This window comes from Aythya marila (assembly GCF_965140915.1).
Source record: "Aythya marila genome assembly, chromosome: 3".
Lineage (NCBI taxonomy): Eukaryota > Metazoa > Chordata > Aves > Anseriformes > Anatidae > Aythya > Aythya marila.
Genome location: NC_139044.1, coordinates 17957110 through 18018057, shown reverse-complemented (window position 1 = coordinate 18018057; position 60948 = coordinate 17957110). Strand labels below are relative to the sequence as shown.

Sequence of the window (60948 nt, the reverse complement as noted above, 5' to 3'; positions counted from 1 at the left end):
TTCAGCTAAGCTTCCCTTGTACCAGGGGTTGTATGTTAATGCTCAGCTAGGAGTGGTGACACAGACTTCCACAGCTGACAGAAGACACTGATCGCTAGCAAGATTTTTACTGCTGTGCTTTGTAAACGTTGTCATCAGGTCTCCTTGTGCTGAAAGCAGGAGTTGCTGCCTGGAGCCTCCCCCGTGCTCAAGTGCTGACCAAGGCAAGGAATTTTCACAGGAGGGGGAGAGTTTGTGTGTAAGGGGGTTGTACAATGCCATCGCATTTTGCAATACTCTTTAGAGCCTGAATTTCTAGGAGACAAAGAAATTAGAACCCCCCAAAACTAACACCTTTCACAGTTTTTACCTTGTGACAAACCTAGAAAATGGATGAAAAAAGCTAACGGATTTCAACACCAGCACTGCTGGCAGTTCCTGCCAGTCATCTTAAAAATTACCAGGCCAGAAGGTAGGATTCCACTCCCAACAGTAGGTATTACACTAGTTAATCCTGGTGCTGCATTTGAAAATATTGAGCAGAAGCTGTTACCCTTTCAATACAGTGAATGGCAATAATCAAAACTGTGCCATAAGGATTCCTGCTATAAAATATCATTCATATCTTGTCCTTATTTGACTGCTGCAGAATCTCTGGGTTTTTATTTCTATTGTGCATGCCATTTCAAAGTCACACAAACATAACTCTTTGGCATAGCTGTACCCCGTGCCCTTTGATGGTCTGTAAAGAAAAACAAATTTTTAGTGTCCTTCTTCCAGCAAATTTGCAATTCACACTCAGTATAATTGTGTAATTTCCACATCACCTGATAGACATACACCAAGAACATCTGTGCACACTGCTAACAACCTGTCATTAGGTATTGCTGACTCACCTGCTTTGCACAGATGGCAGAAGATCTTTAAATTGGCTTCAGTCATGCTATTAACTTTCCCAGAGTGTCATGGTAGGTGATTACTGTTAATAGTATGTGCCAAAATGCTACAAAGAGCACTTCCACACTCCCATTTTTCCCCAGTTATTGCAGATGACATTAAGATAGTGGTTACACCACCTACTAATCAATCTGTTCATAGCCTTGTTAGCACTGTACAGGTAGTCTTACATCCCAGGGACAGAAGACAGCTAGGGTGTCATTTCCTGACATACCCTAGGCAGGCCCTGGTAGCAGGAAGAAAAGCACAACTAGCAAAAACCACGAGTGTGCTCTTCAGTTACTGAAGCACATTCTTGTGAAGTCTGAGTCCCCCTGCATTAATAACCTTATGCAATCAGAATTTGCAATGAGGGGGTGGGGGAAGCAGTAGTTTCTCCTCTCAGAACTCAGGAAGCCATTCCTTCTTCTTGCATTCAGGCTGTACTTGCATCTCATTTGCTGTAAAACTGCGCATTGGCTTGTATGGTATGTCTGCACTGGAATGAGCAACAGTAAGTCATCTCTCTTTATATTTCTCCTTGTAGGTTACACTACATCTTCAATTTCTGCAGATGTAGCCTAGTGTTTATTTTAAAGTAAAAGTGCACCAAGGTCAGCTGCATGTAACTCCATAGCAGCAAAAAAATTTTTTTAAAGAAAAAGTTGTAACAGAAGGAATGAGAATATAATACTCAGTGGCCTCACTATGTAATTTAAGCCCATTTAAGCAAAAGTCTAAGAAGGATACAGATTGCACCAGAACCTGCTTTTGGGAAAAGTATATCTGCTTCCATTTGGACAAGATGGTAGCAGAAGAAGCACCCTGAATTCCTCCTCAGAGTGTCCCATCCCACTATCTTTTACTGCTGTATTTGCAGGGTTAGATATACTTGTTTGTGCTGCAATTAACACTGAGTAATGCATGCATGTTGTAAGGTACTCCTTGCGTTGTTGCAGTAGCATAACAAACACTTACAGCCATTGCTCAGGGCAGGACATTCTTAGAGCAAGAATGGACTTTGAGCCACCTCTAGTACAGGTGATAGAGGGAAAATCAAAAGGCATCTACCTTTACTTCCTGGTCCAAAACTGAACTGCAAGCTGGGAGTTTGTGGGAAAACAATTCTACCTTGAGTAAATGGAACCAGTTCTCACATTCTCTTTCAGAAATTGACCAGATTACATGTAAGTCTTAAATGACAAATCAAAAAATTATATACCCATACTTCATTTCAGGTCGTGACAAGTGAAACTTGCCCTGTTACATCCAAAGTCAACTTAAGTGCTTCATTAAGATTTAAGTCTACAACAACCAACTTACATCATGTTGAAGGTAGATATTTAAAAGAGGTTTATTGGGGCCAATACTAAATTCAAACAGCTACAAGTTCATTTTCCATGTTTACCACACCAACCGTTGACAGATGAAGTCTCAGTGGAAAATTTTCATTTCACCGTGACTTCCTGAGATGCGACTACAGATTTTAATGTTTGGCATCTGATCTTCAGAGAAATGATATTTTCAAGAACATTCCAGAAAATACATTTAAATCATTACTCAAAGTCAAAACAATTTGCAAGTTTTGAAACATAAAGCTGTTAGTATGAAATTAGCTTTTATTTTTTACCTCAAAATAAATGCACATTTATCATTTATTCAAATGAAAACTGAAAAAGGGTATTGTAATCAAGTGGGAACCTTAACAGAACAAACATCACAAACATCTTCAAGTTCTTTGACGTTTCCCATCTCTGGCTAAAAAACACAAGATTGAGTCTTTTTTTTTTTTCCTAAACTTTTTGTCAATTTTGTTTGTTCAATTAAAAGAAACACTTGATAGCCCCACAGTTAGAAGTGGTATAAAACAAAACCAGCTAATCATTCTCATCAGAATTCAGGTCCACATGTTGCCAAACATTTATATAAAACTTCCACTAACTGTCGTACTAAATAGGATTTAGTAACCGCTTCTGTAGTTTAGCTCTTGGTATCTTGACAAAAGAAGTCAATGTTTAAGTATGTCAGAAGTCAACGCTATAGTGTAACTACAGTATAACTCTAACAGGGCTTCTAAATACTGTTCACCAGAGTGATGTCTTATAGTTGAATTTCAGTTTCAGCAGGTACTTCAGATTTACCTGAGCAACATCATACACAATGTATCTAGAAAGAATGTTAAGGAACAATTCAAGCTGTTTGATATTAGTAACACAGAAAAACATAGTCAAACTCCACCTTTTAACTTAAGCTACCATACTGTAACAGGCCTGTGTGATTAAGCAGTTCTAATAGCTTAAACTCAGAATCTTTTAAGTTTTACTTTTCTTTGAATCCAAAGGTGTTCTTATGTAACAGTTAGAAACTGGAAACTAACAGCCACGTGCAGAATCAATAATGTAGCAGGAAACCTCAGTGGCAGGCACGTGAACTGACTTAGGTACAGAGCTGTAGTTCTTGAACATTATTTCTGTCAGGCAGACATAACACACAGTGGCTTTCCTCCTATTTAAGGAGTGGAAGAACATAGCCTAGATGAGATCTTCAGTTACATACCTGACATTCCTCAAGTTACGTGTAGTTCTATTGCTAAGGACTTTGTGCTGGAAGGTAATCTCCTCCTCCAAAAAAAAAAAAATCTCCACATAGAAGAGCTCTACAGCGACTGGTAGCGTTAGAATGTTTTGTGACTGCACTGTACCATTATATTTTTTCAGAAGACAGTTTCAAGTCCATCTTACCTATTTTTTGTAACGCTTTAGGTCCAGGAACTTACCTCTGATCCCAACTCTAGATGAAAAGCATCCCCACTAAACACAGGGTAAAATGAAGTAAATGCACATCATGTTATCTTAATTACTTATTAACTGCATTTTCCTATCATCTGACCAATACAGATAAAGTACTGAAGAAAATTCAAGATAAAGCCAGTACTGCTGCAAGTTCTGTTGCTGTGACTGCTTCTAAGAGAAAAATTTACCAAGGGAGAATTCAGTTTCTACATAGCCCAGAGGTTGGGCTATATATAATAATATATATGTAATATTATATCAATATTATAAATATATATTTGTATATAAAATATAACTAATTATTATATATTATATAGTATTATATATTGGTATCACTGATAGTGAGCAAGTAGTAGCCAGTCTTTTCACTGAGACTACACGACTTATTCTCATGACCTCTCGTGAATGTAGAACACATGTTGATTTGGGGATACTTCTGACTAGAAAGAGACTTAAAGGCTACATCTCTGATAGGCCTTTTGAGGTTTACTATAATATTTGTAAAGGATTTGGGGAACACAAAAGAAGCTGTGTGATAAGAGACTACAAGTCACACAGCCTGCTCCCCCATCTCCTCTTAGCCAAGCTGATGTTCCTTGAGGAAGAAGCCATACTGGAGTGATGTGAAACCACAGGCTGCATTCCACTTCTCTTGTCCTGGCATGTCTCCGGGCAAGGTACTACTTGGCAGCATCCCTAGGCCACTCCAATACCTTCAGCTACTGAGTCCCCTTGGGACAACAGCTATTTGCTATGTGTACTGTTTCTCTTTTTTTTGCCAGATGACAATTTAAGCGTGGCATCTCTAAAATCAGCCTTGAAAAAAAAAAAAAAGAAAAAAAAGAAAAAAAAGAATGAGTACTCAAAAGTAGCTCTAAAAGAAATAAAACACTCCATGGCAAGAACTCCTGACTGACACTAGCAAGATCCTGCTAAACTCAACAACACTCATACACAATGTGCAGCCAACATGACAGCCAAGGATACTCGTTATATAGAAGACAGGTATCATTAATTCCTGTTGAGATTCCATTCCCTAAGGGAACCTCTACTCCATCAAGGCTGGTAGTAGCTGTGGGATCAGGTGCAGTTTTGCCCAAGCCTAGAAGGGGAAAACATAGTAGTTAGAAATCTTGAAGGCAAATACATACTTCACACATAAAGAAACTCAGCCAGGCAAATATTACTTCACATATATGGTCAAATGCTGACCAGGAACAGAAATATCTTAAAAAGAACACAAAGGATATCGTCTAGTTACTCAACCCAGCATCCCCATGTTTACAGTAGTTGTACTCTGCTGTATTTACAGTGAAAACTGCACACTTTGCTGTTAGCTTTGGTCATACAGATCAGATGATTAAAATGGATCAGACTACACTTACAGCTTTCATATCCTAGCATGAATACGTGCACATTGTAACATTTTCAGAAAGTTTTAACAAATCAATTCTTAGTTTTTCAACTCTTCATTACAAACCTAATTTGACCTAATCATATGATTTAGCTTTTTCTCAGTGCATATTTAATTCAATTTTAGGAAACTAATTTTAAGCCTCTCAAAAACAAATAGTTTAAGCAAAGCCACTCATTACCGAACATTACCGTTTTCCTCTTTCAATCTCTGTACAGAAGATAGTTGTGATCATCATTTCTTCTGTTTGTATTAGACAACAGTCTTTTTTTTTTTCCAGCGCAATATACTGCTACTTCTTGGTGATAGAAATGTAAACAGCTGTTCTACCTGAACTTTTATTCTTAGCCTTTCCCTTCTCTCCAAGCTTCCAGAGCACTTTGAAAGCTGAACAGTTATTCCTCTGATCTATCAAACCCCTCACCTTTCTACTAACGTATATAGCATTGTTATGACGAAAGTAAGAAGTTGGAGAATACACATTGCTTTTTCTCGTGTTTGATCAAACGAAAGTCTCCTGCTGAACTTGAGACAGCCCTTTAACTTCAGCTTTAGTGTGCTAACTCCCATCTCAAAACACTCAAATATTGTCAGATGTAATCATAAGGCAACATTATGCAAACTCTTGAAGAACAGCAGCTACGAAATTCCTATAGTTCTTTTCACTAAGCAGAGAACCAAAAGGGGACTTTGCCATCAACAGATTACCAGTGACAACTGCTAATACTTACCTTTCACACTGTGTTTTCCCTTAGGCAGTTTTGTTATGTGAGAAGCATTCTTTAGCTCATACCTGGATAGCACAAAGAACACACAATGGCATTTTAAATTCATCTTTAACTATCTTGGTGGAAGAAAAAAAACACTTCTTCAAGCTGAAGTGTATTGTGAGTTAAATTCTACTCTTCTGAAATTCAGAGGCCTTTCATCTTTGTCTCTGTGTCGAATTTTAATGATACTGGCATTTAAGACAAGATTCGAGACTTGCAACATGTTCCCCCTTCCCTCCCACAAGTTCTTATTTGAAAAAAAAAAAAACATCTTAATTTTAAAGAAATACAAAGTGCTCTTTTTTCACACTGAAGAGGCTTGCAATTTTAACATTAACTTCTATCATGGCACCTTAAGTAAGGAAATACTTTTCATCAGTTACTTACATGTTTCCAAGCGCAACTTCTCCCAGTAGTATTAACCCGATGGGATCAGCTTGAGATGTGTGACAGTAGTTAGCACTCTTGGATACCATGTCTGCAAAATAGATGCCTTTCCCAAACATGTAGCCAGTCTGCAAACAACAAAGGAGGGGGAATAAAAAAATTGAGACGTTAATAAAGGTAGCATTGAAACCACCTGGCTGGGCTCCCAGGAGAGCACAGTTGCACCTCTAGCTCTTGTAGACACTGTCCAGCAACCTGCTCTGGACACCCAGTGTTGTTGTTCTGCTCAGAGATCACATTGGGTACTTCCCACAGAAATTCTCCTATTTAGGTTCTGACAGTCACCATCTCTGGGAGGCAGCTAGAGAAGTTTAACATACCACAGGAGCTTCAGGGGGAGCTATCCGGAGACCCTGTGAGAGGATACCAGCGAAGTTGGTGGTGCGGGAGCCATGCCACAGCAGCTGGCGGTTATGAAGCTGCTTAAAGGGCTTGTAGCGCTGACTCTCTCCTTCGCGCTCAATCCTGAAGATCTTCAATTCAAGATGGGATAGGAGAAAAAGAAAGAACAAGTAAATAAACCATTGCCTGCATGCAAGTAATCAGATTAAAAATTGCCCAGTCTAGAATATACACCAATCAGCTATGAAAAACTATCTACATGGCTTTCAGTATTTGCAGCTTGCTATGTCATGTTAGCAAAAGTAGCAGCCTTGATCACACAGTCAGTGTTATTAATTATTTCTCCAGCCTACCTTCGACATTTTCCTGAGACCATAGTTTTCTGAAAAATCATTTAAGGAACCAAGGCTTAGTTTCAGAAGATTATTATTTTTTTATGAAGCAAATTAAAATGAAATAGAAGCACCTCAGTAAGCTTAGATTTATCTCTGCCTAAACTTTTGCTAATCTATTAAATACCAATTGGTCTATCAAACTACGCCTTCCAGAAGGGAAACAAGATAAGGTACTCAAAGAGAAACCACAAACAAATTGGTAGGCTCATAGATGCCAGTCTTCACAAACTAAAAACACAGTATTGCCACACTTACATCCACAACTTTGAGGTCATATGCATTGTGAGTAGCAGCATGGGTATTTTTCACATATTGTTTAATAATCTTGGCTTCCTCTGAATCTTTGTCAACAACCTGAAAAGAGGCAAATGAGAAGTTTCTTTAGAATATAAATTAGTAGGCTTCTTATAAGATGAGGACACCCACCCTACGCTTGCAACTCCCCATTTTATCATTTGTGATTTTTTTTTTCCTAGATAGAGAAGATATACTGATATACAGAGAGCACTTAAGCAGAGAATGGCTGACGGGTGAAGTGGGAAGGCAGCTCTGGAAGTCTACATGACTTCCAATAGCCCTGCTCAAAGCAGGGTCAGCTGTAGCAGGTTGCCAAGGGCTGACTCCAGTTACGCTTTGAAGATCTCCAAGGATGGAGCCTCAACAGCCTCTCCGGGCAACCTTTTCTGGTGTTTGACCACCTTTGCTGTAAAAAAAAGTTTAAATGGAATTTCCTGTATTTCAATTTGTTCCCATTGCCTCTCATGCTGTCAGTGGATTCCCTGTCTTTTCTACTCTCTTCCACAACCTATTATTTATACACATTGGTAAGATACCCATCAAACCTTCTTTCCTACAGGTTAAAAAGCATAAGCTCTCTTAGTATCACCTTGTGCAACACATGTTCTAGTCCCTTAACCATCTCAGTGGCCCTTACTGAACTCATACCAATACATCTGTCCACTTAAAAAGTTTACTTGATCTGTTGCACTCCAAACCAACAAGATGTCAGGTTGCATTCCTGGTCACTCATTTCCTTTACCTTAATATCAGTTCGGAGCTTTTCGTAGTTGATGTCAATTGGGTCTTTATCTCCATCTTCATTTCCACCTCTTAGAAGGCTGTAGGCAACCTCAATATCAAGCAAGTTGTCCAACATCTGCACTTTAGCCTGAATAATTTAAAGAGTTTTTTTTATTTGTGCCCTTGCAACGTTCAGAATATCTCTGCAATACCCCCAAATTATAAAAACGTATGTGAAGCACATGCCAGGCACTGGCACCTAACAAGACCGCCTTTTACACATATACATGAAAATGTATTTATGGATATTCACGCACACATAAAAATAGATCATGATATAGAACATATCTTCTGATACCTTATATCTGTGTGTATAAATACGCGGATTATATATATATGTGCATATATACAAAAAAGATATTCTGAAAAAAACCTCAAGCTTAACCTCATGCTTTTGTGAGGTTAAAACAAATCTTCAAACCTCAAAAAGTTTCTGCGTTAGATGTCTGGTATTAGATCTGTTGCCTGCAAACAGCGTATTGTTTCTTATCATTACCTGAATGTATTCTAAGTTATTTAGGAGAGGTGGCTTCTTCATTCCAAAGTCATGAGGAATCAGAGTATAGAAGCGGTTGGAGAGATCCAAGATCTGAGATTCAGAACCATTGTCAGAAACTGCCTACACAAGAAAACAAGCATTAAAGAAAATTATCAAGCATGGCAGAATAAGGCTCCATAGCAACAGACACACACAGTATACTTGAGAACTAATAAATAGAAGCAGCAATAGAAATCATGTTAATGTTGAACTCCCACAGGAGTAAAAGGGGCAATTGTATGTAATCAGTTTGCACGTAGTAAGCTGCTGTATCTACCTAGAAATATACAGAACTTCTGGTATTAGAAAAATCTAATAGGGACTATTTTGCTTTCCAGAAAACAAAGTCTACATGTGGAAGGTATGCGTGCACACGCTCAGCTAGGTACTCTAGCAATTGAAATAACTTCTTGTATCTATGCTTTCCCAAGGAGTCCATGACAAAAAAAGAAAAGGTGGTATGCTGATACACTTTTGCAAGCTGTTCAGGAAGTACTATGCAGTGATTCTTAAAACGGTCCAGATAAATGTGTAAATATTCTTCTGATTCAACCAGACATTTATTCTCATAGTCAGACTCCTCTGGGGTGAAAACTCCAGCTCACTGCTAGACCAAGATACCAGTTTAATTCGCTCCACTGTCATTTATGTCAACAGCAAGTCTGTCTCAGCCTGAATTTTGTGCTAGAAAAGCTAGAAAGATACCTATCTATATACTACCTAAACATTTACAGTAGTGAAGAGAACTAGTTACCCATGGAAACCACATCATCTTCTTTACCTAGAAACACCTCAGATCTTTTCCTAAATCACTAATAATTTCACTTTCAACAAAAAGGCTTTCCCCTTTTATTTTAAGATAGATGCAACCTCTTTCCATTACCTTTTAAGCTATAGACTAGGAAAGAAACCACACACACTCATATACCCCTCAGCATTCACCCCACTCCAAGCTCAGAACTCTTGCTCTAACATCTCTTTCATGCTCACCTGCTGAACCTCATTAAGGATGGAGTATGCGCTCTGGATCTGTCGCTTGCTCAGTTTTCCCAGTGGCATCTTCTGCAGGTCAATCTGATGAAGATTTAAACAATTAAAACAGGATTGCACGACACTGAAACCATTGCAACACAGTCAAATATGAAGAGGTTACAAGATAGTTCATATTCATTGTTGAAAAACAAAACAAAAAGAAACAAAGTTAAAAGTGATGTCTTGGCTATTGATTTATTTCATATGTTGCTGTTGCTTTTGTATTGATGGATCTTGGGAGAGTTTCACATTTGCATTAAATGCTTGCATAATTAAGGACTGTCTGAATACAAAAGCATGTATCAAAAGTTGACTCCAATGGAGTTGTTTACAAAGGTTATACAAATCCCCTCTGGGCTCTTGACAGTACTCACTATACACCCTGCAGATCAATCTAGCATTTACTTAATCTGATGGGTTTAAAATTCAGCTCAAAGACAGAAGATCCAATGAAACCATGTACTACCTGGATAAGCTGTACATTATTGACTCATTACAAAGCTAGGAAACCCAGCTGTATGAAAATCTTCTCTGCAAGCTGAACTCGAAAGGCTCTTCTAACACACAGAGATTAGTTTGAAAGCCTTATGGTGATTTTTTTTTTTTAATAGAGATTTTTAAGGATATACTTCTAGTTGCAGCTACACATACATATAGTCAGGGACTAAGAAAAGCCAAGACGGACTGCAGAAAGAGAAGAAAGGCTTCAAAACTGATCATGTCTTGGGAACACACTTGAGATTAATACTGCCAGGTGCACTGAGGGTGACAGCACAGATCAAAGTATGGGAAAAAAAGGGTATCATTAGAACAAGTGAGAAATAAAACAACAACAACAAAAAATAGAGCTTGGCCCAGTTCAAAAGGGGATCTGGACTTTGACAAGGCAATTCATTAATGCTTGTATCAACTGGCAACACTTCAAGTCTGAGCTGCATGCTCGTTTGCATGCTAAATTAGTGGCAGCATTGCCCAAAAAATCTGGTTTACCCCTTATAACAAAGACCACACCTATGTTTTAAAAGCTGTGTGCATAAAAACTAAATTACTATTTCCAGTGCTTGGCAAATTCTGGTCAGACTTCTGCGCTTCTTTTAAGGCTGATCTAAAACTGACACTTATTTCTGGCAAGCATGATGCACCCTGGATTGCAAAGATCTTGCTTCTGGCTGTGTAAGTGCAAATAAGTAGAGAAAGAAAGGTTAGAAGTGAAAAACATGAATGCGTATGGTCACCTCAAATTCCACCATTGCTTTCTTCATGCTCTCCACATCAAAGATCATCTTAATAAGGTCTTGGATTGGCTTAGCAAGTTTTGATTTAGTCCCAGCACCCACTGTGAGTTTCTTGACAGCTTCTTCATCCTGGGAAGAAGAAATAGTATTAGAAATAGCAAAGTCACAAAGGATAAAGGTGATACACTGGCTGCCATGGTAACAAATTAAACTCAGTTCAGTGTATGCATGCTATTATTAGACTGAAATTCGTAGGGAGTGTGGGACACTGCTCTGACATTCTGGAGCAAAGTGGCTTCAAAAATCCACTTATTCAGTAACTTAGCAGACCTTACTTCATGAGGGAGAATTGTGAAAGGTAGAATTGTAGAATCAAGGAACTGCACACTGTGTGCATCTCTGGTTTACCTCAAGGAAGAGGTCATTTACTTTTTCTGGAAGCTTTCTGCTACATAAAGACCTTGATATGAAAAAAAGACTGTTTACTTCATTGTTTTATGACAAAATACAGAGGTAATAATTAATTTCACTAAGTTCTTATAATAAAAACTGTCATAGATGAGTATAGGAATCATCAGTTAGCCACAATACCATCTAGGTACTTTCATGGATAGAGCATTTCACCAATAAAGCATCTGCCAGATGCTACAGCGTCACTGTACACTGCAGTGTAACAGACAGTTGCTACAATATTCAAATTTCCAGAAATAAAGCTAAGCATTGGGTGCTTCATAGTGAAAGAAGTCATCCAGTAATGTGGCCACAGAAAAATGTAATGTCTTGAAAACAGGTCCTCTAATGTCTTTATAGCTATTAAACAGCATTCAACTATGTCATCTGAAAATAGTTTAAGTTATAGGTAAATCTTTAAATAAAGACACAAACCCCAATGGGCAGGAGAAATAGAATTCTGATTTTGCTTAGCTGTCTAAATAGCCAAATCCTACTGACACCGAGTGATTTCTCTCAGTCTGCTCAATATCTGCACTAGGCATAGTGCTGCATAAGATTTGCTTCACCATTTGGGAGGATTTTGGATGCAGAAGACAGATGAGAAGTCTCTATTTAAATAAAAGAAAATGGTATTTTCAGACAAGGGAGTATGTGAACTGACTGCTCATTTAATGTCAAATTAACATCTGTAAAATTACAAAGAGTAAACAAGAATAATTGCTAAACAAACTTCAGTGTTGACAACAGAAAACAGACTAGTTTACCAACACATCTACTTTAATCTTTACACACGACTGCTCTCATTTGATCTACAGCTCTACAGCTCTATTTCTCTAGTGGAAAGAATAGGCACTAGTTACTTTACTAACAAAGTGAACTGACCAAGCAGTAAGAATCTCAGTATCCCCCTGACTGGACACTTTTTCATACAACGCTATTAAAACATATATATTTGAACATACCCATAACAGTACACACAGTAGCATGTATTTGTCCTCCCAGTGGTCTCCCTATGCTTATATGAATAACCCTTGCAATGAAAACATCTGCGCTTCATTCCTCAAATTTGTTAAAGTGTAAATGATCCAACAGGAAGCACGTTACAGGAAAGCAGCTGAGCAATGCTCCAGCTGGCACAGGGACATTTCAGAGTTACCTGTCCATAATCGATTTCCAGTGGGTAGAATTTTTTGGGATATTTAGTGAAGTTCTTCGAATGCCACGAATTGCCGGTTTTCTCTTCATACAAGTTAAGGAAGTGTTCAACAGCATCTTCTTTTGATGGCATCTGCTCCAGCTTGTTACTCCCAATTACAGTGCCCACACGACCCCAGGATCTAAACACCCAGTACCTACAGAAGTGAAACATGAGAAAAAAAACAACAGATATAAGATTTCTGACTCTAGATCTCAGTACGATTTAAACCGATTCTGCAACAATCATACAACTGTGAATCAGCCATTTCCATACCATGAATTTAAGGGGAGACATTCTGCAGGAGAGCAGCAGAAGAGCCACCACAGAGCATATGTCCAAAAACTGGCGTAATAAACACCCACTGTAAACAGACCAGACGTACACTCCTGAAGACAAATGCACGCACAGGCGAAGAAAAAAAAAAAAGGCTATCACCGCTTCAGTCAATGCTTCATAAATACACATCTTCAGACTTCTGGGGTGTATTTGAAAAACAAACACCATGCACTTTTAAGCCTATGACTCAAAATCCTAGAATTCAGATTCCCATTTCTCAAATAAACAATTCAAGTACATGTTTGTATTATCGATACCAACTTGTGTAAGCTTATGTATTATTTACAGGGATACAATCAAGCAAACATTCCAATTTGTCAGGTGCAAAACGCGGTGCTGAGATCCCTCCATGTACCAATCACAGATCCAGGTACAAACGCCAAATGCAGGAGCCAGCAAGAAAAGCTTACAATGAACAAGGTAGAGTACAAATAAATCCAGAAATGAACCAGGTTTGTTGCTGACAGCTATTAACTCCTCCAGATTTCTGTGCATCCTTTGCATGCTTGTGGGCACAATTCCACTTCAAAGAAGCCTCTCCACTTCTTTATTTGTTGTCAGAAATACAACCCCTGGACAGCTCTGCCACATGCCTGATGAGACTGGAAAGCTAAACGCATTATCACCCCCTGACCATTTCAATGCATTTTGCTAAGCAGCAGCACACTCAATTCAGGAATACGCTGTGGTGGAACAGGCAGAATCTGGTTTTGTTTCCCAGAATTACAGCTCTACAATTAGAAGACAAAAGTAAGTTGGAGAATATGGGAGAGATTCCCGCAGACTTCATGCACGTGGTCTTAGATGTTAAAACAGAAGAACCTTCTCCTGTATTTTTAAGGGCAGCCATGAATCACAGAGCAGCACGGCCCTCCTGTTAGTCAGTTAATCTAGACCTGAGAAGGTTCTTATTGTATGAGCCTCACTTCTCCTAGGATGCAAGAATGAATGCTTCCAGAAACAATTCAGCAACCTTTATTACTTCCCAACTTAGGTTTTGTCAACACCACAAAGAATCATAGAATCATAGAATATCCTGAGTTGGAAGGGACCCTTAAGGATCATCAAGTCCAACTCTTGACACCGCACAGGTCTACCCAAAAGTTCAGACCATGTGCCTAAGTTCACAGTCCAATCTCTTCTTAAATTCAGACAGGCTCGGTGCAGTGACCACTTCCCTGGGGAGCCTGTTCCAGTGTGCAACCACCCTCTCTGTGAAGAACCCCCTCAAGGTTCTTGATGATGTCAAGCCTAAATTTCCCCTGCCTCAGCTTAACCCCGTTCCCGCGGGTCCTGTCACTGGTGTTAATGGAGAAAAGGTCTCCTGCCTCTCGACACCCCCTTACGAGGAAGTTGACCCGGGTCGCAAGAATGGGAATCTTGCATGAAACGTCTCCATACAGGGCAGAAACCTTCCCTGGATGTTTGCATATCCTCAGAAAAACATTTTGCCCATTCCTTCTTTTTGTAGAAAGAAAAAATCCAGTACTTATTGGAAAAAAAGTAAACAAAGGCATTTATGGGGAAAGCTAAACTCACCTGCTCTCTCTGTCATCCTCTAGGAGCTGCAGTTTGTAATAGGAATTCGTTCCTTTCACAATATCTACTAGACCAAGAGTTGCACTGAAGATCTTTCCACCTTTTTCAAACACATGAGCAGAATCCTCCAAACCTACAGAGAAGAAAATGAGAATACAGAAGTGGTTACCATTTTAGGTTGCCTTGCTACATTCACGTTCACACAGACATTTCATTAAGTTGTATGCATTTTAACAAAACTATTGGAAAGAACAGTGATAACATGCTCATTCAAAACTACTTAAAGCATATTTCCTTTTCAACAGATAGTGAGTATACACCTTTTGATGTATTGGAAAGGACCTCAACCCTAACTTGAGAAAAAAAGAATTGTATGTTTGAGAAAGGACCATCTAAAATGTAGTATTTAACACTGCATGGCTGGCTGGAGGAATTCTCAAGAGATATAGTTTTGCAGGTGTCACACTAGAAAATGGACTGAAAAAATGAAGGCTCGTCTTGGTTGCAATATGACTTCTCACGGTGACATCTGTACACTGTAGGTTTGGAGAGCAGCACAGGTTGCCCCCCAGGTTAGAGTCTTGAGGCAGATACTCATGCCAGACCCATGGCCTCTACTGGCTAGGCTTTTATTCACTCTTCTGACAGATGCTCATGAAGCTGAGCAAGGGATATTCTTCAGTTTAAGTGATCCTTCAGAAAGCTGCACAAGAAAATCTTGGAAAATCCATCTTTAGATGTCAATTAATAGCCTTCCTTTGAAAGCATGAAAAGCTGTTTTAAAAAATCAGGTTTCCTTTTGTGGAATCCTTAATTTTTATATTAACCCTTAACCTTTATGTTAAGGACTCCAAACCCTTATCCTTTCACAGAAAAATCTATTTTGTAAACAATCACACATCCTGCGGGCTGTGGCACAGGTTCAATCATTGCAATCACTCACCAGAATCAGGATCTACTGCTGCTCCACCTTTAACTGTTAGCTTCATTTTCTTTTCAGACTTGCTAGGTCCTGCAGGAATAAGGAGTTATTTTTTTCCTACGCAGGCAACGTGGTTTAACTTGAATCAAGATACAAATTCTCAATTTGCCTAATTATGGCCTTAATCAGACTTTAAATCAGGTTCCCAGTACAAGAACACCAGCACGTCAATGATTTTTTTTTAGCTGCCTTTAGCAGCCAATTCACTGCCATCCACCCCCAGCTCCCACACAATGAAATGAAAAACAAGGTCTCCCCACATAACATCCATTTTCCTTCCTCCTGGCCCCAAATGTCAGGCTGTACCATTTTTTCACCTACACAGTAGATAAAAGTCATATTTGTGGTTATGTTTAAATAGGATTTAAAAACCCCATCGGGAGTATGTGGGACATTCAGCCCGCTCAGAGATTCTGCTGCCGTGAAATAGTTTGGCAATAACACACCCAGTTGAGTGATAGAAACCAAAAGCTTAGGGAATATGGAAAAGAATGGGTTCTGAAGATAGGTTCCGAGCAGATCTAATGGCTTTCTTCACTTTGCAGCATGAATAATGCAAACTTGCTCGGCAGTCATAAGCAATGCCACTGGTGTTGGATTTTTCCTTCCTTCATTAAAAAAAATAAAATACATTCTATACTCACTACAAGACACCATTGCTTTGGGCTCCAGCATTTTCTCACGTGTGAGCACCCCTGGTGGGGGTGGTCACAGTAGTGTCTGTCACAATTTAGTGCTCCAGCAGCTCCTTGAAGCTGCAACAGCGACCCAGACTGGCAGAGAAAGTGTTTTGGGGAAGAGTTCAGACTGATGTCAGGGAGCCTGTGCACGTATAGGATGAAAGATCTCTGAAGCCAGACTGACCTAGGACAAATGACAGCCAGTTCAGGAGACAGCTTCCTGTTTACTTAAAGCTAGTCTCGTCCCAAGGCTTGATTATTTAAATTTCTTATGAGAAAAAAAAAAAGTCAGAGAACTCTAGCAAAACACGAGGCTGGACTACACCCAGGTTTGTTTTGTGCACACACACAGCATTAAACAGGCCCCTGGAGAAACAACTGCATTGTTCATCACCTTGTTCTTCTTTGACCTTCCCAGCACTCTTCGTATGCTGGGGCTTGCTGCATTTCCCATCCACGGCCACCTCGTGGTGCTCCATTTTTATCTCTGCACCCCAAGGTGAAATTGCATGGATAGAAAGAAGCTCCTGAAAGCTCTTGCTGGAGGATTTCACGTCCTGAAGAAATGCCTCTGAGACCACGCGGACTTTGGCCTCCTTCACTTCTTCCATCTTCTTGCTCATTTTCTCCAAATCCTCTGAATAAGCAGGGTGGGGAAGGGAGAGACAAAAATAAATCAATGAGGTTTCAGACTTTAGCCCCTACCTCTGGCCATGATTCAGGGCTCCAAAGCTTTGAGGAAATACATTTCCACAACGTTCAAGACCGTAGCCTGGGCTAGAGCAGGAACACTTGTGTTTTACCTGGCTGGTCCAGCTCTCCCCTTCCTAGAGCTGGGCTGGGGCTGCCCTCTTGGGCATCCTACCAGGTGGGAGCAGATCTCCTACCTCAGCACCCAGTTTGGAGGTCAACACCAACAGGGAGCAAGAGCTGTCTCCAGAGAAAACACTGCCCTCAAGCGCCCACAGTCAACTCCACAGCTTCTCCAAGGCAAGGGTGGCTTCTCCGAGGTTAGAGTCCCCAGCACTGTCAGTCCACCAACACTGGCTCGCACACCACCACGCTCTGCACAGGGATCTGAGCTTCAGCTGCTGCAAACCCAACAGAGCCTCATGGCACAACCCACAAGATTAATATACTAGGGGAGTAAAACTTAAAGAGCACACATTGTCTTTACGTTTCCAAGCACACTAAGGCAGTGTGTGCACACAAACACTCCTCCTAGCCCAAACACTAATCCAGAGAGCTCTCAGGACGTGCACCCTCTCTGATCTGCTCAGCTCTGTGAGGAGCACTACCAGAAAGCACTGCATGGCTGCTCACTCTGTGTGCTGATGCACAGCGTGGCCTTGTTAGCTGTTGTCGTCATCTTTCCTCCCAACTCCTCCACGATGTTCTTCACTTCCTCCTTGTTCTTGGACAGCTTTCCAAGAGCCAGGATCTTCATGTTGGCCAGTGGTTTGTCTAGGGGTTTGGAAACAACACAGCATGTTAGTGACAAGCACAAAGCCCCCCAGACAAATAACAAATACAAATGAACAGCATCCCACACACTCGGAACAATCAGCTCAGTCAGCAGGGAGACCAGGGTCTAAATAGGCCTGACCTGTGCTAAGGCAAGTGGCAGAAGGCTTCCATTCCCCTAGGAGAGGCAACAAAACCCAGCACACCCAACAAACAGAAGGGACAGAAGGCAGGAAGGATGGATATGTATGCACATTAGTTGTCTGCATTTCTTTTTCTTTTCAACAAAAATAAAAATCAGTCTGCTTCAACACTGTGCTACTAGAGACTGTTCAGCTTCCCTCATCATTTGATGCCTGGACAGCGTGAAAGCTCCTGCCTCTTCAAAAGGAAATCTGGTTTTGAAGAGTTGAAGGTTTGTGTCTCAAGCAACAGTGTTCCCACGTTACAATACATTTGAGTTTTGATCTTTCAGACAGTACAAAAGTTGTAAGTTGGCTGAATCATACAAACCCCGTAACAAGACAGAAGCAAACTGGTAACCAGCTGCTGCTCCATCACATCACAGTGTAAACTTTGATGCAACGAGCTTTGCCATGTGGGTGGACCCAAGACACAGGAAATATCTCAAAGCGTATCCCCACTTCTGAAGTGAGCGCTATTAACTCTGGTTGACCAACTGAGGTGTTTGTTCACCCACTACCACCCAAACACAAGTGAGTTAAGCTGCCAGCAAACAGATCAACCTGGGCTTAATTCTAATTAACAGATAGAATTTACTGTCATGGAACAGGTTGGAGACAGCGTATCTTTGTGCATTGCTAGTCAGTGGTTAAGACCAAATCCAAGCAGAGGATTTCAAACAACCTCTTGACCTTAAAAAGGTGACACTGGACATGGAATAAGGAGTCTGGCACAACTAAGGTCCCTGGATGTTCCCCAAGAAGTCAAGCAAGAAGGCATTTCACAGCAGATGTCACTCAGAACACAGGCCTTTAAATTTCCAATTCATCACAAACATACCAAAACATACCCAAAATGATCTGTCAGGAAACAACCAGGATCTCAAGCACATGTCCCCAGGCAACCCACCATAACAGGGTCTACCTCTGCTAGGAAGATGAAGCACATGAGACTCTGCTATGCTGTTTCTCACCACAGAATCTCAATCGCTCAGCAGTAGAACAGCAAACAGCATGCCTGGTTAGGGTTTTGATAGGAATGGCATTACACATCCTGAGCTCCACTTACCTTGGGGTGCAGAAACGGTCTCTGTCAAAGGAGCAGATGCATGTGGAGGAAGCGCAGAGTTCACAGTTGCAGCCTCTGGAGGGAATATCCTATCCTGTTTCTTACACTTAAATTTCTTGAGGTAAGGAATTTCACGAAACTCCTGGGGGATGGAAGCATAAACAGACTTTATAAACAAATAATATTAGAAAATGTTAAGGCTAAATTGAGCACTGGTCAGATTTTGTAATTTACTGCAGATTTCTGAGATTAGGATTCATATTCAGGCAGGCAAAAACCCAGTTTACTGACTGGAAAACCAAAGCTAGAAGAAGATAAATGACTAGTTTCAAATCAAATCAGCAACATCTCTTAATGTAGTGTTACTGGGGAAAAAAAAGATGACTGTTGTGTATTAGGTGCTTAGCCCTATAGGGACATAGCTGTGACAGGACCTCCCCACTGTCACAGGGGCTCAGCAGTGCAGTGCACTCTGCCCCCTAGCATCCAACACTGACTGCTGCCTATTCAAACTCCCTGTAAGAGGAAACATCAATAAAGAAACATACTTCAGATCATCGATTTTGCAATTAATACCCACCTTTGGGATTACCCAGTCTTTCCTGTTGGGAGTCTGTGTTTTAGCAACGCACTTAGTCCAGGCAGTGATGTCCCCTGAACAGTAATACGCGTCGCTCTTGAACACAAACTGTCCTTTACACTCCTCGCAGGGAAGCAGAGCTCCAAATGCCATCCCATCTGCCACTCGGTCCAAGATCTAAAGCCACGAGGAATATAAAACATGTCACAGCAGGAGCAAACTGGAAGCCCACACATTGCATTACACTGGGCTGGACAAGAAAATTACTGTAAAGGTGTTGGCACACAGACAGACTTTTCCAGTGCTTCATGTCATATGTACATTGCACATGAGCCAAGATTCTTTGCAGAATTATTTGATTTACAGTGCCTTAAACATGGCATGAAGTTTCCCCAGTCACACCACACCTGTTCACTCACATTCATGACTCACGGTATCTCCTATTTGGAGTCAGCATTCAGGAGAACTTATCTACCACACGGCCCCTGACCAGAGAGCAGCACAGGAATGGGAAAGGAGGAGATGAGATACTGCATCTGAGCACAAGAACGTAGGTGGGAATGTAGGCTCACACAAATCCCAGTCTTCCTGCCTTGAGATTTTCTTGACCATTTTGAGTCTAGACAGTTCCCATCCCATCCATGTGGATGCAGGTCCACATCTTTCTTGTGCTGGGGGCCCCAAACCTGGTTGCAGCACTCCAGGTGGGGCCCCACACGGTCAGAGTAGAGGGTGACAATCACCTCCCTCACCCCGCTGGTCACGCATCTTTTGATGCGGCCTGGGACACAGCTGGCCTTCCAAGGCCAGCGACAAAAACAGGGAGCAGCTGGGACACAGCAGAAAAACAGCACATCGCTGAGACCAAAACATTTAATTCAGCATCAGACACCACCATGCAGTGCCTTCACAAGCCCATGTAATAGCAATATCATCAGAGTCCTGGGACAAAAGGCCTGGGGTTTGCACTTTTTTTTTCTTTCTGAAATTTTCTGTTAGGAACATGTTGCATTCTTGTGGACTTTGCAGCAGTATCAGTGTGGGTTGGCTTCACTGAAGACCCAGCACACATGTAAATCGACTACTTACGGCGTTCTCCCCTGAAGGCACTTCCTGCTTGTTGGCAATCAGCAGCTCTTTCAGGTCATTAGTGGAGCAGACCTTCCTCAGCTCATCCTTGATGCCCCAGATCAGCTCCGTCTGTTCCTGTTAACAAAAGCCAGCAGCTCAGCAGCCTGCAGTCAATCACTAAGAACACACCTCAAACTGCAGCATGTGGACAAGGTTTTAGCAAGCCCATGGGATTTTAAGGTCAGCCTGGGAGACAGAGAGCAACAAGAAGCTTTGCCAAAGGGGAGAATCACACATTTTACCCAAACAGCTAGAACAGATTTTTAAAGCCACTGCACTGCAGCTCTGCTTTGTCTGGACACCAAGTACAGTCTCTCTCCAGCTGCCACAGCTCTTCAGTTAGGGCCTGACACTACACTCTTCTAACAAGGCAGTCTGTAGGATCTGATCAGCTAAAACTCACCTTCAGCTGTTTTTCCTGCTTTGATTCCTTCTCTTTCTCTTTTTTCTGCTTCTTTTTCACAGTCACATTTCCATCTACCTCCTCTCCTTTTCTCTTCCTAATAGGGAAAAAGCAAACACCACACACAAAGTTATTTTAATTTACGCTATGTTCATTTATTTAATATTTATGTTCCTAGAACTCTGTTTATTGACTGTTGATATCTGTAGAGGCTTGAATGTCCTGAGTTTTAGCAGGCAAGCCCAATTTATCAAATTCTTCGATTTTAGATTGCAAATACGTACTTGGTTCTGCAACAGCCACCTCAATCAGGTCAGGCACACTGAGCTTTTCCACAAGATAACTGTGATCTGGCAGAAGAGCACAGAAAATACTACAACACAGAGCTTCAGGCATACTCAGCCACACCTATATTAGTTACTCCAAAGGCATAGATAAAACTTACTGTGTATACTTACACCTCTCCACATCCAAGGAGAGGTAGCAATGAAGGTTAAAAGACAGGACTATAGTATCTTTCAGCTGAATCAACAGCTTCATTTTTCAGCTAAGACAGTGCATATTGAAATAAAGGACAGCAAATATAATACTTCTAATAAGTTAACACACTGGGAAACTTGATACTTCCCAGCTAGCTCCTCTTCAGCTTGGAATTAAGTCTGATCTCTGAAATCAGACAGGAGGAAGTTTCCACCTGTAAAGTACTCCCAGGCTGACGGTGGTTTTATGATGTACTTACTACCTTGCAGTTCTGTATGCTAAAATATACCATTATTAGCTGGGCCCTTAGAGCTGCACGGGGAGAAGTTATAGAAAACGGCAGTCAAGAAAGACAAGGAAGCCAAATGAAAGCCAGGGGATTTTGGCAGACTTCTGAAGAACGAGAGACCTCAGAGGAAGATCATTTATGTTTCCAGACTTCTGTCATCCCCTTGGTCTGCGTGGCTTCAAAACACATTGGTGTCAACAAATCATCTCAGTGCATGTTCTCACTGTGAGGAAATAAAGTGAAATTTTATCCCATTTGAGCCAGGATGGACCTGGCACTTGAGGCACAATATGAGCACAGCTTGGACAACTTGCACTTCATTTTGACAGAGCTGCTGTTCTTTAGAAACATCAGCCAGGAGTCTTTTTAAGTATGCAAATTCTAACTTTATAAGCTGCGGCTGATGGTTAAGTCACAGTTAATATTCTCAGTTGCCCTCCACAATTTTCAACACTTCATCTTCTAGTGCTTTGCTACTGTTAAGATAAACTTAGTACAACAGCTTATTAGCTATAAGGCTGCAGGAGGATGTTGAAAGGTGCTCCCTGAGGACCTGCAAGTTCTAGGAAAAGTATCCTGGGCCTAAAACTGGGGCGAGTTCTCATTTCATCTGCAGTAGCTACCATAGCCCTTTGTTAGCACTTCTGGCCAAATTATGACTCAGACCGTTCTGTAAATCTCTAAGGTGCTGGGTTTGCAGAAGATCTGATCTCACAGCTGTCCCCTTGCAAGGTCCAATCGGTCAGAGCCTGGGCTGTGCTGCAAGGTTTGCTACCCCAGGGGACGCACGATGGCTACACCAGGCTAACAGCATTTGCTTGCATTTTGCAAGAAAAAGTCCATATTCTTTCTTAAATCACATAAGCAGGAACCAGTGTGGCAAGAATGGATACAGCACAAGCACAGCTGTGCCTTCAAAGGTCCCCAGACCATGCAAGTCCCCTCTTTGGCTGCAACCCCCACAAGGAGCAAGGCCAGAGCATCCACTGAAGATCACTACAGCATGAAAAACAAAGCACTCACCATGAGAGTCACAGCTCCTGAATTTTTAACCAAATCAGAAGCACACAGCATAATCCGGGAAAAACACATCAGCTTGAGCACAAAGCGCCCTGTTGTACCTTCCCAAGCCAGAGGGCTTAATCATGCAAGTATTTAGGATGGGTGCCCAAGTGCTGTGTATCTGCAGTCTCTCTCCCTTGGCAGGCTGAGAGTCAGGCTGCCTCCAGCAAGCCAAGACCCATGGCTGTGTAGTAACTTGTCTCTGGAAAGAGGAAAGCCAGGACTCAAACCACTGGAAGGCAATCACCCTGCTGAGATGCCTTAGGACCAAGGGAAAGCATCCAGATCCCAGCAGGAACTTGCACTTTTGGCAGCCTCTCAGAGTTAAGGGGACAGCGGGTTGATTTTCCTGTACAGAGCAGTTGCCATACCTGATCCAGCCACCCAACCTGCAGAATGAGGAGGATCATTTGGATTGCTGAGGCATAAAGCTGCAGGCTTCCCACCTTCTCTTTTGTTCCTGGCTATGCTGAAGACTTAAAGTCTAATCATTATTTTATAGTTCGAAGAAGGGACAGGCAAAGCTGAATTCACCTCCCGTCTGCGCAGAACTGCAAGTTTTAGAACTGACAGAACAGATCCTCACTGACACACAAGCCATCAGCCACCCTTGGGACCAAATACCACGTGCTGCCAGCAGCAGCCAGGTGCTACTGTGTACGCCCTTTCTCCTGCTGGGGAAGGGGCAGTCCAGGCACTCAACACGTATGGTCCAACAGCTTGTTTAAAAGGACTAGTACTTAGCATCAAATGCAGAGCACTTTTCACCTCCCTGGTAGATAGAGAACTACAAGGTCTATCCAAACTTTCAAGAGGGTGAAGAGGAAGGTGAACTGGCACGCTCTAGCCTGACCCTTCCTTACCATCTACTGTCTTTCACATTCTCCTTACAATGAAAATGAAGAGGTAAGGACAGTCAGAGCAACCCTGAATAAAGCAAGCAGCTGGTGCAGGGAGGAGCTGGTACCCCCTTCCTTTCTCTCTGTGAAGCACTTGCAGATTGTTGCTGACCTGAGCACTTACCCTCTGCCTCAAGCTGCAGTTAATCAAGTGCTACCTGATGGCACCTCCAGAATGACACTTGGTTCCTGGCCTGAGCAGCAATTTTACTCAAGCAAGCAAGGTAGAAAACATTGCAGAAGCAGATGGCATTAAAGATCAAAGCAGGAGGGCAAAACCACATGCTCAAAACCAAAGAAGCAGAGTGAAAAGGACCAGGCAAGCTGCTACTGCCTTTCCTACACCAGTACAGGAGTGCACCATCTGCAGAGAAGCCACTGGGTAGGACACAAAGACCCTCCCTTCCCCGAGCCTGCAAAATGCTGACACTCAGGCAGGACAGCCTGCAGCCCAGGGGGTCAGCATGTCTCACCCAGCGCCAACCAAGAAAAGCCACCAGGATTCTTGCAGGAAGCTCTCCTATCTTTTCTCCCTCAGAGGGAAGAGATTTTCCCATCCTATTCTTGGTAACCCTGCTTGGTTTCACTCACCTGCAATAGAGATGTCACACCAGCACTTTTTTAGAAAGGGCTGATGGGGCAGCCCAAGTTGGAGCTTCTCTGAAGAGCACGGGCTAGACAGGCAGAAGCAGCACATGAATTTGGCTACGTCATAGCTGAATTGCAGACAACACCTGACACAAGATGTAATTTGGTTGCAGCACAGGCAGAGAGAACTTCAAAGTTCATTTTCAGGATCTCACCTACAGCAGATGCTCTAATGCTTTTTCTGCGAGAAGATGCAATTTCTGTCATTAATTTCAGTTATCTGACTGAACACACAGGATGAATGACAGGAGCTAACTGCATCTCACCCAAGCTCCTGGGCTGTTTCTTTTTTTTTGTAGGGTTTGCTTCTTCAGAACTTGTCTGCTATCTTGGCAGGCAATCACCAGGTAGGAAGCACACCCCCACCTCTCCACTCTATTTATAGTCCCATTCATTCAGTTCATTTGACAGACAGCTACTTTTTCAACTGATTCTTACTACCCTTGGCTCAAACACACAACCCAGACAGCAGAAGAAAGGTGGTGTGGATCACAAGAGCCAGCCAGCATCCTCACAGTTGAGGGGCTTGCTCATGCAGTGCTTAGAGAGCAGAAGAGATCAGCTGTTCTGCTGCTTTGCTGGCATGAGGTCAGGGTTCACAGTACCCTACATCACCATAAGCTTTTTTCCATTGCAATTCCAGGCTTTTATTTACACAGTGACTTGGCAAACTACTCTGTGGCCTATCTTTCCAAAGCCTTAATATTTTTGCAAGTATGTGAAAACACTGTGCTTCTACTTATAGCCTGCAACACGCAGAGGGTAAGTGCCCGTGTGAAGAGGTAAGTCAGCAGGGAGTCACACAGCTCGTCTCTGCCTGAAAGGCCACAGCCTGCAGCAGCTCAGCTGAACAACCAGTTGGTGCAGGACCCAACAGGGCTCACGGGGGAGCACCAGGAGCACCCCATTTGCATGGCGCTGCAGGACCTTCCCCATGGCACCTGCACCACTGCTGAATGCTTCTGGAGCAGCTGCTTGCCAACCAAGAATAAAACATGGAAGTTGAATGGCATCCTCTTAACACCACACAGATCAGTTTACACAAGCTCCACTGTTACCTATAACCAAGGACGACACTGAGATACTTGAAAGGCTCTGAATCACGTCCACCAGCCACCCACTTACAGGACCAAAGCCAGTGTCAAGTCTTACTGGGCAGTTTCATAGTGAATCCTTATAAAAATAGAACTGAATTCAGCCTACAAAGAACATGGAAAAGCCCAACATCTTACAGACACCGTCTTTCCTGTTTGTAGAACCCAGCAATACTTTGTTTCCTTCTCCATGGAAAAAAATAATAAATCAAACACAGGCTGGTGTTATGAGGCATGATGCCAGGCAAAGTCACTTCAAAAAACAAGTAACAGAAGCCTTCACCACCAGAAAAAGATTGAGCAAAGCTAGCAAGCCACCTGAAGGGCTTCTCTGTTAACACAACTTTTGTCAAGAGCCTCCATTCAAAATTTCAGTGCCAGGCAATACGATTTCAGTTGTACCATGAAAGATTATGCAAACAAGAACATCCAAGCGTGAAGGCAGCCAACAAGTGACATTATCAGACTCAGCATCTGTCCCAGATCAGCAGTACATAGATAAGAGATCAGATCAATTGTCTAGTAAGTGGTTAGACCAGGGAAACCGTCACTGATAACAGCATCACACAAGGAGGTCCTCATCCAGTATCCATTTGTATTAAGTACGCATTTTAGGGCTAAAAGCCCCAGATCAGTTCTGTAAGTCACAGCTGCTGGTCTCTGTGTTTCCCTCAAGGAAGTCACAAGGGCAAGCACACTACAGACTCCCAGGGATGGGGAATGGGGCTGTTGTCATTTACCTAAAGCCACAGGAGTACCACATCCTCCTACAGCTGCTCTTCTTTTAACAGAGACACAGCAATGACACAATACATTCATCACGGATGTAGGCGAAGGTAAGTAACAATGCGAATCGTTGCATTCCACACATACCCTTCGCTTTTGGTAGCTGGGAGCTGCTTCTTCAGAGTTTCTTTATCTTCAGCTTTCAGGATGCTGAAGCCAAGGAGCTGGGCGGCCCCGTATGCTGGGAGGAAACCCAGCTCCGCTCGGCGGCTCACGAAGCAGTCTGGGTGGTACCAGTTATCGATCATTCCCAGCTGGGGTTTTTCAGGATGTACCATCTTCTTGGAAATCCGAATCTGTCCCTAGAGCAGGGTAAAGAGACAAAGCAACTGTTAGGCCGTTCCGGAAAGAGCAGGATATTAGTAAGCTCATTACTAAGCTGATGCTTCCTAAACACCTGCGAAATGCCTGCAGCTATTGCTCAAGCCCTTCCCTACAGTCCCTCTGCTTCCACTAATATTCTTTCTAGGTTGGAAAAAACACGTCCTTTAAGTAATTTTCTGTTCAAAAACCGTTCAAAACAGGTAATCATGTAGTCTTTACTCCTCCAACTCCCTGACCGCCAGTTAACTTAAACAAGCAAAGATCACATCGCCAAACCCCATGCAGGCAACTCTGAATAATTAGTTTACATTCCTTACCAGTCAAACATCAGTGCTAGCACTACCTAACCCCCTCTAACTGCAAATTACTTTTCAGATGCCCAAAAAGCAGTCGTTTTATGTACTTTCAGACTGCAATACTTCACACTCCAATAAGGAAACATTTACGCTCCAGCCACCAACCTTTCTGCAGACAGAGGTATATCAGCACTGCTGTTTGACCCTCATCAACTTTACCAAACTGGCAGGTTTATTTTCACCTATCACAAGCTCACAGCTTCATCTCACCAACCGCCTTTAAAAGCAGGCTAATGAAACACGCTGAAATATAGGGCAGCACCGTTAATTAGTTGCATCGCTGTTTTTGTCTGCTTCAGTGGAGCCAATACAGATGCTCTGCACACAAAGGAGGAGGAAGAGGCTTACACCTTTGCAGTGCTTCGACAGGCAGAAGACACCTGTCTCTTCCTACCAAAAATACTGGCAAGCAGCGTTTCAGCCTGCTCAAAAGCTCAAGCGAAAGGAAGCGTTGGCAGGTCTAAAGCCCAAGCTCCAGTGCCTGAAAGATGCCTTTGTTGTCAGCTGTCCTGGACACAGCTGCTTCTCAAACACAGAAATGCAGCTCCAAGTGCTCTCTGTATGCAAAACGGACAGGAAGCAATTAAAAAAGCCACTGCTGGAATTGGGACTGGTGGGAGAAAAGACAAGAAACGGAGAACTACAGAAAATCTTACTTTTTCTATTTTCTGTTCACAGCCTTTGCAAGTACTCCTGTTAGACTTTGCATATTCTGCAGCAAAGTCATTCAGGCTCTTCTCAGCCTTGCCACCTCCTTCCTGGTCCCCTCCTTTTCCTGGAGAACAAAGGCAAACACAGAGCGCAGCTTCAAATGTGATCCTCCCCCACTTTTACAAAAAATCTCCTCTATGCCAGATTGTTAGCAGTCTGCATTAGTAAACCTCTGCACTTCAGCAGTTCGTCTATCAAGAATCTTCATTCAGAGCAAGATAAACAGTCCACGCTTAAAAGCATTGTTAAAATAGGAATATTTCTTTAAGCCACTGAGTAGCAATTGTACAGGATTGCACCTTTGGAAGTCTTTAAAAAAATCACTAAGTAAGCACAGAGCTGACACCTTTTACCTCTCTCCTGAAAGCAGTGTAAAATGAAGTCTTACTAAAGACCGACTGTAACAAGAGTCAGAAACATCTCTGCTTCAAAACAGATGTGTTCTAAGTGCCATTTTTTTTTTTTTTTTTTGTATTATGTTTCAACAGGCAGACATCAACCTAAAACTGCTCAGCATCCTTGGTTTACAGAGTGACTCGGGGTGGTTGGTCTGGTCTGTACTTAGACCCTTCTCACTCGCTCCAATTCAGTTCGTTGTGTAACAACGTCAAAGAGCTACCATAACCACACACTGCAGTGAAGACACCATCAGTACAGCGTATGACAAGAACATTCATTAATACTGGAGAACTGAAAACAAAATACAAAAGTCTTAAAAACAACAAATATTTGGTAATATGTCTGCCAACTGCCTTATTTTTTGTTTGTTTGTTTGTTTTCCTCCTTTAAGAACAGTCATACTGCCAGCGTCCTAGCCCTGGAGTGCAGTGGCACCACAGAAATTCTTCTGACATCACTTGCTAAGAGGGATGTGGCAATCAAATAACCATAATAATAGCTTGAGAAGAGAGAACGTGGTTCTAGCTAAACCTCCGAACCTCTGCATACCTCCTCCAGGGCCTCCAGTCTCAATGGCTTTCTTGATTTTCTCCTGATCTTCCCACCGAAGCTCAGGAAACCCATCAATGTCTGTGTGGGACACAATCCGAGCCCGCTTCCAGAAGCAGCTGTAGTGGTGCCAGTGAGGGACTTTGCCATCAAACATGGGTGACTAGGGAAAAAAAAGCACATTAGGCTAAGATGGAGCAACTCAGAACCAAGGCAGGGAGTGGAGGGAGATAAAATCCTGGGTAAATACAATTTATTTATTTTAAAATTAACACGTAGACATGACTTAGGAAAAGCCTAAGAAGAAAATGTAGTGTGACAGACAAGCTGCCAACTGAGAGATCTCAAAGAGCACAGGCATGGAAGGAACAGTGAGATTATCACTGGGCTCCTTAGCCTGTCCATATTTCTCAAGAAAAAAGGCAACAGCATCCACGTGGCTATACCAACCCCTAGCAGACAGGGAGGGATTTCTTCTCAGTAAGAATCAGTCCTTCTGCTGGGATGAGCAGAACAAAACAGAGGTTGTGGAGAAAGCAGCACAAGTAACAACACTTGACTTGGCTGTTCCAACCTCCTCTGAGACTCCTGCAGCAGAAGAGGCTGCTGGCCTCGCTCTGCAAGACCACCAAGCAGGACACACAGTCCCTTTGAGGACCACTTCTCAAGCAAACTGGCTCATGCCCTGAAGAAATTCCTAAGTGGGCTGCAGGAGGCAGAGGCAAAATTTGAAGGGAACGCTAGAACCCAAAGTCCTGTATCAGGACAGATCCACAACCAAAGTTTTCCCCGAACAACAGCTCTGGAGCTCTCTCTCCAGCCTCATCACGGGAGCGCTCTGCTTTGTTCTGACTCAGACACATTAGGTACCAACCTGTCACCGTTCCAGTTATCCATCAGAGCAAATAACTGTGCAGCGGTTTGGCTCTGAGCAACGCACACAAACACCTGCTGCACTAACAGCACTCAGCGTGGTATTATTATTATTACTGATGATAGAGAGTTACTGACCTAGGAAGGCATTCTACATACCACTCAGCAACTCGAGGGGTGGCTCTGAGCTGAAAAATCAAAGAGTTTCATGCAGGGGCAGCAAGGAAGCAGAAAGGCTTCAAAGATGGGAGCCCCAGTGACAACTGAACCATCAACCAGAACTGTCAAAGGACGTGCCTATTTCTTACCGGACTCTCCCCACAATCAGATTACATGGTTACCCTTTTGGCACCACAGCCACACAGCTGCCACACCAGGGTTGCTCTCAACATTCCTGGAAGTCACACACACCTCCGGCACTCAATCACACTCTCCTGAGCTATGGGCTCACGTTTGGTGTTTTACTGGAGGACTGCTCATGGCTCTGTCCCTAGCACAAAGGCTTTAGGGGCACCAGCCAGCAGGGTGCACAGAAGGGGGCAGATCTCCTTCACCACTTGAGTTGCACACCTGAAGTGTGACTTCTCTCCGTGCAGGCAATGGAACCTCCAGGCAAGCTAGGCTTAGGTTTATGGAATTCCTCCCAGCACACCTCTCTCTACCACAGTTTCTTAAATAAACTATGAAAAAAAAAAAGAAAGGAGACCAATTTGCTTTCTGGCTGCACACACAGATAACAAACTGCCAAGTTCCAGGTGGAAACAAAAGTCCAAGTCATGGTGGTGCTGGAAGACCTAGGTGCCCACAGCATGCCAAACAGTGGAAGTCCCGCTTCCACGCGGAGTTCTTCAGGTAGCAATCCAAAGGAAAAGAGCAGATGCAGCAGAAACGGCTCCAGGCTGGTGGCTTGCCCCGAGTCTCCTTTCAACCCCCCCCACGCTATCTGCGGAGACCTCAGCGCGCTGCACGTGGCCGCCCGCAGGGGGTTCCCCGGGAGAGGAGAAAAAGGGCCCGCACACAGCGCCCTGCTGCAACACGGGCCCTCAGCCTGGGGCTGCGCTCCGCAGCGGGGCAAAAAAAAAAAGTCAAAATAAATAAATAAACAAACGAATAAATAAATAAATAAATAAATAAAGGGATGGGGAGCGGAGAAGCGCAGCAGGGGGCGCGGGGCCCGGGGAGGAGCCCCTGAGGCGGCTCCGTGAGGGACCCCCTGAGGGACCCGGGCCCGGCCCCCGGCCCCGCTGCCCTCGGGCCGCGCCGTGCGGTACCTGCACCATGAGGGCGAGGCGCAGCGAGTCCTTGGCGATGCTCTCGCCGCACTTCTTGCAGGAGGCGCGGCCGCTCTTGGCGTACTCGGCGCGGTACGGCTTCTCCGACGGCTCCGCCATCCCTGCCCCTGCCCCTGCCGCTGCCCCTGCCCCTGCCGCTGCCTCCCGCCGCCTCACGGCCGCCCCTGCGCCAGGCACCGCGAGCCGAGCGCCGAGCGCAGCGCCCCACAGCGCAGCGCAGCCGAGCCGGGGCCCGGCCGGATCGGCCGCTCGGCCGGCGTCGCGCCGCGCCTGGCAGCGCCTCGAACCTTCCGCCTCGCCGCCTGAGGGGAGGGGGCGGGCAGGCGCGGGCATGCGGCGGGAGCGCGGCGCGGCCCCGCCCCTCAGTATGGCGGGAGGAGGGGGGGGGCGCTGAGGGGGCCATGTGAGGCGGCGGCTGTGAGGCGGCCGCCTCCGCTCGGCCCTTCTTCCGCCACCCGCTCGCTGTGTGCGCTAGGTGGAGCTGCGAGCCCGGAGCTGGGCATATACAGTCCGTGAAGCACCTGGCGAACACCACACAACCTGCACTGCACCCAGTTACCTCACAGCTGCCTCAGCCCTCACTGCACCTGAACTGCCCTCATGGCGTCCCTCAGCAGGGGCAGGTCACCACACACAGCCCCACGCTGAGGAGGAGACCCAGGAGATGCCATCAGGACCCAGGGGTGGTGACACCCAGCCCGCCTCCTTCCAACAAATGCACCCTCACAGCAAGCCACGCACACACAAAGGTCCCGAGTCAAGGCAATGGGTTGTTTAACCCAGCTCCCCGCTCGCACAGTGTGCCAGTAGCAGGGCCTGCTCCCCCAAACGCCTCCCAGCCCCCTAAGATTTGGGTTTCCTGCGTACTGTGTCCCCAGGGGGAATTGTTCTTCCATGAGTCTGTCCAGCTCCTCTGAATATACCCTTCTGTTTATACAGTGTTTATTTACAGAGTACCAGAAACGGAGATGGGGCTTCTTGTTAGTGTTTCTGCCTGCTGGGGCCGCCTTCACTCCTAAGGCAAGGCAGCACTTTCTAAATAATGAAGTGCTTCTATACAACCTGCATCCTAGAGACCAGCAGGGATCTGTAAAATATCATGAAGTGGCCTACGGAGCCATGCACAGACATTCACAGGCATGTAAACATGAAAGGAAGGAAAAAAAAAAAAGTGACAGGAACAAATGGCTGTTCAAAGTTTAGCCTTTGTTGTTGTTGTTGTGAAGTAAAGCCGCTAAATAAACACTATACAAAATGGGTTTGGGTGGATTTTCTTTTTACAAGGGGGTAGGTGGCTCTTTAGTAATGAGTTCAAACAGTGCTTTAAAGGATCAGGTGAGCAGTTCTGTGTATTTTACCTCGTTTTGAGAAGTGGTGTACTGGAGTTTGTACAGTTATAACCAGTGTTAGACTTTCTGAAACAGGAATGCCTACACAAAGAATTACACCGTTAGTATTCTAACTTTATGAAAACGTGATTTCCTCTGTAGACAAACTGTCATCCTGATTTGTGGTGTTATATTTGCCAGGTCCTGCTAGCCCCTGCCATAAATCTAACGGTCTCAGATGACTTGCCTTTGTCACACCTTTGTCACTCAAGTGCGACACGCGGATCACAACACGTCCCCCTTCCCCTCTCACATGCCAGCATGGGACTAGTGGGTTAGTGCTCACACAGGGCCCTCAGTAACACAAACGGCACCGAGGACACTAGGTTTTGTTGCAAACCAGAGGATGCTCTGTGGCAGCTGTGAGATGCAGCGCCTGCAAGGCCAGTTTCCTAGGCAACCATCCATTTAAGTAAATCTGGTATTTTAGAAGCCCCAGTATTTGGCTGCTGGGTTTTACAAGATGCTGCAGCAACAGCAGTTAAAGATGGTAGGATTTTTATGTTTCCACATATCTAACAACATTCCTGTGTCAGTGGACTGCCAGCTTCTGGGACCCTGCTAGATGATGAGTGCCATGAGGACATGCGAGATCAATGTTTTGTTTTTCCTTTCTGTTACCAGAGCAGGAATTGTGAGCTAGAGAAAGTTTAGAGAAGACAGAGCCAGACCCTTTGGAAAGGTGTACACTAGAAGGATGAAAGGCAATGGACACAATCTGGAACAGGAAATTTTGACTTTGATATCAGGAAAAAAAGATCCTCATGAGTGTGATAAAGAACTGGAACAGGTGTGCAGGGAGGCTGTGGGATCTCCATCCTTGGAGGTACTCAAAACTCACCTGGACAAGGCAACCTGGTGTTGGTGGACTCAATTCAGGAAAAACAAAGTAATCATTTCCACATTTTCTTGAAGGAGCAGTAATTCTTATGTTCCTGGTGGAGAACCAATGGAGTAATAAGGCATTTAACACCATAGCCAAGGAGAAAGAGTCATAAACTATATATAAGGGCATAAAGCAGAGGGGCCAAATCCTGCCAGTAGCTGAGCACATGCATCAGCCTTAACAGAATTTGAGGCTGTTCACCATCTTGTAAGATCACATTTTAAGAAAGGGAACCAGCGTGAGATCCTTTTCACACTAAAGAACATGTAAAAATGCACATCAAGTTCAGTGAATGCAAGCATGGATGCCTGAGTTTCCAAGCTCAGAATGCACATTGCGTTGGAGGCTGATAAAGTAAAGTGCAAAGTACTTCACAATGTCCATTTTTGTAGCTAAAACTGGAAAGCACACCCAGAAAGGTGACACGGTGGCTGCATCCTGAAGGGAGTCTGAAATCACAACCATTTCCCGTCACTTCCCTCTCCTACTGGCCTCGGCTGTTCTGAATAGCTTTCTGACTTCAGTGAACTTTCTCAGCAAAAGCTGTTTTCACATTGGGTTTCAAATCCCACTCGAGCTCTTCTTTACAGAGGAAAGACACAAACACCAGCTTGTCTCTTTTCAATCAAGGAACATGCCGTGCCAGAAGATGAAGCATCAGATTCTTTACTTTTGATTGAGGCTCATTAGTGTTTCCTCTAAAGAACACAAGGAAAAATTCACTGGGTATTCAAACCAGAAATTGCCTGAACTTACAACCAGAGCACTGTTGCTTGAAGAAACGGGGCTGCCTGGTGCAACTCCAGTGTTTTTCAAACACTTGTTTGGACATCTCAGTGATGGGACTTGTTTGGACATCTCAGTCCCTTACCAGGCAACTTCAAAAGCATGGGGCCACCGCATCCTGCTCACAGCTGGGAGCACACAGAAGTGATCCTGAGCCACTGTATGGCTCTTCCCTTCTCTGGGCTTAGATTTCTGCACCTGCTCCACAAGGGAAAAAACATGATGCTCCGCACAGAGAGCCAGTGCATCCTGCTGGCTGCTTCAAGTTCATGATGGGGACTCAGCACTGAAAATATTTTGTAATTCATGGTCTTATTGCACAGGACACTGAGGCTCTGTGTAACATGCACTGGGATTAGCAAAGCAGCCACAAGAATAAACCTCTCAGTGTCTGCTTGTTCAAAGTAGCTGACCTCTCTGGCCCTGGCAGTCAGAGCTGGGGCAAAGATCTCAAGGGCACAAGGCTCAGATAAGCAAATAAGTAAGAGGAGAACTAGAAGAATGACAAAAAGGAACAAAATAGGAACAAAATAGGATCAAAGAGAAAGATGGATGAAAGACAATCTAAGGCCCAGAGCTGGAATGGCAGCGTGGCACTTTCCCCACATCTTCCATGCAAATTTGAGTTCGGCACTCTGGCCCTAGTACCTCCTCAAGCTCTGTGCTGTGGTGTAGCCCAGGAGGCAGCTAAGCACCACGCACCAGTTTGCTCACTCCCCCAGCCAGAGAGATGGGGGAGAGAATTGGGAAAAAATAGTAAAACTCATGGGTTGAGGTAAGGACAGTTTAATAGGAAAGAAAAGGGGGAAACAATACACAAAGCAAGTGATGCACAATGCAGTTGTTCATCACCAGCTGACCGATGTCCCCGAGTAAAGGCAGGTGCCCCACCCCGGCCACCTAACCCCAGTTTTATTGTTGAGCGTGACATCATGTGCTATGGAATATCCCTTATAAGCACTGCTCAGCAACTAATACATCGTTGTGTTATCAGCCGTGTTATCATCCTAAATCCCAAACCTAGCACCCTACCAGCTACAGTGAAGAAAATTGACTCCATCCCAGCTGGAACCAGGACACTTAAAGATTTATGTTTGTGGCTGGTGGCTAGCTTTACAGTAGGACAAAACAAACTTTACATCTGAGTGTAGTTCAACTGTGGAGAAATGTGCCAGAGAGAAAGCTTGTGGCCCAGATATCACTCTTTTCACATACTGCAAGAGATTTAGGGGTGGTGGTGGTGAAGTTAAACCCTCTTGCTTAATGGTAAGGGTCACATCGAGCACTGATTTGTGCAGAATGGATAGGAGAGGTATTCCATAAGGCCCAATTCATGTGGTTTTGATTACTGCCCATTAGCCTGTATCTCAGAGTCTTGGAAGCACCAGCTTCCTATCAAAAAGGAAATGTCACTGCGCTAGCTAATAGACTTTTTTCTCTCATTTGCAAGAGACTCTAATTGACTTTTTTTTTTTTTTTCAGTTGAATGCAGCTTTAAAAATGAATATTTTATGTCAGGCATTAAAGATAGCACATTGGCTTGCAGGGGAAATCTTGACTCACACAGATGCTCGTGAAGAGAAAGAAAGGGCAGACCATGCCTCCCTTCCCCCCCAGCACACAGCATAGGATTGTATAGGTGATTTTATGCCAGAAGAGACATTTTTGCATACAGCCCTTCCCAAAGGCCCTGAGCGATGGGACAGCTGCCTGCAGTACCCACCACCTCCAGCATCCACACACTCCATTCAAAGAAACACTGAGGCTGGCAGGCCTGTGGCTCACTCCTGCCCCCAAGTCAAGGAAACATGCCAACTGCATGCCATCGGTGTTTTGCATTTTCCCCCAACTTTACAGGTCAAGCAAGAGACGTTAAAATCACCTCATGGCAACCTGATGGCTGATGCCAGACTTCTTTAGGAGAGTAGTGTAAATTTTAGTGAAGTGCCATGCTTAACGAGACACTGAGCTCTGAGGGGTCACCATGTGTTTGGAAACTCTCTGCTGGCCACCCTGGGCCTGCTCTCTGCTACTGCTCTCACAGGAGTAGGTGCTCTTCCAGACCTCAAACTAACCCACAGCACAGCCACCAGGCTCAGCTGCTGCAGACAGACAGGCCAATGAAATCATAGCATGACCTGCAAAATGCCAGGTACTCAGCATCAGCCTCTTTCTTTGCCTTTTGCCTAAAGGAACAGGGGGAAGCTCAGTTCCAGGGCCAGTTCTGTTCAGCATGTTTATCACTGATGTAGATGCAGGAGTGGAACGCATCCTGAGCAAGCCTGCTGATGGTACTAAACCGGGAGGTGCTGCTGGCTGTCTGGAGGGAAAGGAGGCCTTGGAGAGAGATCTTGGAGAGTTGAACAATTATCAGCAACATGAGTTTTGACAAAAGGAAATGCCGGGTGCTGCACCTGGGACAGAGTAATGGGACAGACTGGGAGATGAGCGGCTAGAGAGCAGCTCTGCAAAAAGGGATCTGGGGGCAGTCATTGACAGCAGGCTCAATGTGAGCCAGCAGTGTGCCCTGGCAGCCAAGAGGGCAAAAACACATTTTGGTGTGCATTAAACACAACATAGACAGTTAAAAGAGGAGATTCTCTGTCTGTATTTAGTGCTTGGGCAGACTGACCTTGAATATTGTGTGCAGTTCTGAGCTCCACAGTATAAAAAGAAAGGTAAGGTCCTTGAAAGTGTCCAGAGGAGGGCAACAAAGCTGCTAACAGGGCTGGAAGGCATGTCCTGTGAGGAGAGGCTGAGGACACTTGGGTCGTCCAGTCTGGAGAAAAGAAGGCTGAGAGGCGACCTCATTGCTCTCTACACATTCCTGAAGAGGAGATGTGGAGAGAGAGCTGCGAGTCTCTTCTCCCTGGGATATGTGGAACACGTTGGAGCAGCACAAAGCACCACCAGTGGAGGGTCAGACTGGACATTAGGAAATACTGCTTTATTGTGAGGGTGGTCAAACACTAGAACAGGCTTCCTAGCAAGGAATTCTAATTCTAAAGCATGGGACTACTGCAAGTGAAGAACTGTCTCTGGCTGCTACTGCAATCCTCGTGCTGCAGCACCAAGCTTTATGCCAAAGTCTGCTGTGACGATCTGAGCCTACAGCACACACCAAAGCCCTGTGCCTCTCCTGTTTCCTGTCTTTATGCTTCCTGGGAATATTAATTGCTATTTACAACACTGTATGGTTCATGGGAAGGCACAAACCACAACAGGCCAGGAAGCTCAGATTTTACGAAGTGCTACATTCAACAGAAAGGGTTTGCCAGATGGACACTGATCCCACCCATCTACTATATTATCCATCTGTGTGATGGTTCGGGGGAAGGTCTGAGACTGTGAGCTGAAAGGAGTGCTGTGCAAAGTGTTATCATGAACTAGGCATGGGATAATAGTCAAGCTCTTCTCAGGATGGGGCAAACAAAGGTTAACAGTATGCCCCAAGGTTAGATCCCTTCCTGAAACCACCAAGGGGTCAGTTTGTACTGTGAAGTGTGCAAATTTCCATCTGTGTTGAAAATAGTGAACACTGCTTTTATCCAGAAGAATATCTGATCCCTTCTGATAATCTACCAAGCCATTTGCTGTCTGTGCAAATCATGCAAGGAACATTTGAACACGGCTAATTGCTAAAAATAGCCCAGTTTTCAGCAGTAGAAAAGCTGGCAGTTCTTCCAAGTCATGTTAAAAATACTGTTTTAGTATGGCTTCAGTGAGAGCCGCCACCTGTGCGTGCTGGGAGGATGGAGTGGGACTGCCTTGTCCCTGGATGGGATTTCCTCCAACATGTGATAGGAGTGCTGGGTCCCACAACTCTGAAGTAGGGAAGCCACAAGCTCTGAAAATGCAACCGCAGTATAAACTAAGTACCTTGCACCTGTGTTTTCTTCCTCCTTACAGCTTCACATTTTTCTGAGCCCAATTTACGGATGTGTCTCTGAGTATCAGGTCAAAGTGAACAGTTACTTCTTATTAAGTAGGAACCTTCTGGTTACTTTGCTGTTCTAAGCCTGGAGGCCTGAAGTCCCAAGAATGATGCGCTGATTGCTTTTGGCACCTGCTGCCAAAGAAGAGCAGCAAGTTAAGATGCTGGAGAAGCCCAGCCAGCCAGTGATCCCTCTGAACGTTAGGAAGAGTTCTTCACTGAGAGAATGGTCGGGCACTAGAGCAGGCTCCACAGAGAAGAAGGCAGAGCTCAAAAAGTATTTGGATGACACTTTCAGAGAAATGGTTTGATTTTGGGATGGCCCTGTGTGGACCAAGGACTGTTGGAGCCAACAGTCCTTGTGCATCCCTTCCAACTCAGGAGATGGTGACATGATTTTCACCCAGCGTTAGGAGGAAGTTTCTGAGAGCAGCTGGCTTCTGCTACTCAGGATAAAGGAATTCGGGCGAAATGTCCAAGTGCTGTGCTTTAAAATCCAAACCCATGATGTAACTGTGTTTCAGCACTGAATCCCACTTCTGAAGATACTCTTAAATATCACGTTAGCTCAGATGTACTTTGAATTTACGTATCTGGAAAGTATGCATAGCTCATGGAATATTTAGGACAGCAGAGCTGGAATAGGACTGGGGATGGAAGAGGTGTGAATGCATCCACACAAGATATTGACTGTCTGAGAATGTAGACACATCAATAGCCCTAAAAGAATAGTATTACAATCATTTCTTGTGATAATCAAATAGCCTTTTGCTAACTTACAATTACATCTCTGTATTTTTGGATTTCTCTTTGCATCAGCAAACACTGAGATGGAAAAACAAGCTTTCGTCTTGCTTAAAGGAGCAACAAATTGTGCCCAGCACCACTGGCAAATCATGTGCCAGTGTTAGCCCTGAAGATCAGGTCCTACTTACAGGCACTGGGAACCTGACCTGAGGAGCTGTGAGTGGAAACACACCTCTTAACCTCGGCTGCTCAGATGTGCCAGCCAAAGAGATCACTCTAACCAAAATGTACCAGACCCATAGGCTATGTTCTGACCTGCTTAATTTGATCTAACTTTGCCTTGCTGCCTCTCAGAAGTGCAGGATAGCAGCCAGTTAAGGCAGTGAGACAACCAACTCTGGATTCTCCCTGTGAAGCAAGGGCTAGAAATTGTTTCCTTCAGCTTGTGCTTTGCTTGTTCCCAAGGATATGTGGAAAAAATGCAAAACCCTGACAGACTAATATAACTCAGTGGCTCATAGGAACAATGTGGTGTAGAATAGTGCCAGGCTTGTTGGTGTTGAAATACTGAGTGACTGTAAATCAGCAGAGGATTGCTGAGACGGGGCTTGAGCGGGAATAGGATTTAATTAACATGCATATCTTGTTCAACTGGCCAAAGTACAGGACAGTTGTTGGACATTTGCAGGCTACCAGACCTCAGTGCAATCTGGCAACATGCAGCACCCAAAGAGCCCTGGCAGTGCCACCCTTTGAGACTCCAGCACTACCTCTCTGTGCACCTAGAAGTCTGAGGGTCAGGGTTTTTATTTTGCTTGCTGAACAGCAGACTGCACCCTTACAAGGGATTTTCATTAATTCTTTGAAAGAAATCTGTTGATTTGATAAGATTTCATTAATAAATTAATACGTTCTATCAAGGGATCTCCAAGCATGTTTCTATCAACATCAACTTCACATCTGCTCAGTGGGCAAGGCAAAAATCAGTAGGATCTCTTTTTGCAAAGAGGAAAATTGAAGCCAAATGCCCGCTGTGCATCAGCAGCAGAGGTCAGGACCCTCTGCCACTCAGTCTCTTGCTCCAAGTTCTGACTGAGCTTCCTTCTGGTGACAGATCAGTTGCATACGTGCTACATAAGATGGCAATGTTATGTAAGCACAAGGTACTTATGTTGCTACATGATGGGTGTGGGGGAGAAAGATCTCCTGGGTAGAGGGGACATTTTGCATCAATCACTCCCTCCCCCATAGCCACCCACCAACTGCAGGGATTTTTCTGAGCTCTGAAGATGATAGAGTTTGGTACATTTTAATCCGTTCCTTACGCCCATAAAATCATGGTGGAAGCACTGCTTAAGGAAAAACTGATGTGGAGCAATTAGAGACGGTGTAACCTGCAAAGGAGCAACACGTATGTGACAGTGTGTGCGTTGCAGGCAACAGGGAAGAGATCACAGCTCCCACCTTGTGTCTCATTTCACCCCACTGGACAATCACTGTCAAGTACTGGGACTGCAATTAAAAAGGGACAGAAATCTGAATGTCAAGTAGAGCAGAGGAGCCTGTAAAAGGGCTGTGGCAATGGGAAAAGAGATGCACGTTTACTGCTAGAAGCGAGGAAAACCAAATTATGTTTAAGAAGGAAGAAAGTAAGTGAGAAGTTAAGTCCTCAGTGCTAGTAAGAAAGGAAATAGCTTAGAAATGTTTCCCCCCTTTATGTAAATAAATTGTTCCTACAGCAGCTGTTTGAAGCAGCATGACTATTTTCTTTCAGTACACTTAATACATGTCTCTGTTGGTTATTCAGAGTATATATAGTGCTCCATGCACTTTGCAGACTGTGAGGAGAAGCTATGAATATTAGTCCCTAGGTATATACTTAATTCAGTGTTAAGGCATTTACTCAAATATATTAGCTGGGTATTTGCTTGAGTGAAGATGTATAAAGCCAAAATAATTCACATTTCCACTCACCAATGTTCCAAAAAAAAAAAAAAAAATTAAAAAAAAAATCCCATTATGTGATTGCATTGACACAAATTTTAAATTAATTAATCCAAACAAATCCAGATGCAGGATAAATACCTAAATTCTGTGATCAGTCAAAACAGAAGTACCTCTGGATCATCATGTCCCACCAACCCTCCTCCAAAGTTCAAAGAGAAAGCTAACAAAACACCTGGAGACAAAGAATCATACTAGATGGGTAGTCATAAAATACATTTCCTCCCTCTGTGATTTTCCTCAAGAGGACTACTTGTTCGATTTGTGGAAAAGAGAGCAAGAATTGCCAGATAGACTAACCATTTAAAACTGAACACTCAGCTTATTAATGACATAGCTCTGATAGGAAGCATTTTCCACAGTAGACACAAGGAAATTGGTAGACTTACGTAGAAGGCAAGAGATGCCTAAATAAGAGACCAATGGTACAACTACACCAAACTACATACTGCAATTTTTCTTGACTTGTACAGCTTTCACTTATACTTTCCAGAGGTGAATAACTCTCTTGAAAAATGTATAAGTTACAATTATACTCAAGTGCATTTTGTATTTTAGTTACATATCCAGTTAGGATAAGAAAGCAACTGAGTGCCGCATTTCACTATCCCATAGAGCACCTGTGAGATGGGCGAACATTTCCATACATATATGCTGCAAGATCTCACTTTCTGGAGTTGCTGGAGTAAAGAGCTCCAGCAACTGCTGCTTCAAGCACACAATCTATCAGCAGGATAACTGAAGTCCCATTCCAAGTCACAGCACCAAGCCTGTCAGAGTTTAAGAAGCATTTGGACTGTGCTCTCAGTCACATGGTCTGAATTTTTGGGTAGACCTGTGTGGAGGCAGGAGTTAGACTTGATGATCCTTGTGGATCCCTTCCAACTGAGGATATTCTATGATTCTATGAACTATTCCCAGCACGTTCCAGCTGCTGGGTCACTGAGCTCCATAGCTCATGCTAACTGACTACTCCTGTTATAAATAATTGTTTGGAGATGTCACTGCAACAGTGATCTACGTTTAAGGCATAGTTTGCTGCAGGGATGATTTATTCTTGAGAACCACCTTGTTATTATTACAATAAGTTCTTCCTACCCTGTTAATACCATGGCAGTTTCCGCTAGCATTTCCACAGGCACTCACAGTTCAACAACAGCATATTTTTTCAAGAGCCATAGGCTCTTCCATCAGATTTTTATCTCCTGAAAATGGATTTCCACAGCACATATCCAGAAGAACTCTCTGGAACCAGAGAGTTGGTAGGGGAAGTAAAAGACCTTTGCAGGTAAGACAGTAGTTATTCACAGGACTGAACAACTGCTTCTGCTACAGCAAAGCGCTTGCAAATTCAAATCAAATAAACTTTTTTTGTTTTTTTAAAAATCAATTTCTTTCTCCAGTCAAAAAATCTAAATGAAAAAAAATCCCAAAAGAAGTCTAAATGGGACTTGTACTATGATTTCAGGTCCCAGCTGTGTTATCTCACAACTGCCTGCAGCTCAGAGCTGGACCTGCTCCATCCCCTTCCCAGCTCCACTCTGCCACTCACCTGTTACTACTGTGAACCAGATCCCAAAGCTGAGCTGGTCAAATTCTGTTCCTCCTCTTCTGCAAAGCTGGGGTCTCTGCCAGCTTGGTTACCTGAATTTCTTTTCTCAGATAAATACCAGAGCTATGCTTGGGGAAGCCACAGAAATACTTATCATAGAATCCCAGAATGGTTTGAGTTGGAAGGGACCTTAAAGATCATCCAGTTCCAACCTCCCTGTACTCATTTGCATGCTTAGATGGGTGCTAATGCAGGCAATGCTTGATCACTCTCTCTGCATGCCCTCCTGGCATTTCCTGGCATTGAAGTCTCAGTGTGAACACAACTATTCAGAGTCCTTGGGTCCTCTGCTGTTATCACAGAGGGGGTGCTTGGGATGCCAAATTTCATGTCTGGACTCAAACTCCTCTAAGCAACAGCCCTATGTACCTGGAATACAGATTGAGGGATCATTTTTATTTTTTCACATTACCAGTTGAAAGAGTTCTAGTTCTGTTCTTGTTTTCCATAAAGCAAAGCATAATTTGTCTGCAAATATTACTTGTTATTTCTTTAGCAAGACAAATGGTAGCCTTCTCAAGTGTCCATACAAGCCATAGGAGACATTCTCCTTAGTTCATTCAATGCTTTGATGGGAAGAACCGCAATTTTTCCTGTACAGGGACATTTATAATTTATTTTTAATTCCTATGTGTGGCACAGCTTTGTCTGAGGAGTCTGCCACTGCAGCTTTTGTAATGTAATATTTCAGGAAGATTAGGATAAAAAATGGATTGGAAAAACTGCAAATTTCATTGCTTTGTTCTCTTTCTAGGGGGGGTGACTATCAGGGATAAGAGTAAAAAAAAAGTGATAAAATACATGCTTGCAATAGTGACTGCTTATTTACCATACTTTCCCTGAAAAAGCCTCAAAGTGTTATCAGTGGAAAGCCTGAGAAAGCTGTTTTCAAAAACTTGCGAGACTGGGAAAACATAAATTGCTTCGTTATATAAGAATGGTTTGTTGCAGCTTCTGTCATCGTGCTGTCTAGCAGAAACAATGCTTGTGGTTTCAAGTTCTCAGATCAGCTTTGACTTCACCAAGATTTTTCATGTCCTTGTGTACTTAACCTGACATGATTGGTATCATCAGCTGAACACTTGATATCACACTAAAGTAGCTTTAAAAGTGATCATGCCTGAACCAGCTGTCCCTATTGCCCCACAAACATACTAGTCACCTACATACACACATGTACTCTATTCCTGCACAACATAAAATGAGTACAGGTAAATCACTTTCAGCAGGTCACTGCAGGAATTCAGAGTGTGTGATGAACAGTTATTAACAGAAGAAGCTGGGAGTATGGACCACCCACCCGATCATACACAAACCATGTCCCTTTCAGCAAAAAGGTATGTTTTCAGCAAAAAAGTTATAGAATATCCTGAATTTCTTTGTGCTGGTATATATAGCACACAGGCCAATGCCAAAAGTAGATCCATATTCACCTAAGCTGTTGGGGATGAGGCATTCATACTAGCCTCTATCCTGTGTAGGTACTTAGTACGAGTAACCCCAGTCTTTGTGGGTCTCTAGGGATGAATGGAATAATAGTAACGTTGTGACTTTTCAAGATCTGTTGATCCCAAGCTGGCAAAAAGAAATTGCTAGCCCACATGCCTGCTCCATGAGGCTGGAATATGAAATAACAACAATGGTAGCTCACCATCTGTTCAGTAACTGCTATAAAAAGGCTGGAGAATCTTGGTCCAGTTCTTGTCCATGGCATCCATATCCATCACGGGTGTACTCACGTGTGCACGGCCACCTGTGCGGAGAAAGTAAGTAAGACAGGTACTGAGCACACATTGCTTTTGTACACTTACATCCATAAGTCCCTCCTTAGAGCAGCAACCTTATATTTAAATCACCTATGAGCCTGTATTCTGCTGACACAATGAAGAGCATGGCAGTAATTTGGATCAAACACAAACCACATAACAAATCATTCTAGGGTCCCTACTGATACACATATTACACCCCTTTAATCATACCCACAGCAAGGCACTAACAAGAAAAGCTCTGTAATAAATTAAGCCCATACTAATGACCTATTAACACAACAACTGAGAATTTTTCTTCTGGATGCATTCTTCCACCACAGTTACCGCACCTGTAAGGTGTACCAACTTTTTAAATTTACTTTAACAAGTTGCACAACATCGCACCTGTAAGCTTTAGTTTGTTTAAAGGTCCAACTTCAGAGCTTTACCAGTCTGTCAACTGTACGGCAAACTGTTGATAAGTTGCCTCAGTGTTTCCATGGAAACAGTAAAATGCCTGTTAATTTTAAAACAAGTGAGAGGATATGCCTTCCAGATGAGCTACTTCACATTTGATGGGGTGTTTGCTTTTCTCACCTGCACTACAAGGTTTTGATCACCTGGATCTTTCTGGATCGTTCCTGTAGTGAGCTGTATCAAGCTGGCTTGACCTTCTGCACAGACCTTCTGCAGTCAAGGGCTTTACAGGAAAACTCTGTGCTGGGAGGTCTACCCATGAACATGCAGATACACATACCTGGACTAATTTCACAAGCAGCTCCAGTCTTGGGGAGATCAGGAGGCTGGTGCACAGACTCCTGCAGGACCTGCTCCCATTTTTGCCAGAAATAGTGTGAGGGCAGCTGGCCTTATGCTCCCTCCTCACTCGTTACAGTCAGCCTGGATGTGTGTGCATCAAAGGAGAAGTGGTTCAGCTGTGCCTGATGAGTGAATAAAAATCAAGGAGAAGCAGTGGCCAGTGAGAGAAGATGTGAGCAAATTGGTAGTGTATCCAGTATTTGAACAAAAAGATCACAGAATTTCTAGGTTGGAAAAGACCTCAAGATCATCGAGTCCAACCTCTGACCTAACGCTAACAGTCCCCACTAAACCATATCCCTAAGCTCTACGTCTAAATGTCTTTTAAAGACCTCCAGGGATGGTGACTCCACCACTTCCCTGGGCAGCCTGTTCCAGTGCCTCACAACCCTTTCGGTAAAGAAGTTCTTCCTAACATCCAACCTAAAACTCCCCTGGTGCAACTTTAGCCCATTACCCCTCATCCTGTCACAAGGCACGTGGGAGAACAGACCAAAAATGCTTGTAAACAGTGGACTGTGACAAGATGGAGAACAGCCAAGAACTGCTGCTGTCCTTGAGTTAAAGAGGTGAGTTGGGGTACCCAAACATCCTCTCTTCTTTGAGAACTCTATGGGCAGCGCTAACAGATGTCACAGGATCTATGAAGTCTCATACCCTTTTCTTCCCTTCGAATGTCAAATCAGACTCTCTAAGTCTTAGAAAAGACACTGAGGCAGTAAGACTGGAAGTTGCCCAGTCACTGGCAACTGAAGGCTGGAGATGTATTCTGAGGAAGAATTGCTATTGATTTTCCTTGTTCTTATACTCACCCCAGGCATCCATTCTTGGCCACTGCCCAGGGACAGGATGTTGAGCCAGATGGACCTTTACTCTGAGCAAGTATGGCCTTTCTGATGTTCCTGTGTAAAGTATGACAAACTGGCAGTTGCAAAAAGCAGAACATTTTAATTTATTGCTGACAAAAATGTCAATTCATTTTCCTTTGTACCAATTCTTAACATGCCTGATACCTACATCTGTTTTCCAATGAAAACCATACTAGTTAAAAGCAACACACTCAGAAACACGTTATTTAATAGCTCCTGGATTAGCTAATTGCTTCTAAGTTTTCTAATTTTCTTCTACACTTCAGAGTAAAACCCTGAGGAAGGTAAGAACAATTTCTGCCAACCTCTCCGTGAAGAAGTTGGAGAACAGTCGAGAGCTGATGTTTTCTTTGGGTTATACAGGCTAGTTGGGAGCACAGCTTGTCTTTCTCTGAGTTCTCCATGAGCACATCAAACCACAGACACGGTGTTTACTTTTGCAATTATATACACTACCAGATATGGAAATAGCCCCACTGGATGTATTCTAAGCCATCAAAACTAGTTTTCCTTTAATAAATGGGATATTGGCAAGTTAATTCCTGTGTGGCTTCAAGCAAGCTCACCATTTCTTTACTCTCTATCCTGAAGCATTATGGAGTAGTGCTAAACTCAATTAAAGAGATGTCCAGAGAGAAATTGATCTCTATATGCTACTTACTGACTTCATCTGGGTGCTTTCAGATTTAATTAATATTCCAAGAGTACATTTTAATCATTGAGTGAAAAGCCTTATGGCACCCAAATGGCAGTATTTGTTACATTAACCTGATAGCAGTACGAAAGGGGAATAATGATTTGAAAGGACAAAAAAGAATAAGTTGCCTCAAGGAGCAGGCCAAGCACAGAAATAATGTGACAGAGGACAAAGACCCAATAGTGTGGATCATGAGTGATGAATGTGGCCTACTCATTGATGTCAATAGAATTTTGTTGTCATTAGTAAGGAAATAAAGGTTGATTATTTTTGTGGTCTCTGACTGCTGAAACCCTTAGTGTATAATCTATTGAACATCAATGCTGCAAACTCTTTTTCAAGAACAATTCTGTATAATCAAAATCTGCCTGTTGGAGATTGGTAGTTTTAACCTTTATGGTGCCTTTTGAAAACATTTGATGGATTTTAAAGCTACTTTTTTTTTTCTGACCAACGTGTCAAAACTGCATCCTTGTTATTTATTTGAAAGAAAATAACTAATACCTTGTCAAGTACCTGACAAGAACAGCTACTGAAGTCCAGAAAAAAATAAAAATTACCTAATTGAAAGCATTATGTTTTGTAACACACAACAATACACAGCTAAAAGCCCATCGTCTACCTTGAGGAATAGTTCCATTACACTCTCCCTCCCATCTTGGAGTTCATTAACTTCATACACAGGTGGAACAACACTGTTAGAAACTAAGGACTAAGAATTAAATACAAACACAAATATAAGTCAACACGAAGGCTGTTAGTGTGCAAATCACTGAACCCACACTGGTGATTGACTCTCAACAAATGTGCTAGGCTTAGTGTGAAGACATGGAGAAAAGGAAGTTGGATTTGGAAATTACAGCAGTGATTGTCAAAATCTTAGGGCTGGGGCTTAGCTCCATCTAAAGTACCAAATTCCCTGTCCTTTCAGACAAAAGCGTACCCTGAATCACATTTTTTGCAGTAAATGATTTAATAGCTGCCTTGGCCTTAAATCAACTGGCTGAGAAATCCACACTTCAGCTCAGTGAATAAATTGTTGCAGCAGTATGTTGGGATTGCTCAGAGAATATCTGCTTTGAAGAATAAATTCTAATACCTATCTGGTTGTGGATATGGATGCTTTAGGTAGGACTGGTTACAATTAAGGTGTCTCATTTTTCATGTGTTACAGCTTTGACACATTTCAGTAACATGGGCTGATTCTTCCTGTGTTCGCTTATTGGCTGAATTTGAATTAGTGTTGAAGATTCATTTACAGTGTAAATAAATTAGAGAACAACACATTATTTTGTTCTAACACCTTTCTTTTGCTTCTGAAAAGCTGTTGCTATCCCTGTCACAGTGCTCTCAAAGAACATAGCTGAAACACTCTATTAACTGCAGTCAAAGCAAAATCATCATTAGCTTCAAAGGGAACAGCATTTCATTTTACAAGTAAAATATACTGTCTTGTGGTACAGAAGTTTGATTTTCATTAACAAAGAGGTGGCCACCAAATTGAACTCAGCTCTATTCTTTTCACCTAAATATAGGTACTCCTCTAGCCTCAGTACTACTCAGTAGAGTTCTTTGCTTTTGTTGTTAAAAATGGACTTTGTCACACATGCTTTCAAAATATTTTCAGATAGTATGACAACATCACAAAACTTAAAATCCTGAAGCTGTTCAAGTTCTTTGCTTTAAAACTGACCATTTTTAAAATTTGGCTTGTATGTAAGGTTCCCCCCCAGAAAGCTACATCATTTCCCCCATCTACCCAAGGGAAGCTTTGAGTAGAGCTTCCCTTTCATTAGAGAGGCACACGGATACTGTAGAAACCAAAGCATTTTTTTTCTACACTACTGCTAACTTACTTTAAAGAACTTCTCAAAAAGCAGTCTCCCAGTGAGGCAGTTGTATTACAAACAGCTTTGTGTCATGCCAGGTACTGCTAGAGAGATAAAGAAAAAAAAATCTTGTAAAAATCTCTTAGCAGAGAATCACAAAACACTATTATTATTATTATTGGCTTGGGGGACTGAGCCAAATAATATTTAAAAAGCAGATGGGTCTCAGCTTCATCCTTCTAATGTAAAATGGATGCACTGTGTTGAGCAAATGCCTAATAACACTGTGGGTGTTTGCTTAGAAATGCCATTTAGGTTAAACACTGCTGCAGTATCTGTACTTTAAAGGTTCACGTGTTGTTGCTGAATTTGAAAGAGGATGAAATGCAAATGCTTGTGTTGGTCATTTAGAAAAGGCAAAACTTTAAAAATCTCCTTTTGGAGAATAGGAAGACTGCAGCAGCAAATAACACTCAGGACTGTGCAAACAACAGCGTAGCTTGTGCACTGATGTACACAAGGAGACGATGCCCAACGTGCAAAGGGCTGCTCACATTCCTGACTTGTGTTACGTGAGATCTGTTGTCTCCTGAGGCATTTCTGGGTTGGATGTATGGTCAAGGTAAAGTGTGTTTGCTCTGCTGTACCCTTAAACTGTTACACAGTGAAGTTGACTTTGTGACATTAGAATAAACTGTTCTCGAGATGGTCCCTGCATAGAAAGTTCATGTTTGGATTTATCCTTTGGGCACACATAGTTATGATCCAGAGCTCTGACTCAGTCTCTTAGTTTATCATATCTCTGGGCAAAAGCCTTGAATTGTTTCGCAGAGCATTCAAACGTGAAAGCCAAAACTCCGGAACTGATGCAGCTCTGCTGAAAGTCAGAAATGGGTCAATTTATGGAAGCCTGCAATAAGGACATCTTTGTGTACTTTACAGTTAACCTCCTTTTCACTGTCTAGGTATTTCTGACTGAGTGTGGATTCCAGTACTGGACATTATAGAACACATACTGAATATAAATAAAGGGTTATTTTTCCATCTTGATACTAGTATCAGTTGCAAGTCAGTTTTCATACTCTCCTAAAACAACTCAGTCTCTCAGCAGGGATATGTTGCTGTAATTCCTCTTTGCTCATGACAATGCTGTAGAAAACACTGCCCTTGCCTTCTCAACACTGCCTGAGCAATACAATAACCATGGGATGTTTTGACAGCATCTCCTTTGCAGTCTTTGGAAACAGAGTTTGCTGGAAATACCTTAAATAGCAAATTAGAAATCTGAGTTTATAAAAGTGTTTCTTCCTCAGTTTATCTGTTCTATGTGTATTTGTAAATCTTATCTTTACTAATGAAACAGCAAGAAGGAAGGAATGAGCTGGATTCTGTCCTGTCTCTGGCACCACCAGTAGAACTGTCAGCTCAGAGCTATTTGTAGATTCCTCTCTTCCTTGGGTGATGTGAGACAGAACAGGTTTTCAGGAAGTGGGGTAAGCCTGTGGGTCAGATTCCCTGCTGTAATACAGACTCAGTGATTTCAAAAAGTGATCATTTTGGGACAGTCATGCTCCAAAAGGTCACAGCGAGCTTCCATACTCCATAGTAATCAAGCCTCTTCATGTTTCAGTTTATCCTGTTACACCTAGAATCAATGGCAGTTGCAGTACCTGTGAAAGACCTCTCCCCTCAGAAAAATTAGATATGGGATACAGTCTGTCAGACCATCTCCTGTCACCCTTCCTGCAAGCAGTGAAGAATTTTCCCTTATAATACCAAACATCTGAAAAGTATCTATTTCAGTCATATTTTGGAAGGGGAGCGGAAGGCTGATAGACCTGCAGTTCTAAGAAAATGTCAACATATTGACTAGGAAATTTGTGGCATAAGATATGTAAAAGCACTCAGAGCTAGACCTAGATTAGATCTGGAAGATAATTTAGGGCCTGTTTTTTGCAGAGAAGCTGAGGCCAACTTTACCAACCAGTCTGAAAACTACAGATCTGACTTCAAGATCTGAAATGGGGCAGCTTCTGGGCTCTTCTCACAAAGGCCACCCCTGCAGCTCCCCTGCTACCAAACCCTTGCCAAGCAAACACAATACAATGTGCTGTTATGACAGTAGAGGAATAGGAAAGTTATGAAAGTAAGGAAGAAATAATACTTCCATTTGGAAGGCTCTTTAATTCAGCATCAGCCTGGTGGCTATGAAAAAGAGGCTCTTCAGAATCTGCAGTTACCCTGCTTTCAGAGTAACCATCACCACCTGCAACGTTTTGTAATGGCTTTAGCGCAATGCCTCTCCAGGTATAAAGGAGCAAATGGCACAGTTCCAGAGAAAAGAATACACTGATATTTTTTCTAGTAGGAGGAATGAGCTTAAGCAAAACATTCTAACTCATGTCCCATCTTCCTTTCCTCCCTTCTCATTTTTTCTCTCCTTTCCTACTGTGATAGCATATAAAATCCCCACAAAATCTCAGAGGCTGTTTTGCCTGAAGGAAAAGCATAGCCTACCTGCTGGACAACAAACTTAAACCATATTTCAGTCCTCTAAGAAAGCAACGAGGTGGGAAATGACTTAAAATGCAGTTCAGTCTATGTTCTAATATACACATTGGCTTCACCAAGGTCACTGCTATAGCACACGTAGTTAGCACACAGGAACACATACCTCAGTGCGACACACAGCTCATAGCTGTTGACGACCAAACTCACCAGGCACCAGAAACACAGAGGGAGAAGGCCTCAAACCAATGAAGCAAGAAGGTGAAATGCAAAAGAAAGACTTGGAACTTAGGAATCTGAATGGCACACCAAAGCTTAGCATCAGCCTCTGCTCTTGTAGGAATCGTGCTACGATGCAACAAGAGGACAGTGCGAAGAGGAGGTTTCGGGGCTAACACTGCTCTCCTGCAGACAAGGCATGGGTGAGTCAACAAAGACAGCAGGTGAGCTGCCTGGTTCAAATAATAGTTAATAATATCTACCTCTGTAGAAAGACCAAGCAGGGATCATAAAGTGAAAAGTATACAAACTATTCCCAAAACTGCACCCACATTTCCTTCTGGAATCCTGCATAACCTTTTTCTCACTAGCATCCCATTGTGTCTGGGAGAACAACCTATTTGTTGATGACTGTACATCAGGCAAAACATCTCTTATCATTTCTCTCCAAGTACGATGTGGTTCCTGTTCTTACTGACTCTTCCTCCCCCATCTCCTCTGCGCTAAATCTTTTCTACTCTTCTTCATCTGACGAAGGGGACCGCACACACCCAGCACGCAGCACCATACCCATTGGGCCTGCAGTTGCTAAGAGACTGAATTTTGAAACTGTGGAGAGACCGTGCCCACACAATTTCCCCTCCGGCTCCCAATATCCCTCCTATTGCTACTGTCGGTTCTTACAGTTGATGCCACCTTGGTACCATCACATACATACAGCTTTTATGGGGTGTTTCTTCCCCCTGACTCTCACAGTACACAGGCAGATGTATTTGCTTGTGCCCTACAGAAAATATAGCAAGTTTCAAATGATAACAAATCTACTGACATGTGAAAGTTTTAGGGAAGTTTTAGAAACTCTCCAAGAGTCTTGTCATATTGCTAGGCTGACAGAAGGTACCCGATCACTTTGCTCCCTGACAGTAGTGACAGACTTCTGCAGAATCATAAGTGGTTGTGATTTTGGAGTCTGTTTGCTGCCTCTCTCTTTCAGGCACGCGGCTGACAACTTGCTAGATACTTTGCTCTCCATTAATATAGGGTCAGTGATAAATATGAGAGAATTCAACCACCACCGGCTTCATGAGCCATCTAGTTGTGCCCTTGTAAACAGGACCGAGAAGCCTTCCATGGCATCAGATCACAACTCTTTGCCTGAATATGCATATAAAGCAATCAAATCTTCTGTTGACCTTCTCTTTGCTTACCTGAATAAAGGCGTGTTTTCTGCTCTTGGATCACTTGAAAGTGATTTTAAGGATTTTTAGGATAAGATCCATCTGCCCTAGAAGGATTAAGGACAAACTCACTTGTGCTTCAGTTGCAGCGTTATATGGCATCTGTAGCTATTGCAAAGATTGTCACTACAAGTATTCCCCTTCCACGTGCTAAAAGGAAGCTTAGGATTAAAGTCTTGGGCAGGCTACATGAGGTCAGCAAAAACCTGTAACAAGAAACAAAGAAATCAGAAGTACATGGGAATATGATGAGCAAAGCAGCAAGCGGAGACTGACCACACTGCATAAATGCTTTCCCTGATGAAGGATTAGAGATAGCCTGAGAACAGGACGGGTTTGAGGACACAGCTCTTCAGAAGGGTAGAAGGGTAAGTCGTGCACAGAAGCAGCAGACACTGATAAAAACAAGTTTTCGGCACACTGTTTATAAGGAATGGGGAATGTGGAAAAGATGCCAAGAACAGCCATATATTTTTCTAGGGAAGAAAGCAGAGATGCTGTCAGAAGTTGAGATCGTGCCAAAAATAGTTATACATTTTTTTTTAGAATGTCACAAGGCTGACAAAACATCAGGGCCAGATGGGATCTGTCTGAGAAAAATCAAGCAATTAACTAAAAAAATGCGGTGGCATATGAATCAAAGGAGCAAGGTCCATCATGCTTTACCCTGCCTGTTTCACACCAGCAACTGAGTGAAATAAACCCTGCCTGGCCTCAGGAAAAAGCCATGCTGTGTGTGCCACAGGAGCAGAAGGGAGAAATCAGGAGGATCCTGGTTCTCATGGGAAAAAAACTTCACGCTGCTTCAGTCACAACGCTGTAAGGCAGGCGTCTCAGAAGGCAGCACGTACCTCTGGAGAACGCTGCTCCTCACTTTCTCCTGGTAGCTGAGTATGAGGGATGCTGACACTGCTTCTGGGACAAGAGGTGCTAGTATATCCTGAGGTTTATACAGGATCCAAAAACCAGGAAGAAACCCACAGCTTGACTTCCACAACGAGGGGGTGGAGATGGAACAGAGGCACTAATTAAGGGCACACAGAACCACTCAGGAAGTTATGACTTCATTAACGATAATGACTAGATGGGGAATCATACTTAAATCTGTTATACATGGGTTTTCTAGTTTAATTGGATATTAGAAATGCTCTTTTATATGCAGCAAAATCTAATGTGGAAGTCTGTTCAGCAGGTCAAAGGTTCTCAAGTAACTAGACTAAAGTTTCACATGAGAGAGGGAGAACTTGGGATGTCTTGCAGATAAAGTACCAGGAAGCTTATGGTGAGCTCATGGGATTGCATGTCAGTTTCTGGTGACATGACTGGGCAGTTCTCTACTACTGCACCATTAATGAGTATTCTGGCTGGCTCAGCCAACATTCCTACAGAGCCCTGGAGAATTGCATGCTAGAGTGAAGTTTTTGCCAGCTATTGGTGACACAGAGCCCAGTGCACGTTCTGTAGGCCTCCTTTTGTGCAGGAAATCATTTGGAGATGGAGAGAGACACCAACTACAGTCTTAAAAAAATAAATAAAGAGTCAGTTTAAATCAGAGTTTTATTTAAGGGTGGAAAGCTGAGGCTGCTCTCCTTCCCTAAGCCTTTGAAAACTGAAAGCAGCAATGCTGTTCTCTTTCCTTGTGCTCTCCAGTCATCTATCCAGAATCTATGTAGCCTGGGAAATTCAGCAATGTAATAATCTCCACTGTAAACACCCCTTTCAGGATTTACAGAACGTTTCCTGTCCAGTCACCATTGCACTTGACTCAACTCTCATTTAACATACCGGCTATATTCTTCCCATGGGCAAGAATAACTCAAATGGAGATCAGCAAATGCAGCACTGATCACATTCTAGATTGAAAGGAACTTAAGCAAGTTTTTTGTTTATATGACAAGAAATAATTTAAAATAAATTTCCAACTCCAGCAGGAAGGACAGGTAAGAAGCAGATAAATCGCAGGATGAAAATAAATATATCTTGGGGAGCAGTGGTTCAGCCTGATAGTACAAAAACCTCTTTTACAGTTAGTTGAATTGCTGAAATAAATGAAGAACCGGGGGTTGCTGGCCTCCCTCCCCACATGTCTTTCCCCAACAGGTCATTCACTCCCTCTGCATGCTACACATATCATCTCTCATTGCCTGAGAAACAGCTTCTGTCATTATTGCTTTCTTGGTTATGCTAATTTTCACTTTTACATTCTCATCTCGTGCCAGAATTAGTTGGGTGCATTATGCTTCAAGTGAAGCTTTGCTATTTCCTCTTTTGCTGAACAAGCTTGAAAAAAAAATACTGTTTCTCTCCTATTTTAATTCCTAATAGCCACAGAATAGCGCTGTGATTTGTAGCTCTCTGGTGCATGTCTGTGTAGTATTTATAAAATGGGCAAGTACAGTACCAGAAAATTAAGTCTCATAAGAGAGATACAGACTTGGCAGCATCAGAGAAAGTTCATATTGCAGTAACTACTTAACTGTGCATACATAAATCTTCTCCTGACCATAACAAAAGACCTACTGAAGAATATGGGAATATCGGGCCTGTCTCTACTGACAGAAAGCAGAGGACACAGGTTCTACAGCTTTTTTTTTTTTTTTTTTCCACACCTAAGAGAGATTTCCACACCTAAGAGAGGACTCAGTGAACAGTCATCCTATGAGCTAATTCCACGGGAAACCTTGGAAGTCCACTGGGCTATATCACAAAACAAAACAAAAAAAAACACCTCTGATCCTTACATTTCACAGCCCATCAGTTACCTCAAGAAAGCAAACTCAGGCAAAAGCTTTTGTTCTCAGCACATCTTGTTGACAATGTTAAACTCTTGGTGAGGATGTCTACACTTTGGAAGACACCAGAGAGCTAATGCTGTTCCACAAAGAGGTGGACAAAAGCTTTCAGCACAGACCAGGGATCAGGCAACTATGTGTAAGAGAATATAAAGCTCCTTACACTCCACATACAACACTCTCCATCCCACTGGAAATCCCTGAGCTAACCAGCAGTGCTTACTGCTTCTAACTATTCAGATGTGACCCGTATTGCAGTAGGTGTTGACTTCAGCTCAATTGACAGTACAAAGCTCTGGAAAATTGTAGCAGGGAGACAAGGACTGAAATGCTCGTACTTTTTGGACTTGTAACTCATTTTTAAAATTAGTCCTTCCAGTCAAGGCGTACAACAGTATGAGGAAGACATGCATTTACACTGCTCTCGTGTCAGTAAACAGAAGATCTCATTCCTCACAGCTGTCAAATAGGTGCCTTTCTCCAAGATCAAAAGTTATATATGCTGGTAAATCAGCTTCTCTCAGCATCATGAGATAAGGGAATCTTAAGAAAGGGGAGCAGCATATGTTTTTCTATTTCACAGCTTTCTGAAAAGACCATCTTACAAAATATAACATTTAATGCTGTCTGAGCCAGCTTTTACTAAGAAACAGAAAGTATTATATAAGTAGCAAGAAATTTGATCTGAGTCGTAACTTCATTTAAGATGGAGCATAGAATCATAAACGCGTTAATGTTGGAAAAGACCTTCAAGATCATCTGGTCCAACCATCCCCTTGCTACCAATGTCACCCACTATACCATGTCCCTGAGCACCACGTCCAACCTTTCCCTGAACACCCCCAGGGATGCTGATGCCATGCTGGAGCCTGGAGTATCTCCTGGTGATCCTGGTAGTATCACATACTCTCAGGACAGAGCAGAACACAGCCACAAGTGCCACCATTAAAAGTTCTAGGCTAATAGAAAATTGCAGAAAGGACAAGACTTTGTTATTTTGATAGAGAAAAACTCCAAACAGAAGATGAATTAATAAATATGAAACTACTGCTCCCTCTAGAATCTGTGCAGGATTTCTGTGAGATTTGGCACAAAGAATACCCTTCAGCTTGATTTGTCAGTCTGAAGTGTGTAACAAAACTTGTCTGAAGTCTTGTGAGTGGAGGATATACTTGCGTACTCTGTAAGCAATAAGCTTGGTTCTCATCTGCACTAGGAAGGGTCCGCTGGGTCAAATCCAGCCTGATGGAGCAGCCTGACATCTGTGAGATGGGAACGACGTATGAGGTCTCGGTGCCATTACAGTCCTGTCAGCACACCATCTACAAGTAGTACCGGGTGAATAAAGCATTCATCTGCACAGAAGCGTACTTCTCCCTTGAACCAGGTGATCGCAGAATGGCTGGGGTTGGGAGGGACCTCAGAGATCATCTAGCTCAGTCCCCCCTGCCATAAATACCTATCAGGAATTCCTCTAGGGAAAATACAATTTTAAAGTGTGCAGTAAGACGCTGACTACTTCTCATGCAGGAGTCCTGTATGCATATCACACTTACGCTCTGTATCAAGATTAATGCCTTTAATATTTCCCCAAGTTCCTTTGCTACGAGCCGCCGAGCCTCGCCATCATTTCTAACTACTGACACATTTCGAGCCCTATTACCACTTCCCATTTTACTGTGTGCTGAATAAATACCAGCCCTACAAGAGGACATTTCCCTTCGCAGTACTGATGTGAACGAAGACACATTTCCCCATTATCCCAAGCCACGATCAACTTGTGGGGCGCCTATTATTTTCTCTCCTAACACTTGTGGCTCTCCCCCCTTCCCTTCGACAGCGCTTTTTCAACCCACAAACGAGCAGCGAGCTGCGTGGGCTCCATTTACAGCCCCTCTTACACCTGCAGGCAGCTCTTTTTACATAAAAACACGGGGGGCAGGCAGCGTTTCTTGGCGCTGCGGGGAGGGGAGGACCCTGTGAGGCACCGGGCACTGGGGGGGGCGCCCTGAGGCGAGCGGGCTCCGTGAGGCGCCGCCGGGGCGGGAACGGCCGCGGGAGCGCGCGCGCGGCGCCGAGGGGGAGTGGGGCGCCCAGGCGGGGCCGCGCAGCGCCGGGAGCGCGCAGAGGCGGCAGCTCGCAGCCCGCCGGGGCAGCGCCGAGCGCCGGGCAATGGAGCCCTCGCCCAAAGACGGCGAGAGCGCGGCGGCCGCGGAGCCCAGCCGGGGCGCCGGCTCCTCCAGCGGGGTGGTGGTGCAGGTCCGGGAGAAGAAGGGCCCCCTGCGCGCCGCCATCCCCTACATGCCCTTCCCCGTGGCCGTCATCTGCCTCTTCCTCAACACCTTCGTGCCGGGGCTGGGTAAGGAGCTCCGGGGCGCGGCGGCGGCTTGGAGGGTGCCTGAGGCGGGCGGGGAGCGCGCTCCCGCGGCGGGTGCCGGGACGGGGGCTGCGGGGGGCGCGAGGCGCGCGCGCGGCCGTTGGGCGCCTCAGGGCGCTGCCGCCGCCTCCTGCCCTGCCCGGCCCCAAAACTTCGCTGCGGTGACGGGACCGAGGCACCGGGAGACATGAGGCGGGTGGCCGGAGCCCTCCGGGCACGGTCTGCAGGAGTTTGCCGAGGAGGCTGGCAGGGATAAAGCCCTGAGGGAGCGAGGCGAGGAGCTCCGCGGTACGAGGTCCCGAGTGAGAGGCTGAGGTAGCACGGTTGTAAATTGGGGCTGTGTTTTTGTATTCTAGCGGTAAGCAAAGCACTCCCTTTAAAAAAGAATCGAACAAAGAAAGTCCATTCCTTGAATCTGCCACAGTCCTGGGCACTGTTTCAGCTACTGTGGCTGTTACTGGCACTTTCCCTGCAGGAGCAGCAGCACCTCGCTTGTCCCGTACTTTAAAAGCCCTGCCCATCTTATTATTTTCAGGTGGCTTAATTCCTTAATGAACCTGGAATTCTTAATCATTCTTAACGATTAAAGCATCACCTCGGTCTGGGTTACTATGTGCAACGGGTACAAACCATCACTATTTCTGTCTGCCTGCTGTTAAGCTACAGGTGTGTTCCTGAGGAAAACGTTCACCTTCTTAAATCCCTCATAGTGTTCCTGTAGAAAGAGTGGCATTGGTATATATGCTTCCAGATGTAATGCTGCACCCTCAGGTGTGTTATTTTCACAGTCCTTAGTGCAGACACCTGAAGATCCCACGGTGATGAATCAAATAGAAACTCCCTGGTTCGGTACTTCCATGAGTTTTTATGTTATTGTCACGATTTCCCACCACCTTCAGAGAGAGGTTTTCAAAAGCAGAGCTAAGTGGATGTAGTTCTCCATTGCACTGAAGATACTATATGCTCACTGTAGACAAGGAAAAAAAATCACAGAATTGAAGGGGTTGGAAGGGACCTCAAAAGATCATCAGGTCCAACCCCAATGTTGGTTGGACCAGATGTAGATGGGGAGACTTACAATCCCTTTTCCTACCACATTTGAATAATATGATATGATTTTGATATAAAATGTGCTTTGCACAGCACACTAGAAAATCCTCTCTGTCCTTTCCTCATCCTGGGAGGGTAAACCCTTTAAGCTGTCCTCATGCCAGAATTGGCTTGAGGTATAGTTATCTGCACAAGCTCTCCTCTGCTGCTGGGCTGTTGGAGATAGCCAGTGCCGTGCCTTCCCTCAAGTGGAAGGGAACCATAAAGAACGGCAGTAGGCAGCGCTTCCTTTCTAAAGACTGGTGTACAGGGCTCCCAGTCCATGCTGGCTTGAATGTTGAATCTGGATTTTGCAGCCCTGCTGGTTGCATTATCACTGTTTGGCTGGACCAGCTCCAAGTCGTATTATTTTGCGTGCTTGTTTAATTTTTTAATGACCTTAGATTTTTTTTATAATCCATCTTCCTTTTGATAAGCTGTTCTTTTTGACTGCCTGTAACTCTGTTCATCCTGATCATCTGGCATGAAAGTAGCAAAACAAACTACAACTTAAAAAATAAATAAACAAATCTTCCATGTGGCATTCTCACAGACTGGCCAAAAGCTTTGTTTGGGAGATGCATCCCTATGCAAAGCACAGCACTTAGTCCATACATAAATGAGCTCTTCTCTTAATGAAGCTGCTGATGTCTTATACATTTTCCTAAAAAATTTGCTCTGAGATACTATAACCAAGTAGAATATGACTGTGTACAGTCTCAGCCAGATCTTGTCATATATCACACAGCTTACATGCAAGGGGAAACAGGAGGGATACAAATCTGCTGGTAGGAATAGTCAGGGTAAAAAGAGATCTTGTGTCAGTCTCACACTTTAGCTGTCTCCATGAGCTGAGCAGCACTTACAAAATAAATATTTGCGATGATGTGGAGTATTTACATCTAGCATCTGAGCCTGTTCCTGTAGTACAGATTTTTAACATGTTAAAATGATGTTTCACAGGCTTCTTAGATATTTTCCCTGCTTAGGTGGAGAGTGTGACTTTGTACTGGTGATAACAGAAGTTCTCTGTTTTCCAGTCCTCAAATTCTGTTCCTCATCTGTTTTGCATGTAGTTATAACTGATCTGTAGTCTCTGCAGTGCACTTGTAATAGAAGGTCAGAAGCCACCAGAACAGGTGAGGAAATAGGCAACGCTGAGTAAATCCAGTGTTCCACTGCTTGGAGCCCAGTCCATTTGATGTGCTCGTTAGTGCCTAGTACCCCAAACAAGTAATATCCAAACAGAACTTGTGCACTGTTGCACTACCAAACACACAGGAGGTCTCTTAGCATCTGAAAGCCTCTCCTTTCTTCAGTTAAATTATCTTTTCTACGTTATGGAAGTAATCTATGAGGGTGAAATCTGAGAATTTTAAACATCCAGTTTATTTTTCCTGTATGCTATTTATGTTTTGCTCTATCACTCTGTTTGGACAGGAGAAGTAATACTTTCTCTTTGTTTATAATTTTTTTTCCTACAATTGGGTAATTTTTAGGGTTTTCTGTAGTAACCCAGAATTGCAGTTTTTAAGATGCATTGTAAACTGGGTTTTTGCATAAACATTAGAAAATACTCATAAGATTTTTTTCATATCCAGGGGATATGTTAAATTTTTCCCTGACAAAAATTAAGTTTCCACACCAAATGCCATGTAGAGAAGCTTGATTAGCCCATCTACTTGCAGTCTGCTTTGTGGAGCAGCTTTGAGATTGCACGCTGCTTCCATTCATTACGATAGATGCAACTGCTTGGTGATGTCCTGGATCAGGATTTTTCATGGTGTGCTGTGGTCTTCCTTGTATGCATCTGGTAGGGCTGCAGGAATGAGCTGTAAAAGGTGTCCCTTGTTTGGGTCCATAAAAGGAGGAGTTGGTATCCTTACGAAGTGCTCTAGTAAATGCTGTGGTTCTATCAACTACCAGTCTTCAGCTGTGTCACAGGCAGCCTGCCACGGACTCTGTGAACCTGTAGTTTGGCATAGGGCTTTCGGAGAAGCCTCTGGGGTCTCAGGGCTAACTCATACCCCACCAAGCTCTGCAGGATGGAAGACAAGGACACCAGCAGAGGTAAATGGTGGTGTATCCTCTGTTTTTCAGTTTCCCACAGGACTGAGCAGCATGCATCTCCAGCCGATACGTGCTGCAGATGGCAGCTGAAAGAAGGGTCTGTCCATGCCCTTTAGCTTGCAGACTGCGTTCTCCTGGAGCTGCCATGTGCCAGTCAGCGTGGGAGAAGATCTGGCTCTCTGTCATTCCCTGAGCTGATACACAGTAATCTTGCCCTCCTTCCTATCCGTTTTGCCTTCTCTCAACATCACATGTGTGGGAAGAGGGGAAAGCAAAAGGGGAGAACGGGAGGAAAATATGAGGAGTGGAATTATCTGAAAGCGTGAGGTATTCTCCAGGATGAATCCCTTGTGTCAGGAAGAGGGCAGACTGTTGGATCACAGCCTGAATTACACATGAATACTATTTTTATGCAAGGAGTAACTGAAATACATAGTATAACGTTAGTGGAAGATAGAAGAGCAGCCTCTGATGAGGCATGAAATAGCCAGGGGTGGAGATCATGAGGGACAGCCTCTCACAGCCAACTAGAGAAAAAAGGGATGATTCCCAGACGGCTCAACCTTTTTCTTCTGTGGTGTACAGCTCTCCTCTTCT

At 43.6% G+C, this 60948-nt stretch overlaps 2 protein-coding genes across 2 annotated transcripts in view; one reads left to right on the top strand and one right to left on the bottom strand.

The window, feature by feature from the left end:
• Nucleotides 1-2239: 2239 nt before the first annotated feature.
• On the bottom strand, nucleotides 2240-30920 carry PARP1 (poly(ADP-ribose) polymerase 1). Its single transcript, XM_082756398.1, has 23 exons — nucleotides 30719-30920; nucleotides 28575-28737; nucleotides 27572-27690; nucleotides 26323-26537; nucleotides 20978-21074; nucleotides 20533-20649; nucleotides 19444-19620; nucleotides 18864-19005; nucleotides 17472-17612; nucleotides 16543-16785; nucleotides 15430-15498; nucleotides 14487-14619; nucleotides 12570-12765; nucleotides 10961-11089; nucleotides 9684-9767; nucleotides 8652-8774; nucleotides 8115-8243; nucleotides 7331-7429; nucleotides 6659-6811; nucleotides 6279-6406; nucleotides 5853-5914; nucleotides 4695-4809; nucleotides 2240-3081 (listed from the first exon to the last, which is right to left on the bottom strand). The coding sequence occupies exons 1-23, from the start codon at nucleotides 30836-30838 to the stop codon at nucleotides 3000-3002; spliced, it is 3036 nt and encodes a 1011-aa protein (XP_082612524.1). The 5' UTR covers nucleotides 30839-30920; the 3' UTR covers nucleotides 2240-2999.
• Nucleotides 30921-56984: 26064 nt separating this feature from the next.
• Nucleotides 56985-60948, top strand: part of STUM (stum, mechanosensory transduction mediator homolog) — a 28611-nt gene continuing 24647 nt past the window's right edge. Inside the window, exon 1 of the mRNA XM_082758182.1 lies at nucleotides 56985-57174. Coding sequence (XP_082614308.1) covers nucleotides 56988-57174 — 187 coding nt within the window. The 5' untranslated portion in view covers nucleotides 56985-56987. The remainder of the gene's footprint in view (nucleotides 57175-60948) is intronic.

Excerpts from the sequence above, each read along its gene's own strand:
- PARP1 (XM_082756398.1), bottom strand. The coding sequence starts at position 30,838 with ATGGCGGAGCCGTCGGAGAAGCCGTACCGCGCCGAGTACGCCAAGAGC. Across the intron at positions 17,613-18,863 it reads GACCGTTTCTGCACCCCAAG|ACAAACCACTGGCCAACATG; the intron begins GTAAGTGGAGCT and ends CCAAACCCCTAG. Across the intron at positions 16,786-17,471 it reads GCTGTGCATCAGCACACAGA|AGGATTTGGAGAAAATGAGC; the intron begins GTGAGCAGCCAT and ends CTGCTTATTCAG.